General features: G+C 47.0%; 1 long non-coding RNA gene across 1 annotated transcript; it reads right to left on the bottom strand.

Moving 5' to 3' along the window:
• Nucleotides 1–13,985: 13,985 nt before the first annotated feature.
• LOC119970445 lies at nt 13,986–49,926 on the bottom strand. The gene is made up of 2 exons (XR_005461618.1): nt 49,700–49,926; nt 13,986–15,124 (listed from the first exon to the last, which is right to left on the bottom strand). It is a non-coding gene; the product is annotated as an uncharacterized LOC119970445 (long non-coding RNA).
• Nucleotides 49,927–72,089: the final 22,163 nt, after the last annotated feature.

Here is a 72,089-nt window from a genome sequence, read left to right as displayed (position 1 = left end):
GCAATTCTGCGTTGTCGCGTGTCCTGAAGGCCACCTTGGAGAACGCTTACCCGGAGATCAGAGGCTGACTGCCCTTGACTGCTGAAGTGTTCCCCGACTGGAAGGGAACATTCCTGCCTGGTGATTGTCGCGCGATGCCCATTCATAAAGAAATGGTTTGGGGCAAATTAATGGGATTGAAGGTGGACAAATCTTCAGGGCCTGTTAATCTTCATCCCAGATTACTTAAGGAAGTGGCCATTGAAATAGATCATTGGTTGTCATTTTCCAAAATTCTTTGGACTCTGTAATGGTTCCTACAGATTGGAGGATTGCAAATGTAACTGCACAATTCAAAAAAGGAGGTAGAGACAAAAAAGGGAACTATGGACCAGTAAGCCTCACAACTGTAGTAGGGAAGTTGCTGGAGTCCATTTTGAAGGATTTCATAGCACAGCATTTGGAAAGCAGTGGTCTAATCAGAAAAAGTCAGCATGGATTTACAAAAGGAAAATCATGCTCGACAAATCTACTAGAATGCTTTGAAGATGTAACTAGTAGCGTTAACCAAGGAAAACCGGTGGATGTGGTTTATTTAGACTTTCAGAAGACTTTCAACAAGGTTGTCCTGTGTCTCACATAGCAGATTAATATGTCAAGTTAAAGTGGATGGGATTATGGGTAGTGTCTTGTGATGGATAGAAAGCAGGTTCGCAGACAGGAAGCAAAATGTTGGGTTAAATGGTTTTTTTTCTTATTGGCAGGCAGACTCGTGGGGTACCGCAGGGATCTGTGCTAGGACCCCAACTGTTCACATTATATATGAAAGATTTGGATGAAGAAACTACAAATTTGCAGATGACACAATGTTGGGTGGGAGGGTGAGAAGCACAAGTTTTAATGAGGAGTTGAAGGAAATTGGTATTAGTAAAGAAATGGTTTGGGGCAAATTAATGGGATTGAAGGCGGACAAATCTTCAGGGCCTGTTAATCTTCATCCCAGATGCATGAGGATGCAGAGATACTTTAATGGGATTTGGACAGGCCTGAGTGAGTGGGCAGATGTATGGCAGATGAAGTATAATGTGGATAAATGTGAGGTTATCCACTTCAGTAGCAAAAATAGGAAGGCAGATTATTATTTGAATGGGTGTAAATTGAGAGAGGTGGATACACAGCGAGACCTTGGTGTCCTCATGCATTAGTCACTGAAAGTTAGCGCACATATACAGCAGGCAGTAAAGAAGGCAAATGGTGATCACTTCCGGTGACGGCGGGCGGGAGGCAGCTGCCCAATGAAGGGCTCCCGTTCGGGAACGGCATTTTCGGGGCTTCAGGGACCCAGGAGGCGGCAAAAGCAGGGAGAAGGCACAGAGGAGGCACAGTGAAGGCACAGTAAAGGAAAATGTCGAGGATGAGCAAAAAAACGGCAGTAAAAAAAACAGCTGATGGTCCGTCGGGGAGTGGAAAGGTCACCGCGGGGTCACCACAGAAAGTGGAGGCTGGAGCGCCAGGGGAAGCCGTATTGCTTACGGCTAAACAAATAACTAAGGTGATGGCTGCGGAATTCGAAAGGCAATTTACAAAATACATGTAGACAATGAGGAAGGAGATGAGGGAGGTTTTGAGTGTGCTGGTGGAGGAGGCGATTTCCCCGGGTACGATGGCGGTGGCGAGCACAGTGGCGGAGGTGCGGGAGCAAGGGTAGGAGCTGAAGGAAGTGGAGGAGACATTATTGAACCACGGTGATCAACTTACCTCGATGGGGAAGGAGATGCGGAAGGTGATGGAGATTAACAAGGATCTGCAAGGAAAAATGGAAGACCTGGAAAACAGATCCAGGCGACAGAATTTGAGGATTGTGGAGCTGCCTGAAGGAGTTGAAGGGCCGAGGCCGACTGATTATTTTGCCGCGATGCTGGCGAAACTATTGGGGGAGGGGGAGGGCCACTCCCGATATGAACTGGATCGGGCTCATCGGTCGTGGAGGCCTGTACCAAAGGCGAGTGAGCCGCCAAGGGTAGTGACTCTGTGCTTCCGTAGGTACAGTGTGAAGGAGATGGTCCTGTGCTGGGCCAAGCAGAAGCGGGTGGTGCAGTGGGCTGGAGCTGGTATACGTGTACACCAGGACTTTACGGTGGAGCTGGCGAGGAGGCGGGCTGCTTTCAACCGGATGAAGAGGGCACTGTACATTAGCAAGGTGCAGTGCGGCATTGTATATCCAGCGAAGCTGAGGGTGACTTACAAGCTCAAGGACTTTTATTTTGGAACGGCAGAAGCAGCGGAGGAGTTTGCGTAGGCAGAAGGACTGTGGCAGAACTGAGAAATTGAAAAATGGCCATGTGCCGATGTAACCTCATGACTGTATTTTCTTCTTTTTTGTTTCACTGCGTGCGGGTGTATGGGCTAAAGGAGCCAATGTTGTATATATTTGGACAAGGGAAGTGATGGGACTTTCACTCGATTTGAGGGCTCTTTGGGGTGTAGGTGGATATGCGGGTTTGTGTGCTAAAAGGGGATCTCTGGGCTTTCCTAGGGTCGGACAAGGGGGAAAGGGACCCGGGCAGGGGCCTCCGCGCTGGCCGGTTTAAGCTGGCCAATGAACGGGAGTGAGGTGGGGGGAGGGGCTACGGCTATCGGAGCCTGGCAGAACAGGGTCCGAGCGGTCTAGCCGGGGTGGAAAGTTGGGGGGAGGAGTTTTACAAGAGGCAGTGGATGGGAGAGGTTGGAAAAGGGTGGGGGGCTGTTTACAACTCTTGGGTATCATGTATGGTACTCTTTCAGAGGTTGGATGGCGTTGAGTTTCGGGGGGTGGGGGGAGTGGACTCTATGGTGACCATGCGGTCCTGGACTCCTTTTCATTTCTCTTTTGTTTCCACCGTGGAAGGGTTTGTTTTATTGGATGCATATATTGACAGGTGTGCCGCTGTTTGGGGTGGTGGGAGGATGGGATTGTTGTTATTGTTAAGGGTGTTGATTTTGTATTTGTTACCATTAACTGTCTGTGGGTGGGATGTAAATTTTGAAGGAAAATGTGAAAATGGAGAATAAAAACATTTTAAAAATAAAAATAATTAAAAAAAAGAAGGCAAATGGTACGTTGGTCTTCATAGCGAGAAGATTTGAGTATAGGAATAGAGGTGTTTTACTGTAATTGTATAGGGCATTGTGAGGCCACACCTGGAGTAGTGTGTGCAGTTTTGGTGTCCTTATCTGAGGAAGGATGCTCTTGCTATGGAGTGAGTGCAGTGAAGGTTTACCAGGCTGATTCCTGGGAAGGCGGGACTGTCATATGAGGAGAGACTAAGTCAGTTCAGACTATATTCATTGGAGTTTAGAAGAGTGAGAGGGGATCTCATAAAAAAGCTGACAATATTCTATCAGGATTTGACAGGGTAGATTCAGAAAGAATGTTCCTGATGGTGTGGGAGTCCAGAACTAGGGGTCATAATTTGAGGATAAGGGGTAAACCTTTTAAGACTGAGGTGAGGAGAAATATATTCACTCAGAGAATGGTGAATCGGTGGAATGCGCTACACAGAAAGTAGTTGAGGCCAAAACATTATGTAATGTCAAGAAGGAATTAGATATAGTTCTTGGGGCTAAATGGCTCAAGGGATATGGGGGGAAGACCAGATCAGGGTATTGAACTTGATGATCAGCCATTATCATAATAAATGTCTGAACAGGCTCGAAGGGCCCAATGGCCTCCTTCTGCTTCTATTTTCTATGTTTCTATAAAAGCGTGGTGGAAAGGGAAAGAAAATATTAATATGAACAAAAGGACAGGAATCTTTAATGCATTGGGATGATTTCCCATCAATTATTTCTGAAGTTCAAGGCTTTCATTTGGTACTACTTCTTCTTTCTAGGTTTGAGATGGTTTTCTCCAACATTGTCTACTTTCTCTGCAGACTCAATATCATTTCAGGTTCACAACAAAGGATTTGCCAGGCACTCACTGATTTCAGAACAATACAGCAGTTATTTCACTTCAGTAAGCAGGAGAGAGAGTTCCTTTTGCTTCCAAGGTCTAAACACTTCTGCCCGCTTCTCTCAGAAAGCATCACGCAGGAACCAATCGCTGACTGTTGTCAGGCAGAAATTGTCCCTGGCCAACCCACCGGTTGCCAGTTAACCAATCGAACTGACTCCCTCCAAAGCTGGCTTCTAAGATCCACTCATTGCCAAAGAATCTGCCCTCTCCTTTACAAAATACAAATCCTGGGAACACAATGTACTGATAAGCAGACTGCATGAATTTTGAATCTTTTGTTTAAAGGCATGTCCCGATTATGTGTCCATGGACCAAAATAATTTTAAAAAATGGAATAAAGGAAATAAACAGGAAGGTATCCTACAACAACTAAACACACAAAATAATTCTATTGTGAGGAGAAATTGGTCTCAGACATGATGCAAACAAAGCAACCCGAACCAACATTCTGAAAATGTCCAGCAGCCTCCAGTAAAGATCACCATTCCTAAAGCTGGATAGGAAAGCAAACCGCCAATATATTTTGGAGACTTATAAATTTAGTCTTCTGTGTTATAGCACATTCGGACACAATGGCTGGATTCCCAGTTTCAGTGACTGAGTGTTGAGCAGGGACAAATTCGGTGGCGAACAGCGACCATGAAATCGTCGCTGGTCACGAGCAATTCAGGATCCGTTAATGAGTTAGCACCAGCACTATGGGAACTAGAGCAATTCCAATGGAAAATGGTGTCCGATTCTCGAGAGGCTGACAAGCTGCAGCCACATATAAGCACTCCACTCCCCACGAACATTTCAGCCAGCAAGGTGGCAGCCCGAATGAATAGCAGCACTGCGGTTCGCAGATGCTGAGCTGGAGACCCCGATGGGCGCCGTGGAGGAGAGGAGGAGCACACTGTTCCCTGGGGTGGGAAGGAGGTTACCACCCACTGCCATGCACCGAGCTTGGGCGCAGGTGGCAGAAGCCGTGAGCTCCATGGGGCCCACCACCAGAACCGGCCAATAGTGTCGGAAAAAGCTGCTCGGCCTCCTCAGGGCGGCTTAGGATGAGTAGCCAGCAATATACCCCTGGAACCAAACCCAGTCACTCACACCAATAACTCCCACCCCCGGCAACCCGGAGAGGGACCGAATCCCAGCCATCGGCAGTCTGCTCACACCCCACCCTGCACCATGTGCCAACACCCATACCGCCTGCCAAAGTCAGGTGCCCTTTTCACAAAGACCACCAGCTGCCCACCCCCTGTGCTACCTGCATCGGTTGCCTAACACTGTGCATCTTCTGATTCCACCCCCCCCCCCCCCCCCCCCCCCCCCCCACACCACCTCCAGGAGAAGGCAGAACATATCCGCAGTGGGGATCCATCTAGACTTTAGCGTTAGGGACCATAAGGCCACAAAGGTAGACACCAGTTAAGTTGGCTGGGGTGCAGCACACAGTATAGTGATAGGGGCTGGGGTGCTGACCTGTAGATACATGTTCACCTGTTCACAATGAACACTTATTCACAAACATTTCAACCTGCCTTGGCGCTCTGTTAGAAGGGTATGAGGGATGGGCTGGGTTGAGATGGGCTGCAGAGGGGGCGCTGTGAGTGAGGATGGGCGGCCGTTGAAGGGGAGCATAGGCCATGGCCCCCAGGTCAGCCACAGCTCACCACCCGCACCCTTTTCCACCCCTGAACCCTGTACCCACCTCCGCCACCCCAAAGGCTCGGTGGAACTGTGTCATGTAATGGCCAGCTCACATACTAGGATCACCCAAGTGGATGGTGGAAAGTGCTACCATGGGTAGGAATCAGACATTGTTAAACCTTAAGACCATAAGACATAGGAAAAGAATTAGGCCACTTGGCCCATCGAGTCTGCTCTGCCATTCAATCATGGCTGATATTTTCTCATCCCCATTCTCTTGCCTTTTCCCCATAACCCCTTATATATATCCTTACCTCAGGCCAGCAAGTCTTCAGTCCTATCCAGAAGTTTCACATTGTGGGCATCAAATTAAATATGTAGAGAATAATAATTTCAACAGAATTATGATTAGATTATGACTGAAGTTTGTGGAAACTATGGTGCTGCCTGTTGCTGTTTAGTTGAAAAGACAATTTCATAGACCAGTCTGGTGAGAGTTGACTCAGAATCACAGAGATGTTGCCTTGAGCAAAAAAGTACAGGATTAAGACAACAATTTACTATAAACAAATGTCACCATTACAGGAGTGATAATAAGTCAGTCACCTCATACCAAGGTTCATCTGACAATATACATACTGTTCAAGTAAAATACCTCAGGCTGTCTCTAACCATCATGTGAATTGTGAAGGTAGCCTGCACACTTGAATTTACTCTGACATTTTGATTTAAAAATGAACGTACATACTGTGAAATCCAGAGAGTTCTTTCTGTTCAGTTTTGTTTGCTGTGAAAGTCAACATGTTTTTTCTTGTTGATTTCTGAGAACATTCACACTGATGGATTAACATAGTGACGTTACCACTGAGATAATCAACAGTTGGTCACCAGGAAATAAACAGAGAATATTGTGTGACTGGGAGATTTTACCGGATTGTAATCACTTTGGAGGCTTAAATGACGTCATAAATTGTTCAAGCAAAGTACACATACATCTTCTGATCATTGCCCAGAACTCACCCCCGTGTCAGGATTACAGGATTACCAATACATTGCTAACCATCGAGGTGTTGTTCACAACAATAAAAAATTGTGTCCCTCGCTATCTGTCACTGTTGAATTCTTATTATCCAATTCATTCCATCTATTTTTTTTGTTTTGCCAATTTGTTTCTTTATCCTCTGTATTGCTTTCTAGCTTATTCCATAAGACTCTTCAGGTTGAAATCTCTGTAGGCGGCAGGAGTCCTGAAGGTGCAATGTGTAGGCGGCAGACAATTAAATGGCTGCACACCACCCCCCTCCTTCCCTCCCACCACATTCCTAGAGACTTGGTATGATTCTGGCTGGAGAAAAGGGAGACAAAAAGAGACGCAGGGAGAAAGGAGAAGAGAAAGAGATATACAGTTGTACAGTGGGGTGGCGGTGGTGGGGCGAGGTGGGGGGGGGGGGGGGAGTGGCAGTGAGGCATAGCAATGAAGAACCAATGCCCAAAAATGATTTGCATACCACCTCCCCACCAAAGCTCGCTGAGGGGGGGGGGGGCTGCCAGGGTTTACCTGGCGGTCTCCCCATGCACTGAACGACACCCAATATATAGCAGAATACCAACAGAGGCAGGGAGGGGGGGGGGGGGGGGGGGGGGGCTTAATTAGCCCGCTTTAGCATGTCACACACTGCCTTGACGTGTTATTTTGTCAACCTTTCCCCCCCACCCCTCCAAGTCCATCCCTAAAGGGCTGGTAATATTCAGACCTTTGTCTCTGTCTTATGTTTTTCATGTGACTCCCAATTCTATAATAATCTCTGCACACTCCTTTCTACCAGTGTGTACCACTCTGCTCTTTTCCCCCTCATTCCTCCATTCTCCAGGCTTGTGTTTTTCGCTCTTCCCTTCTCCCCACTAGTCTTTCTTGCCCCTTTCTCTCTGTGCCTTTTTCTTTTCTCCCCCACTGTCTCTCTACCCCTTACTTCATTGTGTGTCTCGCCGTTTCTTCTACGTGTGTCTGTCTCTTTACTTCCCCAAAATGTATGTCACTCTCTTCAAACCCACCCCCCCGAATGTGTGCCTTGCTTCCCTTCCTCGCTGTGTGTATCACTCTCATTTTTCCCCATTCTACATGTCCATATCTCTTATCTCCTTTTCACCCTGATAGTATTTCTCTCTCGAAGGACTAACAGGTCCCTTTTTGCTGCCACTGGGTTCTACTAATAGTAGACAAGCCTTCCACTACATGGGCGGGTCCTTGTTGCTTTTTGGTTTGGGATCCCCAATGCCAGGCCGTTAATTACTCAATTACCTGATGTACATAAAATTGGTTCTGGGCTCCCAGAACCAGGTATGGCGGAACTGTCTGTCTGTCCAACTGGTGGGTGAACCATTCCTGCTTTGTAAAGTCCCAAACTCTGTGTCTTTCTCTTCTTCCTTTCTCCCTGTAAGCATGTCTCCATATCTTCTCCTTTCCTCTTGTGTGTGTCTCTCTCTCCCCTCCTTTTTCCCTATATATCTCCCTCTCTTGTCCCTTTTCCTTTCATTGCCTGTCAAGATGTGTGGCAGTTAACGTTCAACTTTGGTGGGGACAGAAAACTGAAGGTATGGGATGTGTCTTCCATAGTATCCCCCTTCAGTAGTTGAAGCCAGCGATAGTGGAACAAGGATTTATTTTAAACTATGTAAAATACTCTGCCCACGACAATAACTCTCCAAATCCAGTGCCCATTCAGACAACCAACAACTCCGGGCCCTGCTTGGGCTGCCTTTAAGGGCAGGTTTTATAAGTTCCAGCTGGGAAGCCTCCGCCCCCTACCTTGGAAGCTCGTACACCACAAGTCCCATGGGGAGATCGACAGTGGCTTCCCCGTGGTTCTAATGGGGGTTATGGCACCCCTTTTGATTTTACACTGCATTGGGTCCCACTTAATGGCTGGGGTCAATCTCAAACATGGTGAATGAAGGCCAGAGTCCATGAGGCAGTTAAATATTTTAAGCTTGTGTGGCAATCAGAGTCATTTGGGTATTCACAAAGTCTGGGGCAGACCTCAGTTTAGGAACAGGAGGAGGTGGCAAATGCTTAGATTGTGATAATAGGTTTCCGATTGCAGTCCAGAAGTGCAGTGATAAACTTGTTTGTGAACTGTAAATCAGTGATCTATGGCCTGGTTTGAATTCAAAGGCCAAGACTGCTGCTTTGGGTCATTGGTGTGCTCTCAGCATTCGGACTGAAGGTTGGCCTAAAGCCAAAAGTTTATTTGGTCAGATATCAGGCCTACCAGGGGTCTAGTTTCTGACCACAGTCCTGGACCTGAATGTGCCAGATTGTCATGGTCTGGATCTTTCTTGAGCTTGTGTGACACCAAAAGTACAAACATTTATGAATACCATTGAAAGTTTCTGTGCAAGCTATGTCTAAAGCACCTTCAGGGAAAGAAGGTATTGGCTAGATTATATTTTATGCAGCTCATAGAACAGAATTTAATACTCCCACTTTGGCAGGTTTGCAGACAAGGGTGGGTCATAAAATTCCATTGATGGCCTTCCCACCACACTTCCGATGTCCAAACTTGTCTGTAATTTTATGGTGGGATGAGGGAGGCCAAAGGCGACTTGCCAGCACTTGCCCCAATTTAGGCCTTAAGTGACCATTAATGATCATTTAAAGGCTATTTTCCACCTGACCTTAATTTTGAGGCTGGAGAAAGGAGTTCGGGGGCAGGGTGGGGTTGTCTGGCAAGTCATCTTATTTTTTTTATAAATGTTTTTATTCAGTTTTCACGCAAGTCATCTTATTGAGTTCTGATGGGAAAGTTGGGGCTGTGCCTATGATATATCTTCAATTCACAGTGAGGCAGAGAGAGTGAGTGAACAGTAGGCTTTATTAGTCATGAACTTGCCGAACCAGAGTCAGTCGTACAGATGAATGCTGCCCACAAGAGGCCAGCTTATATATGGCCCCGGTGTGGGCGGAGCCAGAGGCGGAGCCATACCGGGGTTACAGTACAGTACCTAGAAGCAGTTCATATAATCACTTCCAGGTCACAGGTTACAGGTTATGGTATCATGCATACATTATGGTGAATACATTCACCACAGCCTTCCTTTCTCATTGGGTGCCCCACCCCCTCACACACAAGGGGGGAGTGAGATTGAGAGAGGAAGAAACAGTGCCCCAAAATGAATTCCCCCTCCCCCTCTGACTGCTCCATCAAAATCCCCACCCTTCCTTCTGCACTTCACCTCGATGCCCTGAGACTACCCCCACTTACGTGGTGTGGACTCCAGCACTTTGAATCTGGGGACTGCTTGTAGTCCTAGTGCTAGCCACTGGTGCCCCTGGAACTACAGAGCTTCTGGCCAATCTGATTGGCCGAGTGCTCTCCCAGGCAAGACTTCCTCATGAATGAGGGCTGGAGGTTCTGTCTCCAACCAATTAACAGCCTTTGAGCAGCTGATATGGTAGAGATGCATTGCCCACTGACTCTTCAAAACCATCTGAAAAGCTCTGCCTCTCCAGTTTTAGAAGGTAAGATGTGGATTTCTGGCTTCAATGTTCTTTATCCATCCAAATAAAACTAGGCCCAGGAGGCTGAGGAATTGGAAATCTGAAGTTGTTGTAGTGAGGTCACATCAAAGTTTGCTGCCTTGGGTTTCCAGTCAAGCTTCAGTCTTCGAGGTCAATTTGTGAATGCAGTGGGAGAGGTGCAAAGTACTGATCAGCTGTGACCTACAAGAGTAGTGATCTGAGAAGGTAAACCTGAGCTACTGTTGAAAGGAAATTGCAGGCATTTTCAGGTCAGTATCTCCGTGTCCACATTTGCAGATTGAGGTCAGTACAACTCCCAAATGCATTCATCGATGGTTTGCTAACCTGATGCTGTGGCACTTCTTGGCGGAAATTGCACTGGACTGGAATTCTTTAGGTCCTACCCAGAGCAGACTTCCGTGTATTGGAGCAGCATCAGAATGAGGAACTGGGAATGCTTGGGAGTTTGCAAGCTAAAGAAATCACTGAGCGTTTGAAAGGTGGTTTCAAGAATAGAGAGAAATTGAATTAGCAAACAAGTCAATGTACATTCTTCTTCACTGTAATGGCTGTGGGTGGGAGAATGAAAAGGTGGGTGGGAGAATGAAAAGGTGACTGCATCAAATGAGGACGAAGTGGGAAGAGAGTCTTAGCATGAACTAGACAGTGGAGGAGGAGGAGAAAAGTACCACCTTGAACTGAGAGAGTTGAGGAGGATGAGATATTGTTAGACAGAAGAGGAAAAACAGGGAGAAAAGAATCATTACGAACTAAAGGAAGAGAATGAGAAGCGTGCAGCATGCAAGAAGAATTAATTACTTTTCAATATGTACTACAGATTTCAAAAGAAACTAAATTCTGTAGAAACACTTAGTGCATGTAGGACTGACTTTAATAATGGCTCATGTAACAGAAGCTAAACCAGCTCTGCTGAAAACTTCAGGGATTTTTCCCCTCAGTGGGTATCATATGACTTGAATGGTCACTGCTATTTATACATTCCCATTCTGACTCCGTGCTTGTTTTCCTTTGTAATACTGTATGAGCCTTGGCAAACATGACAATAATGACAACTTATTTGAGGTACTGGAGGCTTATGTCAGCAAGAAATAGCAACTTCAGGGGAAAATTGCTGCCTGCACAGAATTGACTAATTTATTGAGGGAAGGAAACTGGAACTCTGCACAGAAAAGTCCAAACTTCAAAGACCTTTTGGGGGAAAATATTGGCCATACATTCGAGTGAACCGCCTGAAAACTCAATTTTTGAGACTAAGTGCTGTGGCGGGAAACACCGATGTTGCCTGTCTCGCGCAAGATTCTGTGCTTGGAATCTCATTAATTATGCACAGGCGTGTTGCTCTCCAAATTTCATTTTGGGCCAGTAGTTTATTTGTCTACCCGCCCTCAGCTGGTGGGTTCGAAGGTCCCAGCACCATATTTGAACACCAATCTAGCACGCTCATATCCCCCTCTCCAGCCCATCTGTCTTCACCAGACCATGCAGAATGTCAGCAATCCAGAGCAAAAAGGCGAGCAGCCTCAAGAAAGCAGCACCAGCTTTCACTGCCAAGACCCTTATTCGGGGAGACTGGGCCCACTGACATATGCTCTACCCCAGGGGTGGCTCAAGGAAGCACAAAAACCTCACCTCTCCGGCCTGGGCGGCCATATCTTAGGAGGTCAGGACAGCTACCACCCACCCATGAAGCACCATCCAGTGCAGGAAGCGGAAGAATAATCTCATCCACTCCGCCAGGGTAAGACCGTTCTCAGCTCCTTCCACTATCCAACTTTCAGCATGGCATCATGTACTCAAACGGTTACTTGCTTCACAAATTTGACACATTCAGTCGTGGGCACACATCAACATCTCTGACCAAGACTTTCATAACACCACCAATCCCATTTGTCTTGTTTAATCGAACTCTGTCACCTAACCTGCCCGGGCAGGATGGGAAAATTCCATCCTGTCTTTGTGGTATCTGCTATTCCATGTGCAATTTTAGTTCATGGTGACTGTAATTTTGTTTGTAAATTCATGTTTAATTTGCATTGAGTCTGATTCACGTTAAGTAATAGGTACAACAAGTGAAATCTTGTTCAGTAAATTTCTTCATTTGGAATCAATTGGTAAATTTGGTTCTTTGGCTTTATGGATCCCCAAAGTTATCTTAACAAAATTGTGTACTTTTACAGAATAGAACTCGAAGGGTGTGATTTAACTAAATGGGAACAAAGTCCTATAGCGAGCATGTTTAGTTGCGTGTTTCCCAGCACTTGCAGCACCAAGAAACACGCTATTTAATGCACCCGTGGTTAGATAGTGGGCCTCAGTAGGAAACGCACAGCCGAGGCCGCACATAGCCCCATTTTCTGCACTGACAAGATCTCACCAGAACTTCTCCATGTAGTGAGAGATCGGGACTTCATTTTTAAATGGCGTCCCGATCTCTGGAGCCCCAACAACCCCCCCCCCCCCCCCCCCGAGCCCCCCCAAGCCCCAATGTTCTATAAGGCGGTCTCAAGGCCTCTCCATGCACCCCTGCCAACACCCACGTATAGCATCCAGGCCCGATCACTTCCGTGCACAAGATGCCAGCTTTACACCCTGGCAGTGCCCCAGCTGGCAGTGTCACATGAGCACCTTGGCAGTTCCAGGTTGGCACCTAGTTGCACTGCCAGGGTGACAGACTGGCACTGCCAGGGTGCCATCATGCCCGGAGGGAAAGCACCTGTGGGCCTCTGATCCCCTGGGAAACCTCCACGAGTGCCATTCCATCTGGTCCCTGTTTGTGGAAACCAGCACTGAACAGCGCTCACCCGAGGTCTCCGAGGTGAAGTGGGTAGATCCTAACGCCTCAGGTGTCTCAGAAAGCTGTCTCACTCCAATATGCCGATTTGCCAGAACGTAAACCCAGCCACATGGGCAGGATTCATATCGCAACATCTCGTGAGATCACGTTAGATCTCATGAGGCATCGCGAGCTGGGTAGATCCCAGGACCGGGGTCTCCCGGCTTCTAGCAATCACGGTGCGCACTGCTTTTCAGGCACAACATGACCGTTCAATAACACCCAGAGTCTGTAAAATGGGTGCACAGGAATTTTCCAAAGAGATTGTAACAGAACTTTTTCTGTTTTTATAGACAGGGGAGTCAAATAAGATGTGATGCTGAGTATGAACATCAAAAATGTGTTGGGATTGTGTCTCAGATTTTCCACAGGACAGCACAAGGGCTGACATGACTCACACAGCTGAAGCACGCAAGCCTCCTCAGAACTATGTAAGTAAGGTGGAGCTTCCCTCTGCCTCATTTTTCAATAATAGTTACAAAGTAAGTTCCTGAGCAGGAATAAAGGATTACGGTGTTCGGGCGGGAAAGTGGAGCTGAGTCCACAAAAGATCAGCCACAATCTCATTGAATGGTTGAGCAGGCTCGAAGGGCCAGGTGGCCTACTCCTGCTCCTAGTTCTTATGACGCAATAGACTGAATTTTAAGATGGCAGTTGAGACCCTGGGTCAAAAAGCAAGTCCAAAGCTCACACTGCTGGAAGGAATGCAGGAGACTGAGGGACTACTGCAGATCATCAAATAATTAAAAATATAATCATGGGGTCCCGTGTCAGAGAGGAAATCACTGGGCCACAAGGGCTACTTTCTCTACTCAGTGCCCCCTCTTTGTTCGAGCTCAATAGGTAGCTGCTAGGTGACCACCTCCATTTAGCCTGGAAACGTCCCCTACAGTCGGGGTTTGCCCCCAATTGTCTATTATCAGCAAACACTTCGACCAATTCATTAGTAAAATGTTTTACCCAGGTGCCCCCGTTGAGAGATGAATAAAAGCAGACACAGGTTTACAATTCAACCCAAGTTTATTTTCAAACACAACAAACAGTTAATCCCTCCCAAATTATTCCAACTGTAATATGACCAAGATTCTAATGCTACCCATGCCGAAGAACTGGACCGTGCTTCGGGTCCAATCCTCTGGGTCTCGGTTGTCTCAGTGAACTTGTCCGCGAAAGTGAGTCACACGTGCTGCTTCCGTCCATCCTCTGGTCCGCTGCCTCTAGCCTTTGCTGGGGAAGGTCTCTGGATGTCCTGTTCTTTTCCCCCTCTTCGCACCCTTCTAGAAGTTTATCTGGCCCTCAGCCAATCAGGTCACTGGGCTGGGGTTGCGACACCCAATAGAGTTGCTGATTGCAACTCTGCAAGACACCAGGAACTCCCCCCAGTGGTCCATCCTCAGGTGTATTGTCTGAATATAACCGTATCCCATAGAAGGCGATATAGATGCCAGAAAGTCTGGCTTCATCTGAGCAATCCACAACAATCAATCCATTTGAATAGGGCTGATTATCTTCCAATGTCTCATTTATAGGACAAGCCCAAATTTGCCCCGGCTGTCTGTCTCTGTCCAGTTATTCAAATTTGCCTGTTAGACTTCCCCTCAGATCTGTCTGTTGTTCTGGCTGTGGATTTAATTTAAAGTGCCCAATTCTTAATTTAATGTGTCCAATTCTGTATCGGGCCTAAGACTTAGGCCCTTGGTCATTTTACCACAGTCCCTCCTCTTGATCCCGTGAGTGTCAGCAAACCAGATCACACAGACTAACCGGGTCCCCCAGACAGGCAAGTACCAGAATCTCAGTCAAACAATCCTAATCCCTTACCCAACATATATACATTTTTGAAGCATCAAAAATATTATACAAAATTAGATTGCTCATATACCAAAATAAACTTCAGGAATTACAGATAAATACAAAAACAGATAAATACAAAAAAACGCTTTTGGAAGCGAGGGTCCTTAACATATCCCTTGGTCACGGTGCCGGATCACTGTTTCCACATACAAGCGCTGCATTAGTTCCTTCTCTAGGTTATGTTAATTGATCTTCCTGCTGCGGGTCATTTCTTCTGTGGGAGTATATCCTCGTGTCCATTCCAGGGCGAAGAATCCCAAGCACCACATCACTAGTGCATAATATTCTGAAAGGAGATCAGGGTAGCATCTGTTATTATTCCCCAATATTTGATTCTTCCCCTTATCCCTCCCACTAGATGCTGCCTCACGCTGTTTACTGAACTCCTTTTTTTTATAATAATACCTTTATCCCAGAATCTGAGGTAAGAAGAGAAGATGGCAGAGGTTTGCAGACCTCGGAAGAGTGCAGAGTAATAATGGCTATCTGGTTATAATGGTTGATTGCTGATAGTTATCAATCATACTGTATTGTAATGTAGTGTGTAGGGCAGCACGGTGGCGCAGTGGGTTAGCCCTGCAGCCTCACGGCGCCGAGGTCCCAGGTTCGATCCCGGTTCTGGGTCACTGTCCGTGTGGAGTTTGCACATTCTCTCCATGTTTGCGTGGGTTTCGCCCCCACAACCCAAAGATGTGCAGGGTAGGTGGATTGGCCATGCTAAATTGCCTTTTAATTGGAAAAACATTAATTGGGTACACTAAAATTTTAGAAAAAAATAAAAAATAAAAAATAAGTAATATGGTGTGCTGATAATTATTGCCAATCATATTTGGGTGATGGCACTGCAGGTGGAAGCTTATGGAGGTTCATACTAACCTCCCAAAGTAACAGGCAGCAAGCTTATATAAAAATGAAGGGAAACCTGCACCCAGGGGGAGACATTTAGTCATTGAGCAGAACCAGTATCTGTGGTGATATGCATCACTGTAAATACATAAGGGGTTAATGTAAATACACGTAGACTAGCTAGACACTAGAAGGAGCACCAGAGACATGACACACAGACAATCAACCAATAGGTCAGTAAGATAGGACACAACCAATGGGCATTCAAGACACACACAGAGGTGACACTACCACAGGAGGGCCTTACACCAACCCACATAACAGGGCACAGCACCCCTGATCTTCCTCTTTCCAGTGGAGACACTTAGTGAGTACACAGGGTTGATTAAACATCACACCCACCAAGTGGATTGTAGCAGACTGGTTTGTTAGTCTGAGTAGCTATAGAAGGATTAACAGGAGAGTCAAATCCAAGTAGGAGAATCGTTAACAGTTCAATAAATGTGTTAAAGCCATCTCCAAGTCTGAACCTTCCTTTGTCAGAGTGCACATCAAGGAAGCAGCCTATGCTATGTCAAGAGTATAACAAAACAGTATCTGGTGCTGTCTCAGAGATTTTCCTCAGTGAGATGAAAGTGGGGCAAAAAGTTTGCATCAAGGAAAGAAGACAAGGGGCTTGTTCAGGGGGAAACGAACACTGTACATTTTATTTACAATTTGGGAAGGCAGAGTTCCTGTATTCTTCCTGAAGTGGTGATTTATTTAAGTGGGCGGGCTTAGGCTACCTGGGATCTGCTCTTCCACTGCCTCCCTGTCTAAACACCGTACCAGGTACTTCCAGCAATCCTTCACCAGGTGCCATTGATCAGGACTCATTTCTTTCTCCTTCAGTTCTATCGTCTGGAAGGGGGGGGGGCCTTCCCACCTATTATCAGAATCAGCATATTTGCGAGCTTGCTCCTTCTTCCCACTCTGCCCCTGAGTCACTATCCTAATTCCCTTTTTTTTATAGACAAGGTTTTACAGACAAATCGCGCAGGCACTTTGAATGGCCTGTTGCACGGGCTCTATTCTCTTTCCCTGTCTGGTGCAGGACCTTAACTGCAGCCAGTATATTGCTGCATTTCTCCTTTAATTCCTCTGCTATTTCTTGCACTGCATCTCGATCCTGAATCGCGCGCTGCTCCTTTTGATATGCCTTCTCGCATTGAGCCTGAAACTGGCTCATATGTAGAAAGCTGGCTTGGTTCCTCTGCTCTCGTACCTCTAACTCTTTTCACTTTTCAGCTTCTCTATCAACTCCCTAGTGTCACCTAATTCCTTTTTAAATTTCAAACTCTCTGCCTCTCCCCCATGGAGCTGCTCCGTACAACTTACGATCACAATCACGTTACTTAACTTAACTTAGAAGCCTGTCTGCCCATCTCTTTATGGGCATGGTCCCGGCAATTTTATCCTTTGGGTCCAATAACGGGGTGTTACCCAATTATACCCATTTGGGCCATTTCTCGTTGAAGTATTTCCTAAGAGTTTCTTCCTATTCAGCATGACTTGCCATTTCTAATTCTCTCTCACCCTAGGATTCGTCACAGGAATCGTCCGGGGGAAGGGCCAGCTTTCATTAAATTCCCTTCCACAGAGTTTACCCAACTCCCTTGACTATCCCAGTACTGACTACTTAGTTAGTCACCTTGTGTTTATGACCCAATTTACTTGGTCAGATACCTGGGCCGGGATTCTCCAATCCCACTGCCAAGTTCTGACGCCGGCTTGAAAAGCGGCACCAACCATTCCAGCGTCAACGGTCCCCGATAATGAGGAATGCTCCCCTTCTGAGGGGGCTAGGTCGGCGGCGGAGTGGTCCCCACAGCTCCAGCCGGCGCGGAACGGCCGGCGTGATTTCGCGCAGGCGCGAGGGTTCCTGTCTCCGCGCCGGCCCCAGGGAAATATGGCGGAGCCCGACAGGGGCCCGGCACGGAGGAACATGGGCCCCCACGGAACCAGCCTGCCCGCCGATCGGTAGGCCCCAATCACGGGCCAGGCCACCGTGGGCGGATCCCCCAGCCCCCCTTCAGGACGGCCCCTGCAGACACACCTTCCAGATCCCGCCGTGTGGGACCTGAGTAACCCATACTGGCGGGACTCAGCCGAACTCGTCGGCCATTCGGCCCGTCGGGGCCTGGAGAATCGCGCTTTCAAAGGCCCCCAGCTGGTGCGGCAGCGATCCCGCGGGCAGCCGGGAATCGCCGCTGGAGAATCAGTAAGCCGGCGTCGGGGCGCAATTCTCGCGTCCCCCGAGCCCGGCCCTGTACTTTTGTCCACCCATTTGAATCCTGTCCATAACATGGGGCGATTGCCCTCTTAATACAGGCTCAGGCTGGTGTCGGAGAATACATGGTTGGTGGCAGGGCCGGCCCAAGGCACCGGCACCTCGGGCAGTCGCCCGGGGCACCATGTGCTAGGGGGCACCAGAGACTCGGGTCCCGCGCATGCGCAGTTGGGCCGGTGCCAACCAGCGCATGCGCGGTGGCCGCCCCCCCCTCCGTCCGACCCCAGCCCCCCGCCTCGGCCCCGCCTCGGCCCCGCTCGCCCGCCCCCCCCGCCCAGCCCCGCCCCTCGCCCCCACCCCCCTCGCGGCCCTGCCCCCCCGGCCCCACCCCCCCTACCCCCCCCCCCCGCCCAGCCCCGGCCCCCTCTCTGCCCCCCCCTCCCCTCGCCCCCCTCGCGGCCCTGCCCCCCCTCCCCCCCCCCACCCCCTCCCCCCCCCCACCCCCTCCCCCCCCCCCCCCCCCCCCCCCCACCCACTCCCCCCCCCCCCCCCTACCCCCTCCCCCCCGGCCCCGGCCTCTCAGGCTGTGTCTCCTGGAGGCCAGTATAATTATGGCCAATGTCAATGCTCTCTGTCTGTTTGAAATTGACATATTTGCAAAATAGTTTCATTGCCTTCAAGTGATTAAATATGTGTGTCCTGTTTTAAAGATGTTTGCCCCTTGTATCACAAGTACCAGAAGAATAGCATTTATTTTTGTAATTTTTGTTGTTATTTTAGGTGCATTTTCTTTTAGCATCTGTTTAACTTAGACTTACTGGCCAGCTGACGACAGGACACTGGGGCAGTCAATTCACTGTATTATTGGTGAAATTTCTTCAGCAAAAAAGCTGAAATTATATTCATATTGTAAAGACCTTTGTCCTTGCCTTTCCCCCTGCTTGACGCAGAGTGGAGCCCCCGGAGCACTTGTCTCTCTCTGGCAGAGTTGCCTATAGTCCCTCCTGGAATATGGCTAGAGTTGCCTATAGTCCCTACTGGAATATGGCTAGAGTTGCCTATCGCCCCTCCTGGAATGTGGCTAACTATATATTTGTAAAATAAGTTCGTCCACACTAGAGTGCTTGGAAATTTTGCTTCTTTCCTGGCAGTTGTACAGGGGACTATATAGGGGCAGCATGGTAGCACAGTGGTTAGCATAGTTGCTTCACAGCTCCATGGTCCCAGGTTCGATTCCCTGCTGGGTCACTGTCTGTGTGGAGTCTGCACATTCTCCCCGTGTCTGCGTGGGTTTCCTCTGGGTGCTCCGGTTTCCTCCCACAGTCCAAAGATGGGCAGGTTAGGTAGATTGGCCATGTTAAATTGCCCTTAGTGTCCAAAAAGGTTAAGTGGGTCACAGGTGTGGGCTTAAGTGGGGTGATAATTCCAAAGGCCAGTGCAGACTTGAGGGCCGAATGGCCTCCTTCTGCACTGTAATTCTATGATCTATGATAAAAGTGTGACTAAAATCTCTGCCAGTTTTAAATGGGCAGAAACAGGATATCCATTGAATTTCCTGCTGTCTGGATTGTTCATTTTTCAAACTGGGGTAAGGTATCACTGAACACTGCATGATGCAAAAGTGTAAAACTAAGCTTTGACTTTTAAGCTAACCTTTCTGACGGGAATGGTTCAGATCCAGGTTATCATATGGCCTGTCTGATTTGGCTCAACATTGAGCTCAATGGAGCTCTATTCTTTGTTAGGATGTGTTTCTGTCCATCTTAACAAAGGATGGAGGCCAGGCCTGAGGCATTGAAGTCAGGCAACCCTGACCTACACAAGAAATCCAGGTACGACCTCCGCAAAGTCATCATGGATGCCAAGAGACAATATCAGACCAAGCTAGAGTCACAGACTAGTGTTACAGACTCTCGTTGGTTGTGGCACGGTTTAAACAACATAACGGGTTACAAGCGAAGCTGAGCAGAATCTCTGGCAGCAGCACGCCCCTCCCCAATGAACTGAATGCATTCTATGCTCAGTTCGAGCAGGAAACCATAAAATCACTATCGACTGCCCTAGCAGCCTCGGACACACCCATACCCAGTATCACAGCTTCCTAAGTCAGACCGGCCTTCATGAAAGTGAACCCTTGGAAGGCGGCGGGTCCAGATGGGGTCCCTAGTCATGCACTCAGATCCTGCGAGGAGCTGCTGGCAGATGTGTTCATGGGCATCTTCAACCTGTCCCTACTCCATTCTGAGGTCCCCACTTGGTTCAGGAAGACCACCATCATACCGGTGCCAAAGAAGAACCAAGCAACGTGCCTCAATGACTATCATCTGGTGACCTTGACATCGATCATAATGAAGTGCTTCGAGAGGTTGGGCATGAGGCTCATCAACTCCATACTCCCAGAACACCTTGAACCACTGCAATTCGCATACCGCCGCAACCAGTCCACAACAGACACCATCTCCGTGCCCTTCCACTCATCCTTGGAGCATCTCGACAACAAGGACTCTGACAGCAGACTCCTATTTATTGACTAAAACTCCGCCTTCACACCATAATCCCAGTCAAGCTCATTTCAAAGATCCTAAACCTAGGACTTGGCTCCTCACTCTGCATCTGGATCCTCGACTTTCTGATCCATAGAACACAATCAATAAAGATAAACAACACCTCCTCCACGGTAGTGCTCAATACCAGGGGCCCGGAAAGCTGGGTACTTAGCCCCCTAATACACACACAAAATCTGGCTCCAACCCCATCTACAAGTTTGCTGATGACATGATCGTAATGGGTCGTATCTCGAACAGCGATGAGTCAGAGTACAGGAGGGGGAGAGAGAACCTAGTGGAGTGGTGCAACGACAACAATCTCTCCCTCAATGTCAGCAAAACTAAAGAGCTGGTCATTGACTTTGTCATGCTGTCTGCATCAACGAGGCCGAAGTGGAGATGATTGACAGCTTCAAATTCCGAGATGTGCACAACACCAGAAATCTGTCCTGATCCACCCATGTCGACGCTACCACCAAGAAAGCGCAACAGTGCCTATACTTCCTCAGAAATGGGAGACACGCGACACAGTGGTTAGCACTAGGACTATGGCGCCGAGGACCCAGGTTTGAATCCTGGCCCTGGGTCACTGTCCATGTGGAGTTTGCACATTCACACCCACAACCCAAAGATGTGCAGGTTAGGTGGTTTGGCCATGCTAAATTGCCCCTTAATTTGAAAAAAAATAATTGGGTACGCTAAATTTTTTTAAAAAAGGAAAGTAGACTCTTTAAGGGTACACAGATTATTTAAGAAGGCAGGAAATTTATATTTAAAAAATACTTCCTCAGGAAACAAAGGAAATTCAGCATATCCACATTGATGCTTACCAACTTTTACAGGTGCACCATAGAAAGCATCCTATCTGGCTGCATCACAGCCTGGTATGGCAACTGCTCAGCCCAAGACCAGAAGAAACTACAGAAAGTCGTGACCACCGCCCAGTCCATCACACAAACCCGTCTCCCATCCATTGACTCTGTCTACACGTCCCGCTGCCTTGAGAAAGTGGGCAGCATAATCAAGGCCCCCTCCCACCCGGCTTACTCACTCTTCCAACTTCTTCCATCGGACAGGTGATACAGGAGAACAGGACAAAAGTCTGAGAACAAGCACTAATAAATTCAAAAACAGCTTCTTCCCCACTGTTACCAGACTCCTAAACGCCCCTCTTATGGACTGATCTGATCTCTTCACGCATCTTCTCTATGGAATAGTACTACACTCTTGTATGCATCACCTGATGCCTGTGTCTATGTATTTACATTGTGTATTTTATGTTTGCCCTATTTTGTATTTTCTTTTTATGTACAGAATGATCTGTCTGAGCTGCACGCAGAACAATACTTTTCACTGTACCAGGTACACGTGACAATAAACAAATCCAAATTAAGATTTTATTACACATGGGACAATGAGGAAGCCTCCATTTGCAGTTACTGACCCATTCTCCACCAGCTTCATTTAGAGATGGATCATGTGTGAAGAATGTGGCTTCCTATTGTGCATATCCAAACTAACATTGTCCCTTAACACAGAATTGAAGGGCAGCACGGTGGCCTAGTGGTTAGCACAACCGCCTCACGGCGCTGAGGTCCCAGGTTCGATCCCGGCTCTGGGTCACTGTCTGTGTGGAGTTTGCACATTCTCCCCGTGTCTGCGTGGGTTTTGCCCCCACAACCCAAAAATGTGCAGAGTAGGTGGATTGGCCACGCTAAATTGCCCCTTAATTAGAAAAAATAATTGGCTAATCTAAATTTATTTAAAAAAACACAGAATTGAAAACTATCACTTGACAAGTGCTTATTTCATGCTTCTTCAGAAAGTAATTGTGGCTGATTTTTAACTGAATCTGTGGGTGGACCCTATAGTGGTCCTTTTGCAACAAGTGAAGTTTCCAGTTGCCACTTTAACTCTATCATGACCCTGTTGTAAATTCCAGAGATATGGTCATAAAGCTGAGCGTCCATGTCAGTGGCAACGCTATAGTAGAGCAGCTGATTGTCAAAGAATCTCTTAACTGCTCCAGCAGGATCTGAAGGAGTTTGTGGCATCAGACCTCCTCCATTAACTGCTGCATGGAAGGCTGGCCATAATTAGAATGGCGGTCAATGCCCTTCACCAAGCGGCAGTTATATAGCTAGGATTCTGCCCCAAATTTAATCCCCAAGATTGTCACACTCCTGATTTCCACCCAAAGACGAATCAGGATTTTGAGGCTCTTATTCCACTGGCAAGAAAAACATTTCCACATTTTGGAAGATGACTTGCGAGATGTGGAATATTTTTCATAAAAAATGCTAAATCCAAAAGTGGCTCAGTTTGGAAGGTTCCCGCTTGACCGTGTGAAAACAACATATTGTTTAAGAAGGTTCATAGAAACCTATTGTTAGCATCCTTCCATCTATGTACGTAGACAGGGAATTTTCATTAGTAATGTTAGAAGTGCGTGTTACCACATGTGTAGAAACTTAAAGATTAATTTTCAAAAGAAAATTTCAATACTTAATGACAATTCTGTCCCCCTCAGTTTTAACATATTAAAATTGCTTCCCTCCCTCACATTTTCTTGCATGGTATTTAAAACTGTGATCTGCTCCACCTCCTCTACCTCCTCCTGCTTTACCTTTTAACCTACATGATTATTGTGCACTAAAAGTTAATGTTGTCTTGGAAACAAAAAAAAACAGATTTAGTGCTCAGAACAAAGTTGATTATAATACATGCACATTTATTTTGCTCTACATGAGTATAGCTGTTTATCCCGAATTCTGGTGATGGAAGTGCTTCTCGTGTCCATATTTTTCTTTCTTCTCCACATTTCAGTGATAGTACTGGGATTGGTGCATTATGCTCCACTTGCCAAGAATCTGGGCCGGGATTCTCCCCTACCCGGCGGGACGGAGTGGCTTGAACCACTCCGGCGTCAGGCCTCTCCAAAGGCGCGGAATCCTCCGCACCTTTAGGGGCTAGGCCCGCGCCGGAGTGGCTCCCGCTCCGCCGGCCGGCGCGAACGGCCTTTGGCGCCCCGCCAGGCGGGGCCGAAAGGCCTTCGCCGGCCGGCGGAAGTCCGTGCATGCGCCGGTGCATCAGCGGCTGCTGATGTCATACCGGTGCATGCGCAGCGGAGGGGGTTCTCTTCCGCCCCCGCCATGGTGAAGGCCATGGCGGGGCGGAAGAAAAAGAGTGCCCCCACGGCACAGGCCTGCCCGCCGATCGGTGGGCCCCGATTGCGGGCCAGGCCACTGTGGGGGCACCCCCCCCGGGGCCAGATCGTCCCCCGCCCCCCCCAGGACCCCGGCGCCCTCCCGCACCGCCAATCCCGCCGGCACCAGACGTGCTTTGATTCCCGCCGGCGGGAACAGCCTGTCAGCAGCGGGACTTTAGCCCATCGCGGGCCGGAAAATTGCCGCGGGGGGCCCGCCGACCGGCAGCGCGATTCCCGCCCCCGCCGATTCCCGGGTGGCAAAGAATTTGAGCCACGGTGGGGGCGGAGAATTCCGCCCCTAATTCAGACAGAGAGGAGAGAGATCAATATGAAAACATGATTCGTAGTAACATATGAACAAACCAAATTAGGAACAGAATTTGGTTATTCAGCACCTCAAGCCTATTCTACCATTTGATAAAATCGTGGCTGATCTGATTATGGCCTCAACTCTACACTCTTGCCTATGCCCTGTAGCCCTTATCAATCAAGAATCTACCTAATTCAGCTTTAAAATATTCAATGGCCCTACCGTCACTGCTGTCTGGAGAAGAGAATTCCACTAACTAATGAAACTCAGGAGAGAAAGAAAATCTCATCTCCATGTGTCCTAGTTCTCATCTCTCTCATAAGGGGAAACATCCTTTCAGCATCCACCCTGTCAGGTCCTCTCAGGATCTTATATGCTTCAATAAGATCACCTTTCATTTTTATAAACTCCAGTGGACAAAGGCCCAACCTTTCCTCGTAAGCTATTTCCTTCATGCCAGGAATCAGTCTAGTGAAGATTCTGAACTGCATCTAATGCAATGATCTTCTTTCTTATGCAAGGAAACCACAATTGTACACTGTATTCCAGGTGTGGTCTCACCGGAGTCCTGTACAACTTGAGCAAATCTTCTCTCCTTTTATATTCCATTCCCCTTCCAATAGATGACAACATTCCATTTGCCTTTGTAATCAATTGTTGTATACCAGGATATTCAAATCCCTCTTTACCACCAAGTTCGACAATATTGCTCTATTTAAATAGTATGTTGCTTTTCTATTCTTCCTGTCATATGCGAATGTTTTCACATTTTTCAACATTATACTCCTTCTGCCAATTTTCCCACTTACTTAACCTATCTAAATCCCTTCCTAAACTCCTCATGTCCTCTTCACAACTTCCTCTTCTCCCTATCTTTGTGTCATCAGCAAATTTAGCTTCAATACTTTTGATTCCTTCACCCAAGTTATTAATATAAATTGTAAGTAGTTGAGGCCCCAGTACTGAAGGGAAAGTCAGGGAACCAAGAGGTGAAGGAATCAGTGGGAAGCGTAGCTGCTTAGGATTACAAAAAATCACGAAAAGACAGAGCTCAGGAGAGGTTACGATAGTCCCCATCTCACAAAATATGACACAGTGTATGGAAAGGCTCAGTAAACCAAGGTCCACCACACTAAGAAAACAAAAAGGGATAGTCAATAGGGAATTAAAGGTGCTATATTTAAATGCCCGCAGTGTACGGAACAAGGTAGATGAGCTTGTGGCCCAGATTGTGACTGGCAGGTATGATGTGGTAGGCATCACAGAGACGTGGTTGCAGGGGGTTCAGGACTGGCAGTTAAACATCCAGGGATTTACAACCTATCGAAAAGACAGAGAGGTGGGTAGAGGGGGCGGGGTTGCCTTGTTAATTAGAAATGAAAATAAATCAATAGCACTAAACGACATAGGGTCAGACGATGTGGAGTCTGTGTGGGTAGAGTTGAGGAACCACAAAGGCAAAAAAACCATAATGGGAGTTATGTACAGGCCTCCTGACAGTGGTCAGGACCAGGGGCACAAAATGCACCACGAAATAGAAAGGGCATGTCAGAAAGGCAAGGTCACAGTGATCATGGGGGACTTCAATATGCAGGTGGACTGGGTAAATAATGTTGCCAGTGGACCCAAAGAAAGGGAATTCATTGAATGTTTACAGGATGGCTTTTTGGAACAGCTTGTGATGGAGCCCACGAGGGAACAGGCTATTCTGGACTTAGTGTTATGTAATGAACCAGAATTGATAAAAGATCTTAAAGTAAGGGAACACTTAGGAAGCAGTGATCATAATATGGTAGAATTCAGTCTGCAATTTGAAAGAAAGAAGGTAGAATCAGATGTAAAGGTTTTACAGTTAAATAAAGGTAATTACAGGCGCATGAGGGAGGAACTGACGAAAATCGACTGGAAGCAGAGCCTAGTGGGAAAGACAGTAGAACAGCAATGGCAGGAGTTTCTGGGAGTAATTGAGGACACAGTGCAGAGGTTCATCCCAAAGAAAAGAAAGGTTATCAGAGGGAGGATTAGGCAGCCATGGCTGACAAAGGAAGTCAGGGAATGCATCAAGGCAAAAGAGAGAGCCTATAATGTGGCAAAGAGTAGTGGGAAGTCAGAAGATTGGGAAGGCTACAAAAACAAACAGAGGATAACAAAGAGAGAAATAACGAAGGAGAGGATCAAATATGAAGGTAGGCTAGCCAGTAACATTAGGAATGATAGTAAAAGTTTCTTTAAATACATTAAAAACAAACGGGAGGCAAAAGTAGACATTGGGCCGCTCCAAAATGACGCTGGTAATCTAGTGATGGGAGACAAGGAAATAGCTGAGGAACTTAATAAGTACTTTGCGTCAGTCTTCACAGTAGAAGACATGAGTAATATCCCAACAATTCAGGAAAGTCAGGGGGCAGAGTTGAATATGGTTGCCATCACAAAGGAGAAGGTGCTAGAGAAATTAAAAGGTCTGAAAATTGATAAATCTCCGGGCCCAGATGGGCTACATCGTAGAGTTCTAAAGGAGATAGCTGAAGAAATAGTGGAGGCGTTAGTTATGATCTTTCAAAAGTCACTGGAATCAGGGAAAGTCCCAGAGGATTGGAAAATCGCTGTTGTAACCCCCCTGTTCAAGAAGGGAACAAGAAAAAAGATGGAAAATTATAGGCCAATTAGCCTAACCTCGGTTGTTGGCAAAATTCTAGAATCCATCGTTAAGGATGAGATTTCTAAATTCTTGGAAGTGCAGGGTCGGATTAGGACAAGTCAGCATGGATTTAGTAAGGGGAGGTCGTGCCTGACAAACCTGTTAGAGTTCTTTGAAGAGATAACAAATAGGTTAGACCAAGGAGAGCCAATGGATGTTATCTATCTTGACTTCCAAAAGGCCTTTGACAAGGTGCCTCACGGGAGACTGCTGAGTAAAATAAGGGCCCATGGTATTCGAGGCAAGGTACTAACATGGATTGACGATTGGCTGTCAGACAGAAGGCAGAGAGTTGGGATAAAAGGTTCTTTTTCGGAATGGCAACCGGTGACAAGTGGTGTCCCGCAGGGTTCAGTGTTGGGGCCACAGCTGTTCTCTTTATATATTAACGATCTAGATGACGGGACTGGGGGCATTCTGGCCAAGTTTGCCGATGATACAAAGATAGGTGGAGGGGCAGGTAGTATTGAGGAGGTGGGGAGGCTGCAGAAAGATTTAGACAGTTTAGGAGAATGGTCCAAGAAGTGGCTGATGAAATTCAACGTGGGCAAGTGCGAGGTCTTGCACTTTGGAAAAAAGAATAGAGGCATGGACTATTTTCTAAACGGTGACAAAATTCATAATGCTAAAGTGCAAAGGGACTTGGGAGTCCTAGTCCAGGATTCTCTAAAGGTAAACTTGCAGGTTGAGTCCGTAATTAAGAAAGCAAATGTAATGTTGTCATTTATCTCAAGAGGCTTGGAATATAAAAGCAGGGATGTACTTCTGAGGCTTTATAAAGCACTAGTTAGGCCCCATTTAGAATACTGTGAGCAATTTTGGGCCCCACACCTCAGGAAGGACATACTGGCACTGGAGCGGGTCCAGCGGAGATTCACACGGATGATCCCAGGAATGGTAGGCCGAACATACGATGAACTTCTGAGGATCGTGGGATTATATTCATTGGAGTTTAGGAGGTTGAGGGGAGATCTAATAGAAACGTACAAGATAATGAATGGCTTGGAAAGGATGGACGTAGGGAAGTTGTTTCCATTAGCAGGGGAGACTAGGACGCGGGGGCACAGCCTTAGAATAAAAGGGAGTCACTTTAGAACAGAGATGAGGAGAAATTTCTTCAGCCAGAGAGTGGTAGGTCTGTGGAATTCATTGCCACAGAGGGCGGTGGAGGCCGGGACATTGAGTGTCTTTAAGACAGAAATTGATAAATTCTTGATTTCTCGAGGAATTAAGGGCTATGGGGAGAGAGCGGGTAAATGGAGTTGAAATCAACCATGATTGAATGGTGGAGTGGACTCGATGGGCCGAATGGCCTTACTTCGACTCCTATGTCTTATGGTCTTATGATCCCTGCAGCACTCCACTGGTTACAGTCTGCCAACCTGAAAATGACCCTATCCCTAGTTTCTATTTCCTGTTTGGTAACCAATCCTCTGTCCAATACATTACCCACTACACCATGAATTCTTATTTTGCATAATTAAGTTTGATGTGGCACCTTATCAAAAGCCTTTTTGAAATCCAGGTACATCACATCTACAGGTTCCTCTTTACCCAAATTCCTTGGTACTTCCACAAAGAATCTAATAAAATAATCAAACACCATTTCTCTTTCACAAAGCTATCTTGATTGCATTAACATTCCAGGAGCCCTGCTACAATCCCCTTAATAATAGATTCTAGCATTTTCTCTATGCCAGATGTTAATCTAAATGGCCTGTAGTTTCCTGCTTTCTGTCTCTTGACTAGAAGAGTTATGTTCACCATTTCCCACTCTAATGAGGCCTTTCCAGAAACAAGGGAGCTTTGGAAAATTACAACAATTACATCCACTATCTCAGCATTCACTTCTTTAAGACCATAGAATGCAAGCCACGAGGCAATATCAGATGCTAAACTCAATCCTGCCATCGATTGTTTTATCAACAAAAGCAGAATTATTTTAACAGCCTGTGTTATCCAATCACGATATCACACCATTTGCCTGAAATCACATAGCAAGATAAGTAAGTGTTCTCTTCGTTTTACATTTGTTTATTACTACAAGTAGGGTTCATAAGTCATAATAACAATTGAATCTATTGAAAATCTTAAGTTCAGTAATTAATATTCAACAATTAACTATTCCATTTAACATGACACACAACAGAATGGAAATAGCCGATTTTTATTTTTCAAAAAGGAGTGAGGCTTGCCAGAGATATTTTAGTTACTTCCAGACACCCCACGCAAATGGAATAGATTTCTGCAGTACAAGTGCAAAAACTCACTGGTGCACACTGCATCTAAATAACCACTAAAAGTGGTATCTCCTTGGCTCAGTTTATAGCACTCTCATCTCTCAGTCAGATGCCTGTGTGTTCAAGCCTCACTCTGGACTAGCTAGACTTTAGTGCAGTACTGAGTTAGGTGATGTCCTTCTGAAGAGATGTTAAAGTGTGGTCATGTTCAGTTAAATATTAAAGATCTCCAGGGAGATGCCCTGGTCATCATTCCGCCCCTCAACTAATACCCACTGCTCATTCTTCTCATTGTTGTGGGATCTTACTAAGTACAAAATGATTGTTTTGAACCATTTCTAAAGGAGATGATTGTCATGTTCTGTAGACTGGCCAAAGTGAATGATGAACTACAGACCATTTAGTTTAAATAATTTATTGCAGAACAGCTGCAAGATAAGCTAACTAGGATAAATAAAATAAGAAACTATTAACACTAACTATTGTGGAACGACTGCAAAATACGTCTATCCTCCAGCACAACCTACTCCCAGACCACAGGGCCACATAGTGGGTTTACATTGCCACCCAATGGTCGGAGGTTGTGCATATTATGCCCAAACTTGCCTTATGCATATCATCACAGTGATTAGGTGCTATATAAATACAAGTCTTTCTTTCTAAATACTTACTTCAGCTAACAGAAATATTGAATATGATATAATCATGTAACAATGATTGCTCAGTTCACCATCTACAGTGGCCATGTGAAATAATCTGGGAAGACTTCTTCCGGTTCCTCTGTCTGGGGAAATTATGAATCTGTTACCATTTCATTGGAAATTGTAAGCAGTGTTCCATGATGATGCAGTAGTGCTCAGCGGAAGCCTTCGACACTGCTATTAGCAATCTCTCTGAACAGGAATGGCTGCTCTTAGTAAGTGAAAACAATCAGCTTTGAGAGATGATTTTACTGTTAAACCATAATTGTGAACAATCAATTTGTGATGGGAACAAAACAGGGTAGGACAGCTCTATGTGTCAAAGTCGGACACTAAAGTCTCCTTTTACTTTTGTACTATGGTAACTCCATGAAATGTTGAGAGGAAGTGGAACAATCCACACAGTGGCCTGAATTTTCCAGTCATTCTTGCTGGTGGGATCCTCCGGTCCTGCCGATGTAAACCCTGCTGCAGGTTTCTTGACTGTGGAGGGTGCATACAATGGGAAACTCCATTTGTCAGTGGTAGGTTCAGAAGATCCTGCCGCTGGCCAATAATGGGCTACCTCCGGCGCCATGAAACATCCGCGCCTGGGGGGGGGGGGGGGGGGGGGGGCCGAAAATCCTGCCCACTGAGCTGAATACAGCCATGAAGAGAGCCGGTTTTTAATAAAAAACAGAAACCTCAGTTTAAATAGCCCTCTCTTTGCCATACACATGGCAGTTGATTTGGAATTGTGTGATCTCTACCAAATACTACATCTAGCTGCACAATAATGCATTTTAAATTGAAAGAACTGAGCTTTGCCAGCAAAATGAGCTGGATTGAGGAGAGAAGAATTGACTTAGAGCTGTTTCAGCATCTCCCTGCCCTCTGACACAAGGTCAGGCACCTTCCACTGGACAAAGTCAGTCATACAATCACCTAAATGGGGATGAGCATATTACAATGAGTGTGAAATGACACAAATATGTTATGCAATGCTGAGCTCCAGGAACACTTGTTTTTCAAAATGGGCCACGTTTTTAGGTTTCATAAGATGTTTCAGTTGGTGCCATGACCCACTTCACAAGTCATGTTTTTCCAAATATTTAACCACTAGCAGCCCAGGGCAGAACTATTTTGAAAGTTGTCTACACCTATATCTGTCATTGGGAAAATGCTGGAACCCATTATTTAGGGGCTGTTTAGCACACTGGGCTAAATCGCTGGCTTTGAAAGCAGACCAAGGCAGGCTAGCAGCACGGTTTGATTCCCGTACCAGCCTCCCCGAACAGGCACCGGAATGTGGCGACTAGGGGCTTTTCACAGTAACTTCATTGAAGCCTACTCGTGACAATAAGCAATTTTCATTTCATTTCATTAAGGAGGTAGTATCAGGACATTTAGAAAATGATACTTCGAAGCAGAGTCAGCATGGTTTTTTTGAAGGGGAAAATCATGTTTGACAAATTTATTAGAGTTCTTGAAGATGTTAAAGTGGATAAAGGAAAATCAGTGGATATAATGCAATAGGATTTCCAAAAGGCATTTGATAAGGTACGATATGAAAAATTACAAGAAAAATGGTATTAGGAGTGATGAATTAGCATGAATTGGATAATAAAATCGACTTTATTGCAGTCACCTTTGCTGATAATACAAAGAAAGGTCAGAAAGCAAGTCGTGAGGAGGATACAAAAAGTCTGCAAAAGGTTATAGTTAGGTTAAGTGAATGGGCAAAATTTAGGTAGATGGAGTACGAGAGAAAATGTGAGGTTGTCCACTTTGGCAGAAATGGAAAAGCAGAATATTATTTAAATTGATAAATGCTGTGTTGCAGAGGCATTTGTCCTTGTACAAGAATCAAAAATTTAGTTTGCAGGTACGGCAAGTAATCAGAAATGGATGTTAGCTTTAATTGCAAAGGGGATGAAGAATTCAAGTAGGAACATCTTGCTGTAACAAGCAGGGCATTGGTGCAACAGCAAAAGCCTACAGAATATGGTTTTAGTCTCTTTACTCAAGGAGGGATATACTTGGATTGGAAGCAGTTCAGAGGATGTTGACTAGGCTGATTCCTGGTTGAGGGAGCTGTTATATGAGGAAAGGTTGAGCAGGCCTGGGCCTCTACTCAGTAAAGTTTAGGAATGTGAGAAGTCATCTCATTGAAACATACAAGGTTCGGAGGGGCCTTGATATGGTAGATAATGAGGAATAGTTTTCTCATTGGGGATTATGAAACTTAGGGGCACAGTTTTAAAATAATCCAGAAGGGAAAATTAGTTCAGACCAGTATTCTTATTTCCCTGTTTTACTGTTTTTTCCTTTTGGGAAGGGGTTTTGAGAAATTTAAGATAGAATCATAGAATCCCTACAGTGCAGGAGGCCATTCAACCCATCGAGTCTGCAGCAACCCTCTGAAAGATCACTCAGCTCAAGCCCACACCGCCGCCCTATCCCAATAGCCCCTTAACCTAAACATCAATGGACACTAAGGGCAATTTAGCATGGTCAATCCACCTAACCTGCATATCTTTGGACTGTGGGAGGAAACCAGAGCACCTGGGGAGATTATGCAAACTCCACACAGACATTGACCCAAGGGCGGAATTGAAGCCGGGTCCCTGGTGCTATGAGGCAGCAGTGTTAACCACTGTGCCATCCCATGGAAGTGAGGAGGAATTTCTTCTCTCAGTGTGTCATTAGTCTTTGGAATTTTCTTACCCAAGAGCAGTGGAGGTTAGGTCATTGAACATATTCAAGGTTGAATTAGACAGCTTTGTGATCGACAAGTTGAGGGTTATGGGATGTCAGGCAGGAAAGTGGAGTTGAGGCTACAATCAGATCAGCCACAATCTTATTGAATGATGGAACAGGAACAAAGGACCAAGTGGCCAACTCCTGCTCCTATTTCTTATCTTATGATCTTACTGCACATCCAGAGTAGCTACTCATATTCTCAGATCGTTCTTCACCTGTCAATGTTTTGATACTGTTTTTATATTTACTAGTTTTCTGGGTTGGCATATATTGAACAGATATTTACTGAATTGACATCTTCACTTTTTATTAATAAACGTTACATTTAGTTTTCAACAGTGAATCAAGAAATTTAATGGAACGCCTCCCCAGAAAAAGTTGCTTTAAGACTGTAAAGTGAGTTATTTTCTCAGTTTATGAAAGCAAAGGTCAGTCTTTGACAAACGCATTAGTCTCACACCACAGCATTCTGGTGTTCTCATTAATCAAGGTTCCTACTGACATAAACTAGATGAATACATCTCTGAACATCGTCTGTGCAGTCCTTCGGCCAACACATTAGAAACCATTTACACATCTTACTCACGGTAACCTCATACAAATTCACCACCTCGGTTAAGCATACATTCGGGTGGACTGTTAGTGTTTGTACACACACACTGCATCTATTTATATCTACATTATATTCTCATGTCAGGTCAGTCAGTAATTGTCAACTTTTTGGGGCCGTATCACTTTTTCAATGCCAGTATTTACTAGTTTTCTCGATTAATAATAATTATCTTTATTACAGGGATGTCCCAGGTTTAATTGTTGGTCTCTACTAAGGTAACGGCGGCTAGGATTCCATGGCCTTGAACTTTAGGCCCTGCTGGGTCTGGTTATGGAGGCAAACAAAAGCTAAAAATATTGATGGCCTCTTTGCCATTTTCTCAGCTCTATCACCCCCGCCACCCCCCGACCATTTTGCTTAAGGCCAACTGAGGGAGGCAAGCTGGGATTTTCCAGTTGGTCTCTAGGTTCCTGCTGATTATCTGTCTGGAGGTCTCCCAGCAGCAAACCAGTGAGGTGTTGAGTGTCTTAGTTCCAGACAGAAGGGTCCTCTTTACTGGCCTGGGTTCTTCATCAGTCCTGTAGAGTAGGACCTCCCACCCCACAGTGGTGACCTGCCTGCAGAAGCCATTTTTTATTTTACCTTTAAAAAAATATTTGAGAGAGGGTACTCCAATTTGAAGTATTCTCTCCCACAATTACCTGCCATGGCATCCTGTTGCTGCCAAAAGACTTCTGATTGGCCCTCCAGCTTCAAGAGTCCACCCACCATCCTTAATTGGATGGCAAGACCACCTTATGGTCATTAATTGGCCACTTTGGGGAAAATTACAATGAGTAATGTTCACCGTTCAGCACAATTTTGGACCAACATTTAAGCCTGATGAAGGGATTCAGCCCGTAGGGAAAACCAAGCCCGTCAATACCAAGGATTCCTGCTATAAAATGGTAAGAAGTCTTACAACACCAGGTTAACCTGGTGTTGTAAGACTTCTTACTGTGCTCACCCCAGTCCAACGCCGGCATCTCCACATCATGGCTGCTATAAAATGGACATGGGATAAATAGGATGGGTTCAGCTATAAAACCACAGTTGTGAAATAGCCTGCTAATACTATAAACTGAAGAACAGTTCTTTGGGTAAAATACTGCAGGGCTACAGTATCCCAGCAAGAGTTGAGAGCTTCAGAAAAGGAAGGAAGAAGGTTGGTTAAGGAATGGGAATTTACATCAATGCATTTGATAAATGATTTTATTAGGAGTTAGGAGCCACAGCAAATGATAAGGAAACCATCACATCCTAATCCAACCACCCTGGCAAATGTTTAAGCCTCATTAAAAGGCTGAGTGAGAAGCTTTGTAAAAATGCTGCATTGCAAACTTCCTGAGGGAATGACTTTCAGCATTTGCATTTCCTGGTAATTTCAGGCACACCCCCTCTCTGAATAAACTGTCTTTATTAATTAAATGAGTAATTTCTCGACTTATGAAAGCATTCTGATCTTCTCATCAATCGAAGTTTCAACTGACTTCGACAGTGTGAATACTGACCTGAAGATTGTGGTTGCTGTCATTCAGCCAGTAATTAGTACCCTTAGCATATTGAACATCATCTTTTCCGAAGGTCACTCACTAAAACCCGATAGTAATACCACTACTTCAGTTAAGCATATGGGAGAGTGGTCAGTCAGTGTTAGCCTGTGCGTGCGATTTAGCATATTTAAAAATGTAAATAATTTATTTAATACTACAACAACAACAACAACAACAAATAGCATTTCTTTAGGGTGGAATTCACCCATGCCTCTGCCGGTGGGGTCAATGGAGGGAGGGAGAATTCGGCAGAGACCCAAAAATCAGTTTTACGCCAGTGTGAATTTCCTGCAGGATCCTCCGTTGTTGCCCACCATGGCGGATCAGGAAACCCATTGGAGGCTGGTGTGGCACAGATTTGCATCCCATTAATGAATGCAAATGAAGGCCTAATCATCCATACCCAATTCTCCGTGATGCCAGAGAGAAAACACGGAAGTACAAAACTGGAATAATGTGGCGTGCAGACATGGGAACACATCTAAACAATGCCTGTAGTTGCCTCTGGAATTTAGGATGGAGGCCAACGGCAACCCAGGACCCTGCAGCACCACAGCAGGTGGATCTTCCAGATTTAGTGTCCTGGGGGAGGTCCATCTTCCAGCCTCTGAATGTTCCTGGAGATTCACCTTCATTTTCAGGCAATCCATCATCATTCCTCAATGGTGGGTCAGTGATGTAGGGTGGCTTTTCAATATGGCGGCCGACTAGAATGGTGGGCTGTGCAACGTCAAGCCTTCCCTCCCACAGCATGCAGCAGAAAACATTCATTTGTTTAATTAATGAGGTCAGGGTCGGAAGATATGGTCTGTTTTCCTGCCAGCTTCCACAGCGACTTAGTCTCAGGATAGGTGAATTCCACCGATAGTGTAATTAATATATGTGAAAATGTTAAGGATGTAAACACGGGAAGCCAGTAAACAGACTTCACGCTTCCAAACTGTAAAGGAGGCAATGTAGAAGGGTGTGAAGTTCTGCTTTTTTTTCTCTCATTGGGTGCCTTCCCTCCTTTGTTTCCTTGGGTTGAACTTTACAACCCCCCGCGGGAGTATCTGAAGGCGGGGGTTTTGCAAAACAGTGTCGGCTCTCTCCACCCCCTACTCACACACCTACAACCTCTCCCATTTTACATGGGGTGGGGGATGCAAGCGTCGGAAAGTCCACCCATCTTTGAGCCTCTTGAGGCCCTTAATGGTTAATTAATGGCCACTAAAGTGCCTCATCTCATCCTTGCCACTATTGTACTCATGGCAGTGGGAGGCCTGTGCCTAGCGGGTAGCCTGGGTGCCTTAGCTGTGTTGGGAAAGGTTGAGTACCACCTATTGGGGAACCTTGTGCCCGTCAGAGGCAGTCCCCCACTGTGGTCATATTTTTAAACTGTGCCCGTCAGAGGCAGTCCCCCACTGTGGTCATATTTTTAAACTCTGCCAGGGTCTTGCAACCCCGACTCCAAATCCTCAATATTCTCACTGGGGCCCACCATCCAAAACCTCTGCCACAAGAGTTCATTTTATCACTGCATTTGGCTGTCAATAACATGGTGGTAAAGGTATCAAAATGGGGTACTTACTAATATGTTAACACTGGTAATGCCACGTGCTCCATTTTGGTAAGGGTCCACTGCTGGGCACCTGATTCATCTGCCATTTCTCAACCCGATTTCATATGAAATCACAATTAAAAGGCAAATCAGAATCATATATCCTCTATGCTATTTTATTTTTTTATACATATTCCTTTAATTTTGACTAGAGTGCCCTTTTTCCAATTAAGGGGCAATTTAGCGTGGCCAATCCTGCTAACCTGCAAATCTTTGCATTGTGGGGGTAAAACCCCACACAGATTGCGACTCGGGCCGGGATCGAACCCGGACCTCAGCGCCACAGGCAGCAGTGCAAACCACTGGACCACTATGCCCCCCACCCCCACGCTATTTTAGTTGGTCTGTATCTTGTAAACTCTGACTTGTTCCACAGGAATCTATGGTAAGTGTTGAATTAGTGGATGTGGAAGGAGCGGGAGTGCATCGGGAGAAATATTTGATGTCCGTCAGCTGATAAACTCAAATGAGGCCAGGACGAAATATATGTGGGAGTGTGCTCCTCTCGCCTGAACAAGCTATTGGCCAGGCATTCTGCCAAAAGTCAAAATCTGCTGGGAGTTCCAGGACTTTAACCCACCGACAGTTTCAAGTCAGAATGGTATGTGGCCTGAAGGGGAACTTGCAGGTGATGATGTTCCTGATGCACGATCAATAACGACTAAAGCGAGGTTGTAGTCCAACTGAAGGCTTTAATAAGCTAGATGTTTCCCCCAGCAGCTCAGGTACAGAAAGGAAGCTGCTGGGGCGGCACGGGCTCTTCTACCCCGCCTTGCAGGGCGGAGCTACCATGCAGGCTCGACCAATGGAAAGCATACATTATCTACCAATGGTGTTCCAGCATTACTAGGTACCATAATACCTCTACACAGACTACCCCGGTTTAAAAAAAAAGAGTCTGGTGGGGGTGGTGGCTTGGTATTACAACATGGTAACGTGGTAGAAGTTATGGTTATGGAGGTACCGTAATACCTCTGTACAGCGTTTTGCCTTATTATTGTAACTATTTACAATTTAACAATTAACTATATACAGAAGCAATCAGTCGATTGGGGGCCCTGGTCGTCCTCTGTGATCGTTGAAGCTTTGGTGGTTACGCCGGTGGAGGTTCGGGAGTCTGGGACTCCGGGAGCGTGGTTTTGATCTCTGTGGCAGCTTCAACACCTCTAGACGGTGCTGGTGGGGGAGCTGATTGACCTAGGAAGGGAGCGTCTGGGGGGTGCGTCGGTGGGCGGGGGGGCCTAGACAAGGCCGGCGGAAGGCCTGACCCTCCTGGGAAGGGGGCAGCTGTAAGGTGCACCGGTGGGATGGAGGGTGGGACTGGTGGCGGGGGTGTGCGCGGGGATCCGGCGGGCGCCAGGTCTCATGGAGAGACCGTGTCTCGTCGGCCGTCGGGGTACGCCATGTAGGCATACTGGTGGTTAGCGTGGAGAAGATGGACCCTCTCGACCAACGGGTCCGACTTGTGCGCCCGCACGTGTTTTCGGAGCAGGATGGGTCCGGGAGCTGTCAGCCAGGTCGGGAGCGAGGTCCCAGAGGAGAACTTCCTGGGGAAGACAAGGAGAAGTTTGTGAGGTGTTTGGTTGGTCGTGGTGCACAGCAATGACTGGATGGAGTGGAGGGCATCCGGGAGGACTTCCTGCCAGCGGGAAACTGGGAGATTTCTGGACCTTAGGGCCAGTAGGACGGTCTTCCAGACCGTTCCGTTCTCCCTCTCTACCTGTCCGTTACCCCGGGCGTTGTAACTGGTCGTCCTGCTCGAGGCAATGCCCTTGCTGAGCAGGAATTGACGCAGTTCGTCGCTCATAAAGGAGGACCCCCCTATCACTATGTATGTAAGCGGGGAACCTGAACAGTGTAAAGATGCTATGGAGGGCTTTGATGACAGTGGTTGCGGTCATGTTGGGGCAGGGGATGGCGAATGGGAAACGGAAGTACTCGTCAATCATGTTCAGGAAGTACGTGTTGTGGTCGGTGGAGGGGAGGGGACCTTTGAAGTCCATGCTGAGGCGTTCAAAGGGACGGGAAGCCTTTATCAGGTGCGCTTTCTCTGGCCGATAGAAGTGCGACTTGCACTCCGCGCAGATTTGGCAATTCCTGGTGGCTGTCCTGACCTCCTCGATGGAGTAGGGCAGGTTGCGGGACTTGACAAACTGGAAGAAGCGAGTGACCCCCGGGTGGCAGAGGTCCTCGTGGAGGGTTCGGAGGTGTTCCACTTGTGCGTTGGCACATGTGCCGCGGGACAGGGCATCAGGAAGCTCGTTTAGCTTCCCAGGACAATATAAGATCTCGCAGTTATAGGTGGAGAGTTCGATCCTCCACCGCAAGATCTTATCGTTTTTTATCTTGTCCCGCTGTGCATTATCGAACATGAAGGCGACCGACCGTTGGTCAGTGAGGAGAGTGAATATCCTGCCGGCCAGGTAATGCCTCCAATGTCGCACAGCTTCTACTATGGTCTGGGCCTCCTTTTCGACTGAGGAGTGGCGGATTTCGGAAGCATGGAGGGTACGTGAGAAGGCGGCCACGGGTCTGCCCGTTTGGTTGAGGGTGGCCGCCAGAGGTACGTCAAACGCGTCGCTCTCGACCTGGAAGGGGAGGGACTCGTCGATGGCGTGCATCGTGGCCGTTGCAATGTCTGCTTTGATGCGGCTGAAGGCCTGGCGGGCCTCCATCAACAGGGGAAAAACTGTGGATTGGATCATAGGACGGGCCTTGTCTGCATAGTTGGGGACCCACTGGGCGTAGGAAGAAAAAATACCTAGGCAGCGCTTCAGGGCCTTGGGGCAGTGAGGGAGGGGAACTCCATAAGGAGGCGCATGCGTTCAGGGTCGGGGCCTATAACTCCATTTCGCACTACGTAGCCGAGGATGGCTAGGCGGTCGGTGCTAAACACGCATTTATCCTTGTTGTACGTAAGGTTAAGGATTTTTGCGGTCTGGAGGAATTTTCGGACATTGGTGTCGTGGTCCTGCTGGTCGTGGCCGCAGATGGTGACATTATCGAGATACGGGAATGTTGCCCGTAAACCGTATCGGTCAACCATTCGGTCCATCTCTCGCTGGAAGACCGAGACCTCGTTAGTGACACCGAAGGGAACCCTTAAAAAGTGATAGAGCCGCCCATCTGCCTCGAAGGCAGTGTACTTGCGGTCACTCGTACGGATGGGGAGCTGGTGGTAGGCGGACTTAAGGTCCACCGTGGAGAAGACCTTGTATTGCGTGATCCTGTTTACCAGGTCCGATATGCGGGGGAGAGGGTACGCGTCCAGCTGCGTAAACCTGTTGATGGTCTGACTGTCGTCAGTGACCATCCTATTCTTCTCCCCGGTCTTTACCACCACTACTTGAGCTCTCCAGGGACTGTTGCTGGCTTCCTTGACTCCTTCCCTCAGTAGCCGTTGGACCTCTGACCTAATAAAGATCCAGTCCTGGACACCGTACCGTTTGCTCCTGGTGCCGACGGGTTTGCAATCCGGGGTGAGGTTCGCAAACAGGGAAGGCGGATCGACATTGAGGGTTGCAAGGCTGCAGACAGTGAGAGGGGGTATAGGGCCGCCGAATTTGAAAGTTAGACTTTGGAGGTTGCACTGGAAGTCTAACCCTAGAAGTGTGGCCGCGCAGAGGTGGGGAAGGACGTAGAGCCGGTAATTTTTGAATTCCCTTCCCTGGACCGTGAGGTTTGCTACACAGAACCCCTTTATCTCTACTGAGTGGGAACCGGAGGCCAGGGAGATTTTTTGATTCACAGGATGGACAGGGAGAGAACAGCGCCTTACCCTGTCGGGGTGTATGAAGCTCACCGTGCTCCCAGAGTCGATTAAGCAGGACGTCTTGTGTCCGTTGATTAGCACCGTTGTTGTAGCAGTTGAGAGTGTTCGAGGCCGAGACTGGTCCAGGGTCACCGAGGCTAATCGTGGCAGCAGCTGGGTGTTCTCGTCGGGCGGTGTGTGGTCATCTGCACCAAGGTCGTGGGAGTCCATCCAAGATGGCGGCGCCCACTGGTCGCACATGGCTGTGGGTGCACAAAATGGCGGTGCCCATCCATCACACACGGCATCAGCGGGACAACATGGCAGCGCCCGGAGGCCACACGTGGCCCTGGAGGAGGAACTTGGCGGCGCTCGCTGGCCACACGGGGCCCGTAGAGTGGGTTGTAGTGGCGGTCCACATTCGCTTCCAGAGACCGCAGCGACCGCCCGGGCCTGGCATACCGCCACGAAGTGGGCCTTTTTGCCGCACCCTTTACATGTGGACGAACGGGCTGGGCAGCGCTGTCGGGGGTGTTTGGCTTGCCCGCAAAAATAGCAGCGGGGCCCCCCGGGGTTGCCGGGCCGTCTTGCAGCGCAAGCATGTGGGGGGATGTGGGATGCCTCAGAGTCGGCTGCAGAGGGATTCCATGCTGCCCAGGGGGCTGCCGCGCGGTCGGGGGCGTAGGCACGGGCGTTTCTGGAGGCCACATCCAGGGAGCCGGCAAGGGCCCGTGCCTTCTTGAGGCCTAGAGTTTCTTTCTCCAGCAAACGCTGGCGGATTTGAGAGGACAGCATACCCACAACGAAAGCGTCCCGAATCAACAGTTCAGTGTGGTCATTTGCTGAAACTTGCGAGCAGCTGCAGTTTCTCCCCAACACTAGGAGCGCACGGTAGAATTCTTCCAGTGACTCACCAGGAATTTGTCGCCTCGTCGTTAGTAGATGCCGGGCGTAGACCTGATTTACAGGGCGTAATGTCCTTTCAGCAACTCCATCGTGGCATCGAATCATCCACGTCCTCGATGAGGGTGTAGACTTCTGGGCTCACCCTCGAGTGCAGGATCTGCAGTTTCTGTTCTCTCGTGGGTGGGTTTTCTGCCGTTCTGAGGTAACCGTTGAAGCACGCCAGCCAGTGCTTGAAAGTCGCCGCTGAATTTACTGCATGGGGGCTGAGTTGCAGACACTCCGGCTTGATTCGGAGCTCCATTCTTTAAATCTAGCTTATTAAATTGATGCACGATCAATGACGACTAAAGCGAGGTTGTAGTCCAACTGAAGGCTTTAATAAGCTAGATGTTTCCCCCAGCAGCTCAGGTACAGAAAGGAAGCTGCTGGGACGGCACGGGCTCTTCTACCCCGCCTTGCAGGGCGGAGCTACCATACAGGCTCGACCAATGGAAAGCATACATTATCTACCAATGGTGTTCCAGCATTACTAGGTACCGTAATACCTCTACACAGACTACCACAGTTCCCATGTTTCTAGTGCCTTGTCCTTCGAGGAGGTATAGGTCAAGGGTTTGGAAGGTGCTGTCGAAGGAGCCTTTATGAGTTCCTGTAGAGCAACTTGTTGATGATACATACTGCTACCACTGTGTGTCAGTGGTGGAGGGAGTACATTGGATGCCCAGCAAGCAGGCTGTTTTGCCTTCGCTATTAAAATCTTTTGGATATGTTTGGGAGATTTCCAGTGTGTGCATTGGTGTGGAAATCTACAAATTGGATTGCACACCACCTGTTTTGGGACATGGTTGATACAGAAACCTGCATTGTATGTGGCTGCCTATGCTCAGTTTACAATAGTAGTGCTCTGCATTCCATTTTGGTTATGTGCCCTGTTGTTACCCAGGATGCTTGTTTGAAGCATGTGTTAGACCTATCGCATCTGTGCCCCTGCCTGAAAACTTTGATATATTTGACATTATTTGCTTTCAACAGTTTTCATTTGACATCAATTGCAATCATTTGACATTAATTGTTCTCAATTCCTATTATTTTGTCATAATTTGATATCACTTGTACCCACAAGCAATCATCTGGCTATCACTCTACTTCCCTTTCTCTCAGAACTTAACATTTAGCTATCATTTTCATTCAGAACCACACTTGCAATGTCAAATGATAGTTATCAACTGGTGTCATTGTCATCAATTTGCCATCCTGTGGTGGTCACAACAAAATGTGACTATATGGAGTCAAAATGTTCCCAGGTTCCAGCTGATTATGTAAGCAGTGTGTGGGGTCACGCTCCCCCTCCCACCCCCAACCCACCCAACCTCTCAGGGACTTAACACCTGCATTAATTTGCATGATAAAAACCACAGTCCGTTTCTTCAGGCACATAACAACCAAATCAGACATACTTAAAGAGCCATGATGTGGAGATGCTGGCGTTGGACTGGGGTGAGCACAGTAAGAAGTCTTACAACACCAGGTTAAAGTCCAGCAGGTTTGTTTCAAACACTAGCTTTCAGAGCACTTCTCCTTCCTCAGGTGAATGAGGAAGGAGCCATTCCCCATTCACCTGAGGAAGGAGCAGTGCTCCGAAAGCTATGGTTTGAAACAAACCTGTTGGACTTTAACGTGTTGTTGTAAGACTTCTTACTATACTTAAAGGGATCACTGAAAGCTAAAAGATTAAGTTATTTACTTATTGGAATTTGGAACCAGGTGACATTGGGGTGCATCTACCAGCTCCACGTTACATTATAGACTGCCTGGAGCTTATAATTGCCCCCTCCCATCAATTGCCTCTCTCTCTTCCAATCACACCTTACACTTTGGGTCAACATTCAGCTCCAGGCATGGACCAAACTTTTGGCCTTTGCTTCTCAAATTCCTATTTATTTTATCTATTTATGGATTTTCTTTCTCTCTCCTGCATTTTCCTTTTGTACCATTTTCCCTGAAGCAACATTCAGTCAGAAAAACACTTTTACATCTCAACAGTAAATCTGTATTAACACTTTAAATTTGTTACTCTGTCAAAGAAATATTGCAAGTCACTATATTAAAAAATTGAATGCCAAGAAATGCTACAACACATTGCTGCCTTAAATGTCTGTTCCATGCAAAATATTTGTCTATTTAAAAAAAAAAGTTTGGCATTCAGTCTGATTTCAGAGAGGCCCCATCGTTAGACTTGGTCAGTGGAGTGGATGAATTGGGGGGATTTGAACATGGGAAGATCACTGTGGCATTGGAGCTTACATTCCTTAGTGATCCAAATTGGGTGACAGCAGACTGGAATGGAAGGGCCCAAGATCCAAAGCAACTCTCCAGTCAGAGTCATATGAATTTTGGTTTTGCACTGAGACCCAGAAGCAAGTCCAGGAACAATGTGAACGAGTTGGAGGGGATTGAGGACAAGCTGGGAATAGTCCAGTCATTTTGTACCATTACTTGTAGAATTCCCCTCAGGATCTATCCTGGCCCATCCTTTTTCTGATCGACAGGCTGCCCCTCATCTGAAAACATGTCAGGTTCCAGATATATATGGACAGCATCCAGCTCTAGCTCAAGTCACCATTTTTGGTTCCTCCACTGTCACGGATTTATTTCCTCGCTCACATCATGCAGCAATCTAATGCTCAATGTTGGGATGATTTCACAATGGGGCTGGTAGAAGAGGCAGGCTTCAAGAACTACCTCAGCTGGTACAGAACCTGCATCACCTGCATTACCGAGCACAATGCTTTAACCAGCCCCATCTCTTGCTTTATCAGACGGCTTATCTGACATCTGATACCGGATGAGCAGAAAATTCCTCCAACTAAATACTGGGAAGACTGAAAGCATCGTCTTTGGACCCTCATCATAAATTCTGCTTCCCAGCCACCAATTCTATCCCACCCCCTAGCAACACTCCAGAGGCTGAATCAGGCCTTTCACAATCTTGGTGTCATGTTTACCCGAGAGATGAACTCCGACCACATGTTCAGTCCATCACCAAGACTTCTTGCTTCCAAATTGCTCAACACCAGCCAAGCTTCAGTTCATCTGCTGCTGAAACCCACATCCATGTCTGTTACTTCCAGATTTGACCACTTCAATGTTCTCCAGTTTGGCTTCCCATCTTCCTCGACAAATGAACTTCAGCTCAATTAAAACTGCTGCCCATGACTTAACTCACATCAAGTTATGTTCAACCATAATTGTGCTCGTTAATCTACATTGGCTCTCTGTCCAGATTTGGTTTTAAACTATCCTGGTTTTCAAATCCATCTATGGCCTTGCCTCTCCCTACTCTAAAGTTTCTTCCAGCCCTACATCCTTATGAGAGCTCTGCGCTCCTCCAATTTTGGCTTCTTATACACCCCCAACTTTAATATCTCCACCACTGACATCCCTGCCTTCAGCTGCTAGTGCCTCAAGTTCTGGAATAAAAGCAAAATGGTGTGGTTGTTGGAAACTGGAATTAAGAACAGAAAATGCTGGAAAAACTCAGCAGGTCTGGCAGCATCCGTGGAGAGTAAAACAGAGTTAACGTTTTGAGTCTAAAGGGTCTAGAAGGGTCATTTAGACTCAAAGTGTTAACTCAGTTCCTTTCCACAGGTGCTGCCAGACCTGCTGCGTTTATCCAGCATTTTCAGTTTTTATTATTTGAGTTCTGGAATTCCCTCCCTGAACCTCTTTGCCTTTCTCTGCTTAAAAGATGCTCCTTACATTTTATCTCATACTGTCCTAATATCTCCTTCATATGGCTCATTGTCAAATGGTTAAGGTTGCCAACTCTCCAGATTGTCCATGCGTTTCTGGAAATTAGAGATTTTGAACGTAGTTATAAAAATGTTTGGAGATTAAAAGGTTTGGAGGTGGCACGGTGGCACAGTGGTTAGCACTGCTGCCTCACAGCTCAAGGTCCAGGGACCCAGGTTCAATTCAGGCCTCGGGTGACTGTCTGTGTGGAGTTTGCACTTTCATTCCGTGTTTGCGTGGATTTCCTCCGGGTGTCCCTAAAGGGGGCGGAGCCCTGTACATGCTCCTCATCTCCCCCTGTGGGCAGAGCCGCACAGTGGCTCACAGATGGGGCCCACAGGGACAACAGTAAGGTACAGTGTGAATTACCAGTTACACATTCCCACTTAAGGGTTTACTCGGCAATTGCCCAATTGCCTTAGGGGCAGCACGGTAGCATGGTGGTTAGCATAAATGCTTCACAGCTCCAGGGTCCCAGGTTCGATTCCCGGCTGGGTCACTGTCTGTGTGGAGTCTGCACGTCCTCCCTGTGTGTGCGTGGGTTTCCTCCGGGTGCTCCGGTTTCCTCCCACAGTCCAAAGATGTGCGGGTTAGGTGGGTTGGCCATGCTAAATTGCCCGTAGTGTCCTAAAAAGTAAGGTTAAGGGGGGGGTTGTTGGGTTACGGGTATAGCGTGGATATGTGGGTTTGAGTAGGGTGATCATTGCTCGGCACAACATCGAGGGCCGAAGGGCCTGTTCTGTGCTGTACTGTTCTATGTTCTATGCTCCGGTTTCCTCCCACAGTCCAAAGAAGTGCAGCTTAGGTGGATTGGCCATGCTAAATTGCCCCTTAGTGTTCAAAGCGTTAGGAGGGGTTATGGGGATAGGATGGAGGCACGGACTTAAGTAGGGTGCTCCTTCCAAGGGCCGGTGCAGACTCGATGGGCCAAATACCCTCCTTCTGCACTGTAAATTCTAAGATTCTATGATAAGGATATAACTGGGTGAAGTGGTTGAAGGTGGGATGTCATGTGATAGAACCTCCAGAAATATACCCAGCAAGATTTGGTGATGCATGGCTATGAGATTGGTTTCTTTATCCAAAAAAGAAAAAAATATTTTTTGTGAAGTTTCATTGAAAATATGGGCCTGGTCATATTTGTGTTTCCACTTTTCCCTTTGGTGTTTTTCATGTAAGCGTCAAAACTTAATTAATTTGCCTGCACAAATGGGTAACACATGGGCCTGGAAATTCCTTAAGCAAGGATATATTTTATAAACTCTAAGCTGGAATAAAAATGCATTTTTTTTCTTATTAATAACAATAAGATTTGTTAGCAATATTAAATTGTACGTTTGACTCCTGCGCCTGGAAATGGTTGAAAATTTGCTGTCTTTAAGGATCCCAAGTGACAATATTCAGGCCATGCATACTCAAGAAGCAGAAAACAAGCCACAATTCAGCAAAGGTTAGAAATTTTCCTCACACAATAATATGATAAATTAAAGTGGGAATAGGGCAAATGGTCCCAGGTTCAAACTTATTAAAGGCAAGTGATAAGCTAAGGGTAAAAGACTGATATCAAAAAATTCTTCTGATCAGTATGTGGAATAAACTGACAGATAGCAGTGGAGGGAAAAATCCTGCGACCATTTCAGAAATAATTACATGCTACAATGGAGGGGGGAGGGACATTAAGATCTCTCTGGGCGCAACAATCAAGGGGTGAAATGGACTTCCTAAACTATAATTATCTTGTGGGACAGATTTTCCTGCTCCTGTACCATTCAGTCAGGCATGGAAAGGAATATCAAAAATTAGTGAGCCCCCCTGATCTCCCCATTTATGCTTTGCCCCATTATGCCCAGATGCATATATTATATCAAATCTGTCATTCTGTGTATGGTGCCGAAACAATCAAGATTTATATTCTGAATTTCCAATGCACATTCAAAACAAGAAAAAGATATGTCACCGTGCTCCCTGCACCTCCTCCTCAACATATGCAGATAAACCTTGTATATGTCTTTTCCTATTGGAAAACATTGTGTCAATTTTATATTTGCATTGAAAAATTCTTGAGCTGATATTCTGGATTTGTTATTGATGTTGTTTACAAATTGGATTGTTTGTGCATATTTTATGTAACATTCTCTAGGTCAAGATTATCCAGTTTCAGCCAGTCAATCAAGGTTTCTACTTTTCAATTCAGTTCAAATCTCAGCAGGTTCAACTGGAAACATGCTGTGGCACTGGCAACAGTTTCGTTATTTTGGGGCCTGTTTATTTCCACAACCTGCCAAGAGCCAGTCTTGGACACTGTCACACATAAGGGTACAAGAACAAGCAAAATACAAAACTTATGCTCTTCATTGTTCAGACCGCAGCTAGCAGGTTCAGACCTGCTGGCAAGACTTAATACTGGAGAGGCGGGACAAGAGCCAAGAGCACAACTTTAGGGAGGGAAGGCGAGTGGTCTGATTGGGACCTACTGGGTATTGACCACTAACTGAGCTTCACCAGCTATCCATGAAAAAATGAATCGGGTACTCAAAATTTATTTTTAAAAAGTTAAGTGGAGTTGCTGAGTTACGGGGATAGGGTGGAGGTGTGGGCTTAGGTATGGTGCTGTTTCAGGGGCCGATGTAGACTCGATGGGCCGAATGGTCTCCTTCTGCACTGTACGTTCTATGATTCTATAAAACTACTGGAGTGCAATAGTACATCAAACTTGGGAGAAGGAAGAACTGTAAGATTATCGAAGCTCAGTTCAGCTGATATTGAAGCTGCGCTGACAGCAGCCACAGAAAAAACATTTGGACTCTCAGTTCAAGAAATAAATATGACATTTGAAGATGTCAATAGAAATATGAAGGGGAGAACTAGAACGGTGAAGACAGTACATGCAGAAGCATATAAACAATATAATGCATGCACATATAACCCTGCCAGTGTTACATACACCTGACAGTAACTTCACCAGCCACACGTTATTGTTCATTTCCTTCACACTGTTGCTCAATAATAATGCTGCACATGCATTACATTTTCAAAATGTGTAGATTACACCAAATTGCGGGGAACAACTAACACAGTGGAGTACTGCCACAAAAAATAGGAATACATTAATAAACTTTCAGTATAGGCATGTAATTGGAACATGAACTTCCATATAGATAAATATGAAGTAATACATTTTTGTAGGAGGAATAAAAGGCCACATAGACTTTGGGAACATAGAGGAGCAGAGAGATCTGGGGGTCCAGGTACACATCTCACTAAAATTATCAAAGCAGATTAATAAGGCGATTTAAAAAAATATAAAGTATTAGAGTTCATTTCCAGCAGGATAGAATTGAAAAATAGAGAAGTTATGTTAACTTGCATAGAACATTGGTTAGACCACGCCTGAAATATTATGAACATATCTGATTTTCATGTCACATAATGATAGCGGTATGAGAGAAGGTGCAAAAAGAATAGGATAATACTAGAACTGAGAATTTATACTAATCTGAAAAGATTGAACTGGCTGGGTTCTTTTTTCTCGACAAGAGAAGATTATGGGATGGCCTGATGAAGACCTTCAGGATAATGAAATAAGTTAACAGGGCAAGCAAAGAAGGTTTTCCATTTACAGGAGAAACCAGAACTAGCGAATACAAGAAATAATAAATGCAGGAGACAATACCCAGAGAGTGAAGTGGTCAGAATGTGGAACACACTATCAAAGGAAGATGTGGCAACCACCATAAGTAGATTTAATGGGAAGTTAGGTGTAGAGAGAAAAGAAGGATATATTTATGGGGAGATGAAGAGGGGTGAAAGGCAGCTCATGGAGAACATAAACACTGGCATGGACCTGTTGAGCCAAATGAATTGTATCTACACTGTAAATAATTTGTTGTATGCTGCACAATTAGCTACCTATTGTGTTTTGATATCAGAATCAATTTTAGTTGATTAATACATGCTTTATTTCGGGTGAAAGATGTTAGCATTAAGAAATACAAATAATTTCCAGCTCACAACTCTCTTTCGGGAGCTCCGCATCCTGTGAGTGTCTCTTAGAATTTTGGGCTGATGCTAAACTTGATTTTCCAACTAATTAAATTAGCGATTGGAAAACTGTGAATGATGTGTGCCCAGATTTCTGATATGGGCTTCTGACGGGGAAAGCTCTGGTTTGGGAGCAGGAAGTTGTAAAATTACCCAGTGACAACATAGAGCACTCCCAGCCCTATGATCAGATACTAAGTAGAATTCTTTATGTTCTGCTCCAGCGTAGCCCAACTTCAGAAGAGCTCTCCCCACTATGCCAGAGTAAAATTTTCCATTTCCCTCACCAGTCATCTTGTGGCTTCTCCGAGTCAAATTGCAAAATTATAAGAAGTTTTTTTTAAATGCGTCTAGGAGTAAAATTAAGATCGTGGACATTATTTTCACGTCAAACCATCAAGGCCAGGAGAGAGGTACCTTTATCTCATTAGTATGAGCTAGATTTCTAACCGAGATTCCCAAGGATAAACCCACTGCACCAATCAGACTAGTGAAGATATATTTTATTCATTTAACATTTTTTAAATGTGCAAATATTCACTCTTTCTACAATATAACACAGATTACTTCAAAAGTACTTAATTCGCTGTAAAGTGCTTTGAGATGTCCAGTGGTTTATTCCTTTTAAAGTTTCAAATTTCCAAATCGCCATCTGACATGAATTTACTTGTCTGGCAAGATGTGAAACATAAAGCTGACTGACATTATGAGGGTGTAATTCTTGCCAATGATTAGTTTGCCTTTTTAATTTTACTGAAGGTTCTGGACCTTTAGTAGATTAAACATTTAACTTAATGTACCATAAATCTGTGTGAAATGCATTAGACAAATACAAGGTCTGATCACTCTGACAGTATTTACGCCAGTTGTTATACAAGAGTTTCTAAATTGTGGTCAAATTTGCTATTGAATTGTTTGTTTTCCTTTGTTCAGTTGTCTTGGGGTCTCTACAGTATTTTTAAACCAGAATGCAATTGTTCCCACTGTGCAAATTACTGCCATAAACATGTTTTAAAAATCTCTCTTGGTTGCCAGAAAAAAATGGCAGAAATCTGTTTGAACCTACCAGAAAATGGCACAGGGCCAAATGTTCCCACCAATTCCAGCGTTTCCAAGTCAACCATGGTGAAGCTTCAGCCCATTCTTTGTAAGATTAATATGTCAGGAAGTGGCTGCTGGAGACAGGTACCCCAAAGCCGAGTATTGTGTTTCCATGGCATAAAACCAGAGGCTGGTATCATAGTATCATAGAATTTACAATGCAGAAGGAGGCCATTCGGCCCATCGAGTCTGCACCGGCCCTTACAAAGAGCACCCTACTCAAGCCCACGTTTCTACCGTAACCCAGTAACCCCCACTTAGCCGTTTTTGGATACTAAGGGCAATTTTTGCTTGGCGAATCCACCTAACCCGCACATCAGGCAGGAATAGAGGCGCCAGCCACCTGCCTGCCCAGAAGGGGAAAAAAAACTGTAATACTGGTCCAAACTGTTTTATTCCCTTCTGGGTGAGTTCAGCGACACCCTTGCATCCTGCCCACCCGGTCAGCCTCTGGTGGCAGACTGGCTTTTTTTTTTATTGGGTGAAAAATTTGGAGATTGGGAACCTTCATTTCCAAGCATCCTCTCCAATTACTTTTGGTGCTGCTTCCAAGATAGACCAATTATTGCCCCTTAGGATTCAGGAGCCAGCCCACCATCCTTAATTGGATGGTGAGCTCCTTTCCCGTCTATTAATTGGCCAAATTAAGAACAATCGCAAGTGAGTGACTGTTTCCTACACAGTGCAAACTTCAGCCTGACTGCAGAAACATAAAAAGCGTCCAAGAAAATCCTGCCCCAACTATTTCATGGCAGAATCCTTCTCAGACAAGTGGGGCTTGGTTTGCAATCCTAGATGGTCAACCCGACGCCCATAGATTAGTTCTCGACTTCGCTAACGTGACATTATTTTAAAATGCAAATGTCCCTAACTGGGCCGGGGGTCAGCTCAATGCCTAATTAGTGGCGTTGGGGGCTGCCAGGAAGCATGAACTACCTTTGGAGTGCAAATGATAACGACATGTTTTTGCCTTTGCCTTGCAGAATATCGCGGGTTAGAAATTAGAGAGCCAGCAAGCAGTCTCACAGTACACATAAGTGGCCAAGTGATCAGTGTAAAGTTGCTTGACCCACTCTGTGTGAACAATCTTTCATTATCAATTATTTTTCTGCAGCAAAAAAAATCACTTAATGGCTCCGCACATTGCTCCTGCCAGCAGTGGATTAACGTGCACCAGACTTTGCCAACGTGAATTTTGAACATTACACTCGGGCCCTCCTTCAGCACATTTCAAGCCGTCAAGGGGATTAACGGGCAGTTAATTCGTGCTGAGTGGGTTTCCGGCTGCCGCTCAGCGCCACACCCCTTCACAGTGTGTCACTGAACCTTCAGCATTGTGACTCAGCATCCGGGAGCACAGCTTTCAAAGCACACCTCCTACATTCTACTTCACCTCCGGGGGTGCTTAAAAATCAAGCCCGTGTTTTCACCTCCCACCCACCCCGAAAACATCCTTGTGACAATCTTTGAATAAACTGTATCTATTAAGACAATACCATTCATTTAAAGTGTTGCTAATGTAATAACATAATCTAAAATGTTTAATTGAGGCAAAAGTGGGCATGAACAGGATGATTTGGAAAGGTGACTGAAGGCTTGGATGAAAGAAGTCAGAGAGGGTTTTTAAAGATGGAGAAAGCGGTATGGATAACTATAATAAACTGAGGGCAGCGCGGTAGCATGAGTGGCTAGCACTGTGACTTCACAGCGCCAGGGTTCCAGGTTCGATTCCCCACTGGGTCACTGTGCAGAGTCTGCACTTTCTCCCCGTGTCTGCGTAGGTTTCCTCCGGGTGCTCCGGTTTCCTCCCACAGTCCAAAGACGTGCAGGTTAGGTGGATTGGCCATGATAAATTGCCCTTGGTGTCCAAAAAGTTAAGAGGGGTTATTGGGTTATGGGGATAGGGTGAAAGTGAGGGCTTAAGTGGGTCGGTGCAGACTCGATGGGCCGAATGGCCTCCTGCACTGTATGTTCTATGTTCTTAAATAAACACGCAACTCCATAACGGTATTAAACTCTTCCGATAAAAGTTCTGCTGTACTGAAGTAGGCGTGCGCTTCTGAAAAGGTGCCACCTCCAATCAAATGCTCCATAGAATCCGCATGCAAGGAAGGAATAAGAATCTTCTGGCGCTGGAATCGGCAGGAAACCTGATATCAGCCGCAGAGGAGGCAGAATTCAGTTGTATTTGCATTGGCGAACAATCTCCTTCCCTTCACAGTAAGGAGCATGTCTCAAGCTTCTTCTGGAAAAACAGAGGCGCTGGGACATCTAAAAATTCGAACAAAAATATATGGAATGTATGCACTCTAACGAAAATATTGAAACGTTCGTAATGTTCTCATTACTGAATGGTACTGATGAGTTTAGCCACCTCCCATTAACATTCAATGGCACTTCCATTGTTTAATCCTCATCATCAAACCACACCCTTCTGTGGGGGGGGTGGGGGGGGGGGGGGGGGGGAGTGCAGAGCTGCACAGTAAGATGGGATAGGAATTCTGCAACAATTCACCTGACTGCTCAAAGTTTGTCCGCCGTTAACAAGGCAGAAGTCATGAATGTGATGGAATATTTTACTTGCCTGGTTGACTGCAGCTCTCACCATCCATGAAAAAGAAACCCACCAGATAGAACATAGAACAGTACAGCACAGAACAGGCCCTTCGGCCCTCGATGTTGTGTCGAACATTGTCCGAAACCAAGATCAAGCTATCCCACTCCCTGTCATTCTGGTGTGCTCCAAGTGCCTATCCAATAACCGCTTGAAAGTTCCTAAAGTGTCCGACTCCACGATCACAGCAGGCAGTCCATTCCACACCCTAACCACTCTCTGAGTAAAGAACCTACCTCGGACATCCCTCCTATATCTCCCACCCTGAACCTTATAGTTATGCACCCTTGCAAATGCTACATCCACCGAGGAAATAGTCTCTGAACATCCACTCTATCTATCCCCCTCATCATCTTATAAACCTCTATTAAGTCGCCTCTCATCCTCCTCCGCTCCAAAGAGAAAAGCCCTATCTCCCTCAACCTTTCCTCATAAGACCAGAACTGCACACAATACTCAAAATGTGGTCTCACCAGGGTCATGTACAGTTGCAGCATAACCCCTAAACTCAAGCCCCCTGTTAATAAATGCTAACACACTATAAGCCTTCTTCACGGCTCTATCCACTTGAGTGGCAACCTTCAGAGATCTGTGGACATGAACCGCAAGATCTCTCTGTTCCTCCACATTCCTCAGAACCCTGCCGTTGACCCTGTAATCCGCATTAAAAAAATTTCTACCAAAATGAATCACCTCGCACTTATCAGGGTTAAACTCCATCTGCCATTTTTCGGCCCAGCTCTGCATCCTATAAATGTGTAGCCACCTAAGATGGACACTGGGCTAACAAAATGGAGAACTGCTAAGACTGTAGGGAGAAAACAGTCTTAGCCAGGACAAGCAGTCTGCAAAGGCTAATTAGCATTCTGCATGTAGCGAAACTAGTTTATGGCCAGGTGGAAGATCTCAACCAAAGGTGCAAATAGCAAAACGCTTTGCATAGTAATGAGGCAATCCAGATCTGGGCACACACAATAGCAACATTTGGGTTTGAATGGATACTTTGAGTGGACGCCCAGACGAAACGGCACCAGAAGTATCCATCACAAAAGACCCTAGAGACCGCCCCACCCATCGAGAAGAGACCCTCAGATTGGGGGATTTGTAAGACATCGATTGGGAAATGGCCCAATCGATACATGGCAGGTAAAGGCCCGCCCCGAAAAGGCACGGACATTGGGGAACCTATAAAGGTAGACCCCGCACATGGTTCTGTCTGTTGACTCCGGCTCAGGTCTGTTTTGCTCCGGCCTCGCTGTCTGTTTTTTGCTCCGGCTTGGACTGCTGTTTTGCTCCGGCCTCGCTGTCTGTTGTTGCTCCGGCTTGCTGTTTCGACTCCGACTCCAGCCTCCAGATCCTGTCTTCCATCACCAGCCGTTGAGCAACAGCCATCGTTCAGTAAGTGCCAAAACGACGCTCGCTACGTGAACCCGGCATTGCTTATACATTATTCGACTATTAACGAACAGAAGGTGCAGCCCAGAAAAGAACAAAGGCCTTGTCCCCTGACCTTGCTGGTTCCTACTTAGATAAGTATTTAGTTGTTTAATAGTAGAAATAGGTATTAGTCTTTAGCGTATGCATGCGTATTTATTATATTTGTATAATAAATATTAATCGTTTGAACTTACTAATCGGTGTATAGTTTTATTACTTTGAACCTGACCTTGAAATACTTGTGAGGTGTCTAAATACGGCACCTGGCGACTCCGAGCTGAAAATACACACACAGAGCTGTAGCAGTGTTAAGCACACGGCCTTTAAACGGAGGCGTGTTAATACACTCCAATAAACGCGTAATACACTCAAGTAAAACGTGCAACAAATGTCCCTTTGTAGCCTACAACAGCCCACCACCTCATCCACTACTCCACCAATCTTGGTGTCATCAGCAAATTTACTGACCCATCCTTCAGCCCTCTCCTCCAAGTCATTGATATAAATCACAAATAGCAGAGGACCCAGCACTGATTCCTGTGGTACACCGCTGGTAGCTGGTCTCCAGTCTGAAAATTTTCCATCCACCACCACCTTCTGTCTTCTATGTGATAGCTAGTTACTTATCCAATTGGCCAAATTTCCCTCTATCCCACATCTCCTTACTTTCTTCATAAGCCGACCATGGGGAACCTTATCAAACGCCTTACTAAAATCCATGTATACGACATCAACTGCTCTACCTTCATCTACACACTTAGTTATCTCCTCAAAGAATTCAATCAAATTTGTGAGGCAAGACTTACCCTTCACGAATCCGTGTTGACTATCCCGGATTAAGATGCATCTTTCCAAATGGTCATAAATCCTATCCTTCAGGACCTTTTCTATTAACTTACCGACCACCGAAGTAAAACTAACCGGCCTATAATTACCAGGGTCATTCCGATTCCCTTTCTTGAACAACATTCGCCACTCTCCAGTCCTCTGGCACTATCCCCGTGGACAGTGAGGACCCAAAGATCAAAGCCAAAGGCTCTGCAATCTCATCCTTTGCCTCCCAAAGGGGCCCATAGAAAACTCCTAACAACGTGACCGCTCCTTTCCTATTTCCAACTTCGGCCCATATTACCTCAGTAGGCAGATCCCCTTCGAACTCCCTTTCTGCAGCTGTTAAACTATCCTTGATTAACAATGCTACTCCTCCACCTCTCTTACCACCTTCCCTACTCTTACTGAAACATCTATACCCCGGAACGTCCAAAAACCATTCCTGTCCCTGTTCTAACCATGCCTCCGTAATGGCCGTAACATGGGCAGCACGGTAGCATTGTGGATAGCACAATCGTTTCACAGCTCCAGGGTCCCAGGTTCGATTCCGGCTTGGGTCACTGTCTGTGCGGAGTCTGCACATCCTCCCTTGTGTGCGTGGGTTTCCTACGGGTGCTCCGGTTTCCTCCCACAGTCCAAAGATGTGCAGGTTAGGTGGATTGGCCATGATAAATTGCCCTTAGTGTCCAAAATTGCTCTTAGTGTTGGGTGGGGTTACTGGGTTATGGGGATAGGGTGGACCTTGGGTAGGGTGCTCTTTCCAAGAGCCGGTGCAGACTCGATGGGCTGAATGGCCTCCTTCTGCACTGTAAATTCTATGATCGTAGTCCCAAGATAATACCCTATCCAACACCTTAAAACAAAAGGTCTACCACCTTGGATCCAAGAAAGACTAACAAATGTTTTCTTGATGTGGAGATGCCGGCGTTGGACTGGGGTGAGCACAGTAAGAAATCTTACAACACCAGGTTAAAGTTCAACAGGTTTGTTGAAACCACTAGCTTTCGGAGCACTGCTTCAGGTGAATGAAGAGGTATGTTCCAGAATCATATATATAGACAAAGTCAAAGATGCAAAACAATGCTTTGAATGTGAGCATTTGCAGGTAATTAAGTCTTTACAGGTCCAGAGATAGGGGTAACCCCAGGTTAAAGAGGTGTGAATTGTCTCGAGACAGGACAGTTGGTAGGATTTTGTAAGTCCAGGCCAGATGGTGGAGGATGAATGTAATACGACATGAATCCAAGATCCCAGTTGAGGCCATACTCATGTGTGTGGAACATGGCTATAAGTTTCTGCTTGGCGATTTTGTGTTGTCGCGCGTCCTGAAGGCCACCTTGGAGAACACTTACCCGGAGATCAAAGGCTGAATGCCCTTGACTGCTGAATTGTTCCCCGACTGGAAGGGAACATTCCTGCCTGGTGATTGTCGCGTGATGTCCGTTCGTCCGTTATCGCAGCGTCTGCATGGTCTCACCAAGGTACCATGCTTCGGGACAACCTTTCCTGCAGTGTATGAGGTAGACAACGTTGGCCGAGTCGCACGGGTATGTAACGCGACCTGGTGGGTGGTGTTCTTGTGTTTAATGGTGGTATCCATGTCGATGATCTGGCACGTCTTGCAGAGATTGCCCTGGCAGGGTTGTGTGGTGTCATTGTCGCTGTTCTGAAGGCTGGGTAATTTACTGCAAACAATGGTTTGTTTGAGGTCGCGCGGTTGTTTGAAGGCAAGTAGTGGGGGTGTGGGGATGACCTTGGCAAGATGGTCACCTTCATCGATGACGTGTTGAAGGCTGCAAAGAAGATGTCGTAGTTTCTCCGCTCTGGAGAAGTACTGGACGATGAAGGGTACTCTATTGGTTGTGTCCCGTGTTTGTCTTCTGAGGAAGTCGGTGCGGTTTTTTGCTGTGGCGCGTTGGAACTGTCGATCGATGAGTCGAGCGCCATATCCCATTCGTACGAGGGCATCTTTCAGCATCTGTAGATGTCTGTTCCGCTTCTCCTCGCCTGAGCAGATCCTGTGTATACGGAGGGCTTGTCCATAGGGGATGGCTTCATTAATGTGTTTAGGGTGGAAGCTGGAGAAGTGGAGCATCGTGAGGTTGTGGGCTTGCGGTAAAGCGATGTGCTGAGGTGACCGTCCTTGATGGCGATGAGAGTGTCCAAGAAAGCAACTGATTTTGGAGAGTAGTCCATGGTGAGTCTGATGGTGGGATGGAACGTATTGATGTCATCGTGTAGTCATTTCAGTGGTTCTTCGCTGTGGGTCCTTGTTTTCTTATAAGCAAAAAGAATAGCAACTGTGAAGGAACAAAAGGATTTGGGTGTGTAGACACAAATCACTGGAAGCTAGTGCACTGATAACTTAAATGGCTAATGGAATATTAACATTTATTTCAAAGGGACAGCAATGTTAAGGAGAGATGATTATGTTTCAGTTGTATAGAGCTTTGGTCAAGCCCCATTTGAAGTACGTAAAACATACGGTGCAGAAGGAGGCCATTCGGCCCATCAAGTCTGTACCGACCCACTTAACCCCTCACTTCCACCCTATCCCCGTAACCCAATAACCCTTCCTCACCTTTTTTGGCCACTAAGGGCAATTTATCATGTCCAATTCACCTAACAAGCACCCGGAGGAAACCCACACAGACACGGGGAGAACGTGCAGACTCCGCACAGACAGTGACCCAGCAGGGAATCGAACCTGGGACTCTGGTGCTGTGAAGCCACAGTGCTAATCATTTGTGCTACTGTGCTGCCCAAAGTGATGCTCTGTTTTGGGCACTACACGTCAGGAAGAATGTGTTGGTGAGTGTAGAGTGCAGAGACTATAAATAGAATTTAAAAGATTAAAATATCAGGACAGGTAGCAATATTTTGCTTGTGTTCCCATGAGTTTAGAAATGATCTGGTGGAGACGTACACAATGATTTTTTAAGAAATTGGCGGAGTAAACACAAGTGAAGTAATTTTCTCCGGTGGGTGAATCCAGGACAATAAAGCATAATCCAAAAATTAGAACTAGACCGTTCAGGAAACACATTTCACATTTAAGCTCGTGGAAATCTCTCCCAGAAAAGGCTATGGCTGTTGGGTGAACTGAAATTTTCAAGATCAAAATTGTCAAGTTTTTATTAGACAAGGATATTCAAGGAATCAGAGTGTTCAAGGAATCAGTGGCAGATAAATTGATTTAAAATTCAATCATGCGCCGAGGACCCAGGTTCGATCCCGGCCCTGGGTCACTGTATGTGTGGAGTTTGCACATTCTCCCCATGTCTGCGTGGGTCTCACCCCAACAATCCAAAAAGATATACAGGCTTGGTGAATTGGCTATGCTAAATTGCACAAATGCCCTTGATGTAATATAACTGCAAACAGGTTGCAAGACCTGTTTTACTGGCATCAAACTATAAGATTGCTTCCATTGACATAATTGTACTTCAGCATTGGTGTTGTCATCACTAGTTGTTTGATTTTAGTGAATGCTGCTTCTTGTTCTGCGCTCCAATCCAACTGCACATCAAATAACAAAGAAAATTATAGCACGGGAACGAGCCTTTCAGTCCTCCAAGTCTGCACTGACCATGCTGCCTATCTGACCTAAAACCCCCTACCCTTCCGGGGAAAACAAGACACCCTTGGCAGTGAGCTCACATTCACTCTTCAACAACAAATTAGGCACATGTTTTGCATTGCTTTCACGTCAGTTGGTCACTGCATGGCTGCACCAGCACTCAACTTGTCAGGATCCAGACTTCCGGTGGCTGTGATGAGGTAGGAAGCCACACATTTGGGAGCTCCCGTTTTAAAAGGACTTTGCGGCTCTTTTTAGAGCCCAAAACGGAAATTTTTCGACGTCTCCCGGTGGGGGAAGGTGTGCTGAATGACTTTTCCCGCAGTCCATGACTCGAACTCGGAGTGGAAAGGGGGAAAAAGCAGCAGCAGCTCCCCAGAAAAAACGGGGGAAGGGATGGCCACCGGCAGAGCTCCAGAGGCGTGGAAACAGTGGGCCCAGGAGCAACTAGCTGCTCTCCTGCGCTGCTTCACAGACTTCAAGGCTGAGGTACTGAGCTCTCTGCAGGAAACAAACAGAAGGCTGTCGGAGATTCAGACAACCCAGGGTGCTGCCATCAAGGAGTTGCAGACGCAGGCCACTGAACGAGAGGAGGAGGCCGTGGTCCTTGTGAGTAAGGTGGAGGGGCACGAGGCACTCCACAAGAAGTGGCAGGAACGCTTCGAGGAGCTTGATCACCGCATGAGGCGGAAAAACCTGCGGATCTTGGGCCTTGCGGAGGGGCTGGAGGGGTCGGATCTGACAACCTATGTGGCTATAATGCTGAACTCGCTAGTGGGGGCCGGGTCTTTCCATCTGCCCTTGGAGCTGGAGGGAGCACACAGAGTACTGGCCAGGAGGCCTAAGGAGAATGAACCCCCGCGTGCGGTGCTGGTGAGGTTCCACCGGTTCAGTGATCGGGAGTGTGTGCTGCGCTGGGCCAAGAAGGTGAAGAGCAGCAAGTGGGAGAATGGGGTAGTACGGATCTACCAGGATTGGAGTGCGGAGGTGGCTAAGCGACGGCCCGGATTTAATCGGACGAAGGAGGTGCTTTACAGGCAAAAGATAAAGTTTGGAATGTTGCAGCCCGCGCGCCTGTGGGTAACTTATTCGGACCGGCATTATTATTTTGATTCCCCGGAGGAGGCGTGGGCCTTCGTGCGGACGGAGAAACTGGACTTGAACTAGGGGTTTGGGGTTGCGGGGTCGGTTGTAATATCTTAGCGCTGGATTCTGCTGTTGCTATGTTCTTTTTTGTTTTTGTACTTTTGCAATTTTGATATGGTTATTTATGGGGGTGTTGTTCTGCTATGTTTTTTTCTGTTGTGGGGCATTGGTTGAGTTGTATATCTTGCGGGGAGGGTCGGGGGGGTTTGTTGTATTCTATGTCGGGTTGGGGGTATGGAGTGGGGCTGTTATTTGGGAGCTGCGTCAGAAGGGTGTGGTGGGGCAGTGCGAAAGTGCGGGCTTTCCTCTGGTTTCCCGGGCTGCGGGGCTGGGGGGCGGAGACGGTGACGGGGGAGGCGGGGCCCTAACTGGTTCTTCCCCGCGCTGGAGCGGTGCCTGGAGGAGGGATAGATTGGGGGATGATCCCACTTTGGGAGGGGTCGGGTTATTGGCGGGAGTTTCCGGGGTCAGCAGAAGTTAACTGACCCACGGAAGTACAATGGAGGACGGTTCGCGGCTGGGAGGGTTCCTAGCCTGGGGGGGAAGGGAGGGGGGGAAAGGGGAATACCGGGTTGCTGCTGGTAGGGTCAGGAAGGAGCTGGTGGGGGCTGGGGGGGACAGAGGAGAGGTGTTGTCGCTGTGGGGACTGGGTCGGGCAGGGGGTGCTGGCCTGGGGCGGGCAGTCGACGGGCTATGGCTAGTCAACGGGGGAGGGGTGCGGGACGCCCTCTGATCCGGTTGGTCACCTGGAATGCGAGAGGGTTGAATGGGCCGGTGAAGCGGTCGAGGGTACTGGCTCACCTGAAGGGGCTAAAGGCAGATGTGGCAATGCTTCAGGAGACCCACCTGAAGGTGGCGGACCAGGTCCGCCTGAGGAAGGGATGGGTGGGGCAGGTTTTCCACTCTGGGTTGGATGTGAAGAACCGGGGAGTGGCGATTCTGGTGGGGAAAAATGTGTTGTTTGAGGCATCGGAGGTGGTGGCGGATAAGGGGGGTAGGTATGTTATGGTTAGGGGCAGGCTACAAGGAGAGAAGGTGGTACTGGCTAGTGTGTATGCCCCAAATTGGGACGATGCGGGCTTTATGAGGCGTATGTTGGGACGGGTCCCGGATCTGGAGGCGGGAGGTCTGATCATGGGGGGGAACTTTAATACCGTGTTGGATCCTTCACTGGATCGGTCCAGCTCTAGGACGGGTAGGAGGCCGGAGGCGGCCAAGGTACTGAGAGGGTTTATGGATCAGATGGGTGGGGTGGATCCATGGAGGTTTGTGAGGCCGAGGGCATGCGAGTACTCTTTCTTCTCCCACGTACATAGGGTCTACTCTCGGATAGATTTCTTCGTGGCGAGTAGGGCACTGATTCCGAGAGTGGAGGAGGCCGAGTATTCGGCCATTGCAATCTCCGACCACGCTCCGCATTGGATAGAGTTGGAGATGGGGGAGGTGCGGGACCAACGTCCGTTGTGGCGGTTGGATGTGGGGTTGTTGGCGGAGGAGGAGGTGTGTAGGAGGGTCCGGGCAAGTATTGAGGGGTACCTCGAGGTGAATGATACAGGGGAGGTTCAGGTGGGGATGGTCTGGGAAGCCCTGAAGGCAGTGATTCGTGGGGAGCTGATATCCATCCGGGCACACAGGGAGAGGAACGAGAGGAGTGAGAGGGATAGACTGGTGGGAAAGATGCTGGAGGTGGACAGGAGGTATGCAGAGGCACCAGAGGAGGGACTGTTGGGGGAGAGGCGCAGCCTGCAGGCTGAATTTGATTTGCTGACCACTAGAAAGGCGGAGGTACAGTGGAGGAAGGCACAAGGGGCAGTGTACAAACATGGTGAAAAGGCGAGTAGGATGCTGGCTCATTAGCTCTGCAAGTGGGATGCGGCTAAGGAAATTGCTGGAGTGAGAGACAAGAGTGGGAATGTGGTGCGGAAGGGGGTAGAGGTGAATGAGGTCTTCAAGGACTTTTACGGGGAACTGTACCGGTCGGAGCCAACGGGGGAGAGGAGGGGAATGGAGAGGTTCCTTGACGGGCTTTCTTTCCCGAAGGTGCAGGAGGAGAAGGTGGAGGGGTTGGGTGCGCCGATTGAGCTGGAGGAGCTAGTTAAGGGGATCGGGCAGATGCAGTCAGGGAAGGCACCGGGGCCGGATGGGTTCCCGGTGGAATTTTATAAAAAGTTTGTGGACCTAGTGGGCCCCTTGCTGGTGCGGACACTCAATGAAGCGTGGGAAGGGGGGTCTTTGCCCCCGACGATGTCGCGGGCGCTGATCTCGTTAATTTTAAAGAGGGACAAGGACCCCCAGCAGTGTGGTTCATACAGGCCCATATCTCTCCTCAACGTGGATGCTAAGGTCCTGGCAAAAATCCTGGCCACCAGGATAGAGGACTGTGCGCCAGGGATTGTGCACGAGGACCAGACAGGTTTCGTGAAGGGAAGGCAGCTGCACACGAATGTGCGGAGATTGTTGAATGTCATCATGATGCCGGCGATTGAGGGGGAGGCAGAGATAGTGGTGGCACTGGATGCGGAGAAGGCCTTCGATAGAGTGGAGTGGGGGTACCAATGGGAGGTGTTGGGGAGGTTTGGATTTGGTGAAGGGTTCATTAGATGGGTAAGGCTGCTATATGAGGCCCCAATGGCGTGCGTGGCCACGAATAGGAGGAGGTTGGAGTACTTCCGGCTTTATCGAGGGACCAGGCAGGGTTGCCCCCTGTCCCCCTTGTTGTTTGCACTGGCAATCGAGCCGCTGGCGATGGCGTTGAGGGATTCAGAGAGGTGGAGAGTCTTGGTGCGAGGTGGAGAGGAACATAGGGTGATAGGGTGTCGTTGTATGCCGATGACCTGTTACTGTATGTGGCGGACCCGGTGGGAGGGATGCCGGGAGTGATGGAGTTGCTAGCTGAGTTTGGGACCTTTTCAGGTTATAAATTAAATTTAGGCAAGAGCGAGGTGTTTGTGGTGACCCTGGAGACCAGGAGGAAGGAATTGGTAGGCTCCCGCTTAGGCGGGCAGGGGAGAGCTTTAGGTACCTGGGGGTGCAGGTGGCCAGGGACTGGGGGACTCTTCACAAGCATAACTTCACCAGACTTGTAGATCAGATGGAGGAGGAGTTTAAGAGGTGGGACATGCTGCCATTATCGTTGGCGGGGAGGGTACAGTCCGTCAAAATGACGGTGCTTCCGAGGTTCTTGTTCCTCTTTCAGTGCCTGCCCATCCTTATTCCCAGGGCCTTCTTTAGGAGAGTGACTAGCAGTATTTTGAGCTTTGTGTGGGCACATGGGACTCCGAGAGTGAAGAGGGTGTTCCTGGAGCGAGGGAGGGATAGAGGCGGGCTGGCGCTGCCCAACCTTCTGGGGTACTATTGGGCAGCCAATGTGTCAATGGTGCGTAAATGGGTGATGGAGGGGGAGGGGCGGCGTGGAAAAGAATGGAGATGGCGTCATGTAGAGGTACGAGCCTGGGTGCCATGGTAACGGCACCGTTGCCGCTCTCCCCTAAGAGGTTTACCACGAGCCCGGTGGTGGCGGCGACCCTAAGAATCTGGGGACAGTGGAGACGGCATCGGGGGGAAACAGGGGGCTCGATGGAGGCTCCACTGGGTGGCAACCATCGGTTCATCCCGGGGAACAAGGATGGGGGATTTAGGGGGTGGCAAAGGGCGGGCATCAGCAAATTGAGGGACCTGTTTATTGGCGGGAGGTGTGCGGGCCTGGGGGAACTGGAAGATAAATTTGGCCTTCCCCAAGGGAACATGTTCAGATACTTGCAGGTAAAGGCATTTGCTAGGCGACAGGTAGAGGGATTCCCTCTGCTGCCGTCGTGGGGGACGATGGACAGAGTGCTTTCGGGGGTGTGGGTCGGAGAGGGGAAGGTGTCTGACATCTATAAGGTAATGCAGGAGGTGGAGGAGTCATCAGTGGAGGAGCTGAAGGCTAAATGGGAGGAGGAACTCGGGGAGCAGATAGAGGACGGAACTTGGGCGGATGCCTTGGAGAGAGTCAACTCTTCCTCCTCATGTGCAAGGCTTAGTCTCATCCAATTTAAGGTGCTGCACCGGGCCCACATGTCCGGGACTAGGATGAGTAGGTTCTTTGGGGGTGAGGACAGGTGCACCAGATGTTCGGGGAGTCCAGCGAACCACGCCCATAAGTTCTGGGCATGCCCAGCACTGGAAGAATTCTGGAAGGGGGTGGTGGGGACGGTGTCGAGGGTGGTTGGATCCAGGGTCAAACCAGGGTGGGGACTCGTGATTTTTGGAGTTGCGGTAGAGCCGGGAGTGCAGGAGGCGAAAGAGCCTTTGCGTCCCTAGTAGCCCGACGAAGGATTCTGCTACAGTGGAAGGATGCAAGGCCCCCAAGTGTGGAGACCTGGATCAGTGACATGGTGGGATTTATAAAATTGGAAAGGGTCAAATTTGCCCTGAGAGGATCAATACAAGGGTTCTATAAACGATGGCAGCCTTTTCTGGACTTCCTGGCTCAAAGATAGGTAACTTGCAGTAGCAAAATTCCTTTGATGTTTGGCATGGGCTAATGTGATCTCTTCAGCATTTTTTTTAAGACTCTTTGGGTCTAAGCATACTCGTGGCTTTCCAGGTTGTTTGACTGCTACCATGTTGTTAACTGAATTTGAGTTTGTAAGAGTTGTCACTTTCTTGATTACTGCCTTCTTTTCCAGCTCTTCCATCTTGGTTTTAGGCTTGACTTCAGGGCAGCCAGAACCCTTCTCAGTTGATGCTGAATTGATCATACACTCTCATCTACTTCAAGGTGATATTCTCCAGGTAGATATCCATACCCTGAAAACACATCTTTGTATTCCTCTGGGATGTGTTCAGCAGTCAATCATTGTGCGTGCTCGACAGGTGTCAAATCTCTGTTGGCAATTTAGGGTTACCAGTCCAAGTTTTAGATCTACTCCAGCGGAGATGAGTGGCTGTTGTGTACTGTCTATGATCTGGAATTCCAGATCTTCATTCTCGCCATTGCATTGGGCTCTCAGAATAATTTGTCCTCTCAGTATGTGCATCGTGTCATATAGCCTCGACCTTACTTTCAAGAGTGTCAGTTTTTGAAGGCATAATTTTTGGATCACACATGTCTGTGAAGGTCATGGTGTTGCAGGATACACCAGTGTCTGACAATTCTTGTTCACTTAAAGCTCTCCTTCGCGGTCATCATGCTAACAGTCACAAACCATTTATCACTTATCGACTTGATGGAACCAGTGTGTTGTATGGTGTATAGTGCTTCATCAGACTCATCAGCTGATATCTCCAGTGGCCATCTGCATAGGCTTGTTTCTAACCAAACACTTGTGTGAAATAATTTGGCTTCCTGCAGTTAAAGCACTGCTTTTCCCAAGCTGGACAATCCTTTTTCCCCTCAGTATGATGTCCAGTGCAACATTTGCAACCCGCCCTTTGCCCATACTTGTTCTGCTCTTTTGACCTGGAATGTCTATCAGCATAATGTCTCTCCTGTTCTGTTCTGCCATACATGGACTCTCGCTGACTTTTGCAATCTCTGTATTTCTGCATGTCTTTCGCTTTCTTGAGAGTAAGCTTCTCCTCTCTCAGCAGACAGCTCCCCATGTTGGATTTCTTTTGCCGAAGTTGGCTGAATTCATAGGATTCTTCAACTTGTGTTACTGTAGTCACCTTCTATTCAATGGACTTTTTGTCCCCTTGAGCCCTAATGTTGAACACATACCATTTGTAAGTTACATTGATTTAGGGTTCAAAGCATATCTCCAAGGCTTTCAAAATCTCTGTTGTCTGTTTTTCCCCGTTCTTCAGATAGATATAGAGTGGGCAACATTTTGCAGCAGTCTTTCCCAAACAACGTTAAAAGTGTTGCTATTTGCATCAGTTCTGGTTTGTTAATTAAATCTGTTTCAATTTTGTTTCAATCTGCTTCAATGCAAGTGGAAAAACTGCCAGTTCCATCACACATCGCCTTTCATTTTGGCAGGCGCTAGAAGAGGGAAATTTACAGCTATTTTTGCCTCACCCAGTATTTTGCTTGCAGTCTTCAGCTTCCTTGTCTGTGATTTTGTTTCAGCAGCTTTTTGCAGGTTGGAACATTTCAGTGTTATTCTCTCAATGGCTGTGGCTTCTCTTCAGCTTTGCAAAACTCAATCACAGCTCCACTTCTGACATCATGAAGACTCCAGTCTTTTTAATGTGGTGTCTTTATTTTACTGACTGTATCATGGCTGCCTCCAGATGTTCCCTCATGGCAGAGGCCACATGATTATGGCTAGCCAGGTAGGATATGTAGTAATGATTGCATTTCAAAACCCAAACAATAACTGGTGAGAGACAAATGCATAAGATGAATGACTCCAAATCTGGAGTGCTTTTCCGCAATTCTAGGAAGGGTGGTGAAGTAAACAGCAAAGGGGGAGCGTGAAGAGTTCACAAGACGTTTATTCAGCATAACAGCAGTATTTACATATGACCCGGTTACTCATCTCAGGGTTCTCACTCCTTTCTGTCAGTTGCTGCAGCAGCTGACCTGTTACACAAGTGCTGGTTAACTCACAACTCGATCAGCACTAGGAAACAATCATCCCCAGCAGGATGAGTCCAATGCAAGATTATAGCAGGAGGCTTTAGAGGGTAGTAGAGATGGGGTAATAGGAAGGCAAGTTCCAACTGAAGCCTTTTCATAATATTCTGTTTTAATTTACTCAAATTTGTACTGCACCATTAATTAATTATCAGTGAATCAAATACTCACATCAGATTAGTTCTGCCCTCATAAACCAGCCTGACCTTTCTGCCTCTTATCTTTCTTTAGAAAGAAGAGGTAATTCATCCTGCAATGATATCAATGTGTGTGGTCACTCATTCTATCCCTTCCACCAGCTCAGAAATATCCTTAAAATTTGGGGATTGGGAGTGCAGTTAAAGAGGGTGGCACAGAGAGTTAAAATGAACAAGATTGTTTAGCAGTGACATATGAGGAAGAAGAAAAGATTGCTTTCGAAAGGGTCAAGAGGCAGACAAGCAGACTGAATTGCAGATTGCAGGTTCGGCTTTACAAATAAAGCTTTCTGTCAGATAGACCTTAAAGACAGCATGCATTTTCTCTATGAAAGCTCAGAATGATGCTGCAGAGGACAGGAATACTAATTGGAGAAGATTGTCTCTTCTAACTTAATGGCAGTTTGAAGACAACCATGAGGCAGAGCCTCATTGCCTGCATTGGCACCATTGATCTGCTTTCCTACAGAGCAGTTAATATTAACTGTTGCGCACATTCTTCCCGTGTCTGCATGGGTTTCACCCCCACAACCCAAAGAAGTGCAGGTTAGGTGGATTGGCCATACTAAATTGCCTCTTAATTGAAAAAAAATAATTGGGTACTCTTGATTTTTAGTAAAAGTGGAACTACTGCAATGTTTAAGCAAGAACAGAAATTAAACAGCAAGTGGACTCACTTTAAGTAGAAATCCACAGACAGGAGAATTCATTGCTGCTGACGCGATATTGCATAGACTGGGTTGGGAGGAAGAAATTAACCAGTAACGGCTCCTAACAGCCAAAATAAGTCTGTAAAATGTCTATTTTCGCTGTTTTCTTTCACTCTGGAAGTCTTGAAACCAATTTCTCTCCTAAAATCACTGACTTGTGGGTGGAGCTGGTTAGAGTAAACCAGGAAAAGTTAAAAAGACCTCAACAGCCCCAGAATTGCAGTCAAACAATAATCTATGACCAGCTAAGGCAATGACCACTGAAGGTGTTGCAACTAAATTAACTCAAAGCACTGGACAAAACCTAAATAGCTGTTAAAAGCTCCAGATAGCATTAAAAGTCGTGACAAAAGCTAAAAGATGGCATCAAAGCTTCCAATATTCCGATCTGACATCACTTTATTCCAACTGCAGGCTGTTCAAAATTCACCTATCATTGGCATAATAGCCAATGCTGGCAAGCCTTGTGAGGAATTTGGGCAGTGTGGCCTCATAAATGCACCCAGAGAATGCCCAGCTTTTTAAACACTTTATGCAGGACATGTGGTGTCAGAGGACATTGCCACATCCTGAGAAAATTTCAGACCTGAACTTTCTCAGATCAGTTGATAAGCTGGATTCATGTTTATATTTATCATTAAGAGCTTGGTGTTCCAGGAAATATATTTCACCCACTATTGCAGATTCTTAATCTCCAATTCTGACTCCACCTTAAAACCATTTTTGTGACCTTTCTCTGATCTGTTCCTCATTTCCATCTTACCAAACTTCTCTCTCCGGTCTCTCTTTTGTACTTCTCTGCTGGGTCCCCTGCAGGCTTTCGACTTCGATGACTCTTGCTTAAAGGCTCACCGCCCGGAGCCTTAGTCTTTCCTGCCATTCGCTACTTAAGACTTCTGCTCTCTGATGGACCATGGTGTGATGCAAGTACAAAATCTAGGCAGACAGCAACTCCAATGTAATACTGAGAAAGGGTTGCATTGATGCAAGTGTTTTATTTCTAATAAAACGTTATTCTAGAGAACGTCAGTTCATTCCAGTAAATGCGAAAGATTCCTTACATGAGTAGAAAAGCAAGCAGGAGAGGAGGTGGCGTAGTGTTATTGTTGCTGAAATGGTGATCCAGAGACCCAAAGTTCTGAGGACCTGGGTTTGAATCCCGCCATGGCAGATGGTGGAAATTAAATCTAATAAATAGCCAAAAAAAAAAACCATGGAAATCTGCTGTCCCGATAGACCGGTGATGAGGAAAAAACATACTAGACCTCACCCTCACCAACCTGCTTGCCGCAGACGCAACTGTAGAAGTGACCACCGCACAGTCCTTCTGGAGACGAAGTCCCGTCTTCACACAGAAAATACTCTTGTGCTAAATGGGATAGATTCAGAACAGATCTAACAACTCCATCTGTAACCTCATGGCCCGGCATAGCTCCAAACCAGTGAAGAGTGAGTGGTGGTGAAAAATTAAACATCTCACTGTCGGAGGAGGCTCCACAAATATCCCCATCTTCAATGATGGGGAGCCCAGAACATTGAGGGCAGCACGGTAGCATTGTGGATAGCACAATCGCTTCACAGCTCCAGGGTCCCAGGTTCGATTCCGGCTTGGGTCACTGTCTGTGCGGAGTCTGCACATCCTCCCCGTGTGTGCGTGGGTTTCCTCCGGGTGCTCTGGTTTCCTCCCACAGTCCAAAGATGTGCAGGTTAGGTGGATTGGCCATGATAAATTGCCCTTAGTGTCCAAAATTGCCCTTAGTGTTGGGTGGGGTTACTGGGTTATGGGGATGGGGTGGAGGTGTTGACCTTGGGTAGGGTTCTCTTTCCAAGAGCCGGTGCAGACTCGATGGGCTGAATGGCCTCCTTCTGCACTGTAAAATCTATGAAAAAAATCAATGCCAAAGGCATTCACTGTAATCTTCAGCCAGAAGTGCGGAGTGGATGATCCATCACCTCAAATATAATCAAGGGACAGCTGAAGGAAATGGCTGATTATTCCGACAATAGTACTAAAGACTTGCCACACCTCTGTACACAAAATGCAGGTTAAATGGAACCCAGCCCAATTACCGCCCTATCCGTCTACTTTCAATCAAGTGTTGGAAGGGGTGCTCAACAGAACTATTAAGCAGCACTTACCTGCTCACTGATGCTCAGGGTCATTCAATTCCTGACCTCATTACAGCCTTAGTTGAAACATGGACAAAGAGTTGAACTCGAGAGGGGAGAGTGACTGCCCTTGACATCAAGGCAGCATTTGATTGAATATGGCATCAAGGAGCCCTAGCATAACTGGAGACAATGGGAATCAGGGGAAACTCTCCACTGGTTGGAGTCATACCTAGCACAAAGGAAGATGGTTGTGGCTATTGAAGGTCTGTCATCTTAATCCTAGGACTAAGTCACTGCAGGAATTCCTCAGGGTAGTGTCCTAGGCCCAACAATCTTCAGCTGTTTCACAATGACCTTCCTTCCAATACAAGGTCAGATCTGTGGGTGTTCACTGATGATTGCACAATGTTCAGCACCATTTGCGACTCCTCAAATAATGAAACAGTCCATGTGCAAATGCAGGAAGATCTAGACAATATCCAGGCTTGGACTGACAAGTGGCAAGTAACAATCGCGCCACACAAATGTCAAGCAATGACCATCTCCAATAAAAGAGAATCAAACCATCCCTTGACGTTCAATGTCATTGCCATCATTGAATCCCCGACTATCAACATCCTGGTGGTTACCATTGACCAGAAATTGAATTGGACTAGCCATATAAATACTATTGCTACAAGAGCAGGTCTGAGGCTAAGAATTGTGTGGCGATTAGCTCACCTCCGGACTTCCTAAAGCCTATCCGCCACCTACAAGCCACAAGTCAGGAGTGTGATGGAATACTCCCTACTTGCCTGGATGAGTGCAGCTCCAACAACACTCAACAAGTTCAACACCATCCAGGACAAACCAGCCCCCTTGATTACTCCTTCCACATTCACTCCATCTACCACCGATGTGCAGTAGCAGCAGTGTATGCTATCTACAAGATGCACTGCAGGAACACACAAAGACACCTTTGGCAGCAACTTTCAAACTCACAACCACTACCATTTAGAAGGAATAGGGCAGCAAACACCTGGGAATCACACCACCTGGACGTTCCCCTCCAAGTTACGCACCATCCTGACGTGGAAATATATCGCCGCTCCTTCACTGTTGCTGGGTCAAATTCTGGGACTCCCTTCCTAACAGCACTGTGCGTGTACATACACCACATGAACTTCAGCTGTTCAAGAAGGCAGCTCACCTCCACCTTCACAGAGGCAATCATGGGTGGGCAACAAATGCTGGCCTAGCCAGCGAAGCCCACATCCCGTAAAAATTATTTTTTTTAAAATGCTGGCCAAAATTCCATTACAACTAAAACCGGTTAACTGGTTACCCATCTCATTGCTGTCTTGGAATTTGCTGTGTACAAAATGGCTACCTACAAAGAATTCTCACGCTTCAAAGTAATTCACTGCATATAATAGTATGCTATTCCAGATATTTCTTTCTCACCATACAAATCATTAAATGAACAAGCTCACGTATCTTGCTACAACCTTCTTCCATAAGTAAGCAAAGTTTTTTTTACACACAACCACAAAAACAAGATTGTGTATAAGCAAATTGTCATGAATAATTCAAGAGCTAAAAATTTAAATCTTGTCTAGCTAAGCCTGCCCTTGTAACATTTCTAACATTTCAAGTAAGGAAGTATTTATTCAATCTTGCTAACTTAGTTCTTCTCAGAAGGCTTGAGAGGTCAAAAACTGGAAGTTATATCTGGTAGTGTTAGGCCAAGATAAAGATCATGATACATAAAAACATACACATAAAATAGAAGCATTGTGTTAGTCACCACCGATATATATATATTGTATTTATAGGATGTTGAAATAGGTGCTTTACGGTAAGGCCCTGTACTACAGGTACAGGGGTAGATCCCTGCCTGCTGGCTCCGCCCAGTAGGCAGAGTATAAATATATGTGCTCCCTGTACAGCAGCCATTTTGTCAGCTGCTGTAGGAGGCCACACATCTCACTGTAATAAAGCCTTGATTACATCCTACTCTCGTCTGCGTAATTGATAGTGCATCAATTTATTACACAGAGATTTTTCAGAGATGGACCTCCGCATCAAGCCGGATCGCCTGCAGCTGCACTCTCAAGTAGACAACGGCAAAAAGGACTTCGAACATTGGCTAGCCTGTTTTGAAGGTAACGTCGGGTCTGCGCCAGACACAATTCCAGAAGCACAGAAGCTCTAGATTCTTTACATGCGGCTGAGCTCCAACGTCTTTCCACAGGTCCAGGATGCGCCGACCTATGCAGAGGCCATGGCACTACTGAATGTAAACTACGCTCAGCGGACTAACAAAATCTACGCCAGGCACCTCCTCTCCACGTGGCGCCAACTTCCCGGTGAGTCGGTGGAAGAATTCTGGCGCGCCCTGCTTTCACAAGTTAGAGACTGTGACTGTCAGGCCGTTTCGGCTACGGAACACTCGAATTTGCTAATGAGAGATGCATTTGTTACGGGCATAGGGTCTGACTACATCCGCCAGCGCCTCTTAGAAGGGGCCACACCTGACCTCGTGGCGACCAGAAAACTAGCGCTCTCACTTACGGTCGCATCACGCAACATTCAGGCCCATTCCCCCGACCGCGCGGCCCACCCCCCCTGTGCATCGTGGACTCCGCAGACAGCTGCCCCATCATGGACCCCATCAGCAACCGCCGTCAGCCAACCAACCCCGGGGGGGCTGAAATGCTACTTCTGTGGGCAGTCAAAACACACCCGACAGCGCTGCACGCGCGGAGCGCCCTCTGCAAGGCCTGTGGCAAGAAGGGACATTTCGCTGCAGTGTGCCAGGCCCGCTCAATCGCCGCTATTGTCCCGGCACCCCCAATTTGCGGCCAGTGGGCGCCAGCATCTTCCCCTCCTCGGACCACATGCGGCCAGTGGACGCCGCCATCTTGCTCGACTCACAACACGTGTGGCCCGTGGGCGCCGCCATCTTGCCTTCCTCACGATATGTGCAGCCCCAGGGTGCCGCCATCTTGCCTCCCCAATGACTCGTGCGGCCCGTGGGCACCTGCCCGTTGGGCACCTCATCTGGCCGCTCATCGCCTGGAACCGCCGACGACCAGCCGCGTCTCGGTCACGATTGACCAATCTCGACCACACAACCTCGCGACTGCTTCAATTAAAGTGAAGGTCAACGGACACAAGATCT

The sequence above is a fragment of the Scyliorhinus canicula genome, chromosome 8, assembly GCF_902713615.1.
Source record: "Scyliorhinus canicula chromosome 8, sScyCan1.1, whole genome shotgun sequence".
Classification (NCBI taxonomy): domain Eukaryota; kingdom Metazoa; phylum Chordata; class Chondrichthyes; order Carcharhiniformes; family Scyliorhinidae; genus Scyliorhinus; species Scyliorhinus canicula.
Note: the sequence above shows the minus strand (reverse complement) of the source record. Positions and strands in the feature narration are given on the sequence as shown.